We start from the raw sequence: 57142 nt of genomic DNA on the forward strand, positions 1-57142 counted from the left end.
AGGGAGAAAGATAATTAGCAATATTTGGATGTAACATGGGTGTCCAAATTCAGTCTTTTAGTATGATTTGTATCAACGAACTTAAGGACCAAACCCCATCGCAGAGTGTACCCCCGTATTCTTTATCACGTTTTGGCCATCGTGTGGCACAATCATAGGTAGAATTGGTTATCATTTAAAGTTCTAAATTGTTGATTTAGGCTCAAATTTGTGAGAATTAAAACCAACACTTGATTTATAGCGAAATGAACGTTATATTGGTCGACATGAATCTCCGTTGTCAAACTTGTTCAACTACATCTTAGACAAAATGATAAATTTTGACCATTACCATGCCCTGTTTGGACGAATCGATAAAAATGAACTAGGTGCTTTCGGGGGACAAGTGTTCACACTTTTCTCTGTTATAGTTTTAATAATGTCATGCACACTTCCTAAAAAAATATGCTAATAATTTTCTTTTTTTTTTTCTTTTTTTTTGGTGCAGCATGGCAAGGTTGTGATAGGTGACTTGCATTTAAATAGACCAACATTATTAGGGTTATAGTAGCTTGTGAAATATGAACATTATTGGCAAATTATCCTCATGTCTTTTCCAAAAGGAATCATTATATCATTTAAGATGACCCGACTACAAGTACCAATGAATATAATGAATAAGATGCCCATGTTCACATAACACAAAGAAACAAAAATTCATACATATATTGAAACGTATTTCTTACTCTTCTAATTTACAATTAAGTCTCACAGATTTGAATATACATGTGCAATAAAATAAAATATCTTGTTTTTCTCTCAATCGATTTATGAATTTCGACCAGCCGTATACTACTGTTGCCTTTATTTCAGACAAAGTTTTCCATATTCGACGTTTCAATTGATCCTCATAGTACTCATGCAAATGCTCTGTTTATACATGCATAACTGTTTTGTTGAAAATTTAGAGATCCATATGATAGAATATTTCTTTCATGTCGAAATTTATGAGCTCGAAATATGCTCAAGTATAGGCAGAAGAGATCCAGATTCACTAATGGTTATTTCAAATATTTTCAATGATAATAATGGATGCCTTCAAGAGAGAAAAAAAACTATGTTTGATATAGTACCTTCCTGTAGTGTAGAATAGAGGTACCTAAATTATAATTCTGGTACCTTTGATAACTATTTACACCACTGGGTCGATGTCACTGCTGGTGGACGTTTCGTCCCCGAGGGTATCACCAGCCCAGTAGTCAACATTTCGGTGTTGACATTAATATCAATAATGTGGTCATTTTTATAAATTTCCTTTTAACAAAACTTTGATTTTTTCGAAAAACTACGGATTTTCTTATCCCAGGCATGGATTACCTTAGCCGTATTTGGCACAACGTTTTGGAATTCCGGATCCTCAATGCTCTTCAACTTTGTAATTGTTTGGCTTTATAAATATTTTGATATGAGCGTCACTGATGAGTCTTATGAAGACGAAACGCGCGTCTGGCGTACTAAATTATAATCCTGGTACCGTTGATAACTACTTACTAACTTTTAAACAACAACCTTGATCACTTAATTTATCATTTTTTTCTGTAGTCCCTTTGCTAATATGGCGAAATAACAATGTATCTAGTACAAACATTGAATCGACTAGTCGGGTGTTTAAAAAGACTGAAAAGCGAAGAAATTTCGAGAAAATTAGGGAAGGTCTTTTCAATTTTTTTGTTTTATTAATACATTTAAACTCAGATTGTCTCCGTGTTATTGCAAACTGTTGACACAGAGTTATGTCTCGCCTGTTGATGATACTGTAAAAGTCTGGACCCTATACCAGTGTTAAATCATCAACATTGTTTAGAAAGTAGAATCAAGGATTCTCGTTTTATTCGGTAGTCCTAAATGAAATCTTCGGTAAGTAGGGAAGCCGTATGTTTTTTTATAACAGAGTACATGAAACAAAAACACAAATCCCATCAAAATACTAGCAATTATTTCTATAAACGGGTTCCTGATAAAAATGTTGAACATAGATGAAATTCGAAAATACAGTGCAGGTAACCGCCGTTCAGAGACGAATAACACTGCCTAACAACAACAGTTTACGGCGTATCAAAATCAAATAATTTCGGATAAAATGTCGCCCATGTAGTTTAGCGCAAATTATACCTTTCAAAATATTCCACTTTATATAAAATTTGGAGAAAATCTCGTAAATAAGACGTTTTATCAGTGGTATCCTCTAGTTTGAATTTAATGTTCAAGGTGTTAATAATCATCTGTCCGTTTAGTAAGATAGCCTCTGACATCTGAACAGTAAATATCGTAAAACAAAAGGGGATATTTGGAATATGAATCTGACCCTAAGTATATTAAAACATCTCCAAATTGTTTGATATTCTAACCTCTAAGAATTAGAAGAATTCAATTAAATATTTCCAAGTCATCCAATCGACTTTTTGTATCCGTTAAAAGTAGCTATTCTTTTAATAAATAATCTGAGATTTTTTCGCGATTGATATTTTTTTTTTCATTAATAAACTAATATTTCATCTTTTACTAGCTTTATGTCTGATAAATAAAAGTATAACGTCCAATGCTGAATAGTTTTATAAACTCATCATAGATGCCATTGCCAGTATTATCAGTTTGCATAATTCTTAGTTGTCCAAGAGGAAGGTTCATTTTTCCCTGTAGCAGTTTTATAATCCATAATGAATGTTTTTCAAATCTATAATGAAATCCGGCACTTCAAAATTCATCAAGAAAATTGTGTCAAGTCAGTGGAATCGGAAATAGGGCTACAGTACGTTTAAATTCTAGGAATTACGTTTTTAATGGATCTTAATGGAATAATCCTTTAAAAGTGAAAACCTTCTTTTAATTTTATAGTTAACACTTTATAAAGATAGCTAAAACAGTATCTCACCCCTTTTAGAAAATATAACATCCTAAAATAATTGACTTCATCCAATTTAAACCATTTATTTTGTCTTTTCCTTGTCCAGATTAGAATATGTTATGTAATTCAACAAATAACCTGTTTTCATTTATCTGGGAGGATGATAAATTATTTAAGGTTAAACAAGCTCTATTATCTATAGATTATTGTACATGATTGGATAAAAATGTATCTAAAACTAAAAATAAAATGGGTAAGAATGGAAAAACAAAGGATATGGGGGTATCCATCCACGAGACAAAATCGGCACAACAACAGATCAGATTGATTTCTATTTTTCCCTTAAAGGAAGAGAGAAAACATTAAAAATGGAGGGTTCAAGTATTTTTACATAAAAATGAGGTAACAATATGAATGGATAAGATACGATTTGGTTTCAATTTCGACCCTTTTTTTAACTGTCTCCGATTTTCAGAATTAAACGTTGATAATTAATTACATGTATGTAATTTGATAAAAAGTGATGCATCTTAGTAAAAAAAAGATTACGTTATACAGCCATCAAATGAATTAATTATAGTTTATTTCACTACCATTGAAAACTAATGTATTTTCATTTGGAATATCTGAATGCATCAACTAGAATTGTGTAAAAAATAAGATAATTTTGCTTAAAATACTATATTTATAGAACCAAGTTTATAGGAAAAGATAACCTTTAATAGCTGTTTTTGGCAACCCCTTCTTGGAATTTTGGTCCTTAATGCTCTTAAACTTGGCATTTTATTTGCTCATTTAAATTTTCGATTCAAGCTTCAATGGAGAGTAAACATACATCTGGCATACAAAATTTTAATCTAGGTATCTATGAAGAATTTCTTTGCCTGTGTACAGATTTTGGTACATTTACTAAATAATGGCGAGTTTGAATCTAGATAACACTTTATACTGGATGACTTATAGTTCACAAATTTCACACATTGGATTGAGAAAATAAAAATAAAATGTACTTATATATCTATAATACTAAAATTACGAGGTCCAATTTGTCAGCCGTCATCACGTAAAAACGACGAATCAAAGAATTCAACTTTATATATAACTAATATAGTACAAAGGTGTAGATTAAAAATTACACCACTCCAGGCCCTTTTGTTTTCCACGTAATTAATATTGCCAATAATTAAGAAGTTCCGGGTCTAGTCCGATACCAATACCAATAGTATATTCACCTGTTACCTATTACCTTATCTGCATGTACGTTCCACATCTGACAGGCGCACCAACAAACGGTGTATTCAGGATTAATATGCTATATACACGGGTCATAATCACAGGGTTGACACTACTAAATTGTCGAATTGTTAACTATTCTAGTATTTTAATCAGTAAGACTTTCTAAGATAACAATACTAAAAATCTGGACTAAAAATAAGGCGTATAGGTACAGTTTTCAATTTGTTAGCGGGCATGACGTAAAACAGCGAATCAAAGAATTCAACTTTATTTATAACTAACTTAGGACAATGCTGTTGATTAAAAAATACTCCATTCCAGGACATTTTGTTTTCCAAATAATTAATATTACCAATAATTGATAAGTTCCAGTTCGACGGGTTCAAACAGAAAGATTTGAAAGCAGAGAAAACTGTGTATCTTATAATCGGCATGACTATCAGATGACAATACTAATGCTAAAATAATGCTTGCGCATAGTTATATACTTTAATTCAGTCACGGACCCGCGATATCACGTGTGTTCTAGTTATGTCTATAGTTATTGGGCTTTATTTTGGTTCATTCGGTATAAAATAATGGTCTTCAGATTGAATCAATTGTTTTAATTCCAGAAAACCTACTTCCCATGGATGTAGTAATTTAGTATTCCATACATAACAGTCATTTTGCCGCCTGGACACATCTAGGATATATTTGTACAACACTTGAAAATATTGCCACATATATCGTTTATACAATACCAGTATTAAAACAATTGTGAAGACAGAACTGCATGCAAAGAAATTTGATATAAAATTGTGTAAAAAAAAAGAACAATGAACATGCAGAACATGATATCTTACCTTGTTTTTTTTCATCTGTATATTTCAATGTTTTCTGTAGTTAATCAACACATTTTAGATTCTTGGTTGTATTATTAAACTCCATTCAGGAATTGAAGCAGTTATCAATTTCTTTGATACTGTTTTTTCAAATATTCATGGAACAATTCTCTATTTTTGATTGACATTCAGAAGATATAACAAGACTACTCCAGCTTGGTAATTTTCATAATAATGGGAGGATTCACAGGCAAAAAAGATATTGCATTCATCCTTTGTAAAAGTATAGTGAAATGTAAATTCTCTCATTATAACAAGTGAAAATAATAATTTGGTCACATTTCTATTTTCATAAACAGAATGCATGATTTCCCCTTTTTTATTAGAACTTGAATATGCAGTTTTACTACAAAATGAGAGTGGTTACAAGAAAACCAAATGCAATCATGTAATTTGTTTCTTCAAAAAGCTTTCATTTCAATTTTAGAGTAAATTTGGACGGAGAACAAAATACAAATTTAAAAACATTGTTGACTGTTCAAGTGTTAATTTCTATTTGTCTAACTATAATAAAGAAAATTGTCAAGGTGTTTTGATTGTAGGATTCTTTTATGTGTGTTTGATGCAGACTGAAAGTATAGACACATATATAAGAACTCAATTGTGTCAAGAGTAATATATATTCATAGAAAGAATACACATTTAAGACACATCCATCTATTTAATATATTACATAAAATCCCACTCAGCCTAACTAGCTCTACAAGAAACACCAAAACACCAGAGATTAGTTTTAACTTCCTCTGCAATTTATTCACAATGAAACTAAATAAGGACAAATTCCCCATCATGAAAAAATGAAAAATCTCAGAAGCAACTTTATACTTACAATATTCATAAAGAACCATAAAATGACTGTTAGTATTAGTTCTAATCGAAATAAACTCATAATTGATACCAGGATTGAAATTTTATATTTACACCAGATGAGCTTTTCGTCTACAAAAGACTCGTCAGTGACGCTTGAATCAAACAATGTTAAAAAGGCTGAATGAAGTCAGAGTTTTAGAGAATTGAGGACCAAAAATTCCTAAAAGTTTTGCCAAATACAGGTACGGTAATCTATTCCTGAGGTAGAATAGTCTTAGTATCAAATAACACCACTTCACAAATGTTATCAAAGGGGAGTAACTCTAACATGATTTTCTGAAACTCCAAATTAAGCAGGTCAATAATGACAATATGCCACAGGTGGATTTATTGTAATACATAATACTCAACTATACTGTTTTCAAGTGTTAAAATCACATTTTTTAGATAGTGTCTCTTAACTGATTAGTGGCAAAAAAATTGGGAACAAAAAACTCACAACAGATGCTGAAAGGATGTTAAGGACCATAAGAATAAATTCAACCATAAACAAATATTTAACTTAGGCCAACATATTCATAAATATAGATGTGTTTTCATTAGTTTCATGACTGTTTAGTTTTTTCCAGTGAAGAACTCAAGACTATTAAATCCAATTAATTAATGAAATGAACAACTGAGCTACCTACTTTAATGGGTGCATGATATCCCCTAGTCATGATTTTTAAGCCTCCTTCATTTCAAAACTTCTTATGACAAACAAACTCCTACAGTACTTGGAAAGATAAGTTTTATGATACAATGTACAATTTGGTAGGATTTTTTTAATAAATAGCAAAGCAGACAGCAAAACACTTCAAGAAAAGTCATAGTAATACAGATTTATATGGATGCTAAACTGTATTCTGATAACAGTCTGCATTCCCAACATACAGGTAAGTATAGGCATATACAGTCGACAGAAAATATATAGACAAATCACACTTACATAACAAAATGATGACCAATATGTATTATGCAATAGTAGTATGATCAAATTGTAGTATAATCAACCCCTCCACATGAAATAAATGATGTAAATGATGTTTTATTTTTGAAAAGGTATTAAACAAGAATTACAAATTATCATTCCCTAGTCCTTCAACTGTCAAAATCTGTTATAAGCATTTTTTGTTCTTACAATAACAAACCATACAACTATTTGGCCCAGTTACATATCTACTGACTAATCAAACAGATGACTAGGTCATTGTACAATTTAAAAATTCATGGAAGATTTTGTATGTACACTTTGGACCAGAATACATTTCTGATCATAAAGTCTAGGACTTTACTTTTTCAATACTTTTCAACATAAACTATGAAAAATGGATGTTATATTTTTTATTTAGAAAAAACCTCTTCTGGTGACGACAATTGACACAGTTCTTGACCCTGCTTCAGATATGTCAAAATATATAAGATAACTGACATGTACTTGCCTTTCTATATTTCACATAAATATTCAGACATAAATATATTTTCACATTGAATTTGTTCATGAAAAAACGACAAATGCACATTACAAATATTATGTTCTGCACCAATTCTTTTGTTTTTATGATCCCATTCATATCTTTCATGCAACCTGACATTCACTTTGACCAGTTCTCAGTATATAACTAAAGCATATATTAACTTTTAAATTTACAAAAACTTAAAACAGAAAACAACTAAAAATATTGTGCATTCTTAGCAGGATAAATGTTTTATATGACATGTTTCTCCACAGAATCAATGATAAATGGTTTCTATTGTTTTATCACCAAAATATTAACAACTTTGAGAATAAATTATGTAACATGAAATGTCTAACAATGTTTATGATTTAACTGTATAGATCATCGTCACCATCGTCCTGGAAGTTACCTCCCCCTGATCCACCTTGGTTGGGCTGACTTGATCCTCCACTTCCAGGGAAGCTGTAAGATAAATTGTACTCTTTAATTATTCATTGACAATCTAAAACATCATCCATAAAGGCAGGTCCTGATAAGTCATTTAAAGAGACTTGTTGTAAGCTTCCTCCTTTTCTACACAAAAAGTTCTAACAGCAAAATATAATTTTGTTTTGTACACACAACTTTTTTCTATGGACAATTTTACAACAGTTTCTAACAAACACACATAAATCTGTGTATCTTAGACAAAATTGGTAATTTTTCATTGTAATTTTTCTCATTTTGAAATGTAAACCTATCTAACAATCAAAATACCTCTACAGCTCACTTTTAATCATACCTTCAACAATAAATAATAGCAATAATGCATTGTTCTTATGATTTATAGCTATCATTTATATAGCATATTCTGGTAAATGATACCTAAATAGGTCTTTCGAACCTTAATTAATCCTACCTGAAATTGCCACCAAAACCTCGACTCTGTTGAAGTGTCTGGGCAACTTTAATTAACCCTACCTGAAATTGCCACTGAATCCTCGACTCTGTTGAAGTGTCTAGGCAACAGGTCTTTCGAACCTTAATTAACCCTACCTGAAATTGCCACCGAATCCTCGACTCTGTTGAAGTGTCTGGGCAAACCTTAATTAATCCTACCGAATCCTCGACTCTGTTGAAGTGTCTGGGCAATAGGTCTTTCGAACCTTAATTAACCCTACCTGAAATTGCCACCGAATCCTCGACTCTGTTGAAGTGTCTGGGCAACCTTAATTAACCCTACCTAAAATTGCCACCAAATCCTCGACTCTGTTGAAGAGTCTGGGCAAACATCTCATATTTTCTGATATCATTATCACTAACAGATCTTCTGGCAAACTTCATGGCCTCTTCAAAATGAGCTCTTGTGATTTCTGGAACTGGATCATAATCTTCTGTTTCCTAGAAACGAAGATTTATTTAAAATAAATAAGTTTTATAATGTGCTCATTTAGTTTTAAGAAATAAGTTTGACAGAAAAAAAAATATTACACCAACTTACAGCTAGGCACACTATTCAATGAGATAACAAACAGTATAACTTGCTATGCAGTACGTGTTTGCTCAATCTTGAAAGCTGTAAAATGATGTTTAGTTTTTATCTTCTACATCATTTTGTCTCTGGTGGAGGGTTGTCTGATAAGCAATCATACCACATCTTATTTATATAATATTCAATTTTATTGGCTTCACTTCTTTTCACTTTCAGACTTTCAATTAATACTTATAATAATTCTTGTAAGACAGTAATTAAAATTGGATATTTCATTATTTACCACTTAAAATCAATTCCAACAACAGTTAAGCTGAAATGCTGCCCTTATCTATTATCACCAACTTACCATATCTGCATCAGGATTAGCTTGTCTCTCTCTCTCGTTTCTGATTTCAGCTTCAATAGCCTGTCTGATGGCTAATTTACATGCTCTCTGACAAATTTCTGTTAAATCAGCACCACTGAAACCTTCTGTTACCTTTGCTAAGTATTCTAAATCAATATCCTGAAAAAATCACCATATATAAGCAAAAGGATTTAAAGTCTCTTAATCTTATACAAATCAACAACCATCTAGGCTTATCGTACCAGTAAATAAAATCAAGGGATCACTAGGCTTATCGTACCAGTAAATAAAATCAAGGGATATCGTACCAGTAAATAAAATCAAGGGATCACTAGGCTTATCGTACCAGTAAATAAAATCAAGGGATCACTAGGCTTATCGTACCAGTGAATAAAATCAAGGGATCACTAGGCTTATCGTACCAGTGAATAAAATCAAGGGATCACTAGGCTTATCGTACCAGTGAATAAAATCAAGGGATCACTAGGCTTATCGTACCAGTAAATAAAATCAAGGGATCACTGATTTGCATACTTTTTACATTAAAATTTATTCAAGCTACATTTTTGATTGACAACTAATTTAGCTTTTCAATTATATAAATGTTATTGCTTGGAACATTAAACAACAATAAATAATCAAAGAAGAGTGATAGTATGAACTGTAAGTATTGTAACAGCACAACTACTGACTAAATAGCCTATGTATTAACTTTATGTCTTTACCCTAGAAATTGGTGACTTTCTCAAGTTTGCTTTAAGAATCTGTATTCTTGATTTAAGATCTGGTAAGGGAATATAGATCAGCTGATCAAGACGTCCGGGTCGGAGTATGGCAGGATCTATGATGTCTGGTCTGAAGAAAAAAAAAATCCATAAATGTGAGAATTTTTTTTTCAGGTAAATTATTTTTGAGGTATTTATCTATGATTTCATTTTTCTCATCTAACTTCATAAAACACGTCAGCTTTATATAATATCTATTTTTTCTATTGTTGTCATCAAATGAAATTGGATAATAAATGCCATTTTTCAATAATAGTGTATTAATGTACGTTTTTTGATTGAGTTAAGCCTGCTAATTGATATTTTATCATGTGTTTTTCTATGTTGTGATGTTATGCTATTGTTTCAGAAAAAGGGAGAAGGTTTGGATCCATTAAAACATTTAATCCCGCTACAAATGTTTGCACCTGTCCTAAGTCAGGAATTTGATGTACAGTAGTTGTTGTTTGTTTATGTAATTTATGCGTGTTTCTCGTTTCTCCTTTTTTTAAATTTTATATAGATTAGACCGTTGGTTTTCCCGTTTGAATGGTTTTACACGAGTCATTTTGGGGCCCTTTATAGCTTGTTGTTCGGTGTGAGCCAAGGCTCCGTGTTGAAGGCCGTACATTGACCTATAATGGTTTACTTTTTTTAAATTGTTATTTGGATGGAGAGTTGTCTCATTGGCACTCACACCACATCTTCCTATATCTATGTATCTTTATATTAGGTATTGGCATAATCAACTGCATGTTTAAAGGTTAAAAAGAGAGTGAAAAGAAGAGGTAAAACAAAACAAAATCCAATTAATAGTTCTAGTTTTTGAAACACTCCTTAAATATATGAGCTGTATTATAATACATATGATCTTTTCCAAAATGACAGACAGATGATGAACTAATTTAGACTTTTCTTTATCAGAGACCCATAAGCTAACAAAATGAGTCAAAAAGGAAGTGCCAAACCCAATAAAAGTCAGCTCCTTTTATGAATTAATCAAAACTAAGCCCAACTTAAAACAACATGTGATTTTTGTACATTAAGTCTATTTACCTGTTAGTTGCACCAATAATAAAGACATTTTTCTTTGCACTCATACCATCCATTTCTGTCAAAAGCTGATTGATAACTCTGTCTGCAGCTCCACCTATAATCAACAGGAAAAAATAAATCAACATTCTTCAAATCCATAATTCAGTTTTAGCACCTGATCAGTGTTAAAGATAATCTCATTTATATTTGGTTACTGTATTTTTCAGAAGCAGGCAAAATAGGCTTCATATTAATATGCAGTAACATGAATACTATGAATTTTCAGTAAACATGCTATGTATTAGTGTATATGAAAGTAAATATTTGTGGTTAAACATTTGATATATATGTTATGAAAAAGCAGTATCAAAGTCAGTAAATAATTTGTTTGAATGAATTATTCTTTTAAAGAAAACTAGTGAAGATGGTGTCAAGTCAAAACATACATAGGCACAAACTAGGACTGTTTTTATTTAAGTAAATGACCTATAAAAGGGTTAAATGCGAGGATTGATTTTTATTTGACAATTTTTTCTTTTAGAATTATAAACCGGAGTTTCCACTGAAATATAGGTTAAACATCCCTCTGTTCATTTTCAAGATTTTTTTTTGTTGAAGGATTCTACTTTACCTAGTTTTGGTGAATAGGACTATCACGTCAATTTATGTTATATCATGGAAAACCAACAGTCAGGGTTCTTGTTCTTATGAAAGGAGATGTTTAAGCTTGATAGTTTAATGGAAGTTGAACATATGATTCACAATAGGGCATACAAAAAAACAAAATAAAAATGTTTTGGTATGGCCTTATGTAAATAATGTCTGAAGTAATGAACATAACATTTGTAGTACAATAACATACACAAATAATATTTCTTGATCTAAAATTCCACTGATTATAACAGAGTAGGGGAGATAACTGCTGGTTCCAGGGGAGACAATTCAGTGCTGCTTTACAGGAACTTACCTCCATCACCACTGTTTCCACCTCGAGCCTTAGCTATGGAGTCTAATTCATCAAAGAACAAAACACAAGGAGCCGCTGATCTTGCCTGAATTCCAATCAAATTATAACATTATACCCTCTGTTAGTCAGTTTCAATCCAACATTAATATACAGTAAGAGGATAATGACTGTATCAGAACTGGTCTTTTGATTTTCTTAAAATTTGACAAAAACTGCAATACCTTTAGAGAATGAATAAATATGCAAATGGTAATTTTAAAACGGTCAAAGGGGTTAATTCCATGAGGAAACCCCATCCCCCCAAAAAAATTAGAAATATGTGGATAAAACCCAAACCTTTCTAAAGAATTGGTCTGAATTTGCATTCGCAGAACCTTTTAGATTGATTAAATCCTAAAAGATCGTCAACAACTGACAATGAAGTAACAGTCATCATCCTCTGGCAAGCAACTTTACATACAGGATGCATCGAAGCAAGGACATACAGCAGGGCTAATACAGCCAAGCTACATACCTCCATCTCCTGCATTGCCTCCTCGAGACTTAGCTATGGAGTCTAACTCATCAAAGAACAGGACACATGGTGCTGCCTGTCGAGCCTGACATGTGGTAATTAAACAAGGCATTTATTAAACACTCAATAATAAAATGTATCATTGTATGTTTTATAACTAGTTTATGCAAATACTCAGTGACATACTCTTACATATTGTTGCTGAAAGTGACACATATCTAAACAGCATGTGATAATATGTGTGTTGAGATTGACAACCTATTTATTGAAGCTTGTGTTATTTTTCTTTCTCATGAAATGTAATACATACAGTCCTGGTACAAATCATTTCTACTGTACACTTTTTTTGTAGTATGAGTAATCAAATTATATAGAAACATATTGTAAGCATCACAAGGTTTCACCAATCAGTAGCTGTATATCTGAGTGTATCCCAAATATTAATACTGCCCATTCAATAGTACTTCTAAGTGTGTTTATCCCTTTCCTCTATAGTGACGCCTTTTGACGCCACCCCCTTTACTCCATAATGACGCCTTTTGACGCCTGTGTAGTACCTCAGTTGAAATGCTTTGACTACAAAATGTCTGCATCAGACTTAAAAAAATTTGTATCCAATATGAAAAGGACATTCATAAGAATATCTGACTTGAATTTCATTGATGAAATATTCGTTTTCACAATACATTAATACTTGAAAGCATATTTTCAGAATTTTATTAAAAAATCCTATGTGAATTAAGTATGCAAAAAAAAAAAATCAATGGAGGAAAGGGTTAAAGTAAACAATGCAGACACATATTGAAGCATGAATGTTGTAATTGTCTGTAATAGTTTTATTGCAAGTTTAATTATTTCATGTCTTCTTACCTTATCAAATATTTCTCTGACATTAGCTTCAGATTCTCCAAACCACATGGTTAATAATTCTGGTCCTTTGATAGAGATGAAGTTAGCCTGACATTCATTAGCGATAGCTTTGGCTAGTAAAGTTTTACCACAACCTGGAGGTCCATAAAACAATACTCCTTTTGATGGGGTCATACCAAACTTCAAAAACTTTTCTGGATGTTCAACTGGATACTATAAATATAATTCAATTTATAAATGTTACAATGATATTAATTTAGGACATAGATTAATATCAAGGAACTTACTCTTTGTATTACAAACATGAAAATGAGAACATTTGCCAGATAAAAAAATCAGGGAATTAGATTAACAAAATATCCACTTCTTTTAAATAAGACTTGATCAGGTAGGATGATTGTCAAATTTATGAAATTTTACTGTATTTAAATTTCAATTTATATTTCTTTTTTAATTTTTGTTCACTGTACAAAGACAAATCACATCTTCCTTTCCATGAATTCGATGATCATATAATATTTTTAGCAAAAAGGTTCTAAGATTTAATTCATCATAAATCAAAGTTTTCATTGAAATCTAAAAACTATATTTCATACAAGAGGCTGTCACAACAACAGCTAACCGGATTTATTAACATTTATTTGTGTCCTGGCAATATCACAAGATCCATAACTGATAAACGGGGGAAGTGAAAATCGTCAATATCAACTTTGACCTCCATTTTGTCATCAGTATCAACATATTAAAATTTGAAAAGCTTAGGTTGAATGGTTCATGAGTAAATGCAACAACATGAATGGAAATGCCATTTTTCTATCTTTCAAGAACCATAACTCCTGAACAGTAAAAAGTCAAAATCGAAATTATTGAACTTGACCTCCATTTTGTCATTATTAATAACATATTAAAATCTGAAAAGCTTTGGTTGAATGGTTCATGAGTAAATGCACGGACACAACTGGAAACACCATTTTTCAATCTTTCAAGAACCATAACTCCCGATTGGTAAAAGTCAAAATCGTCATCATTGAACTTGACCTCAATTTTATCATCAGTAACAACATATTAAAATTTGAAAACCTTTTGTTGAATGGTTCATGAGTAAATGCACGGACATGACTGGAAACACCATTTTTCAATCTTTCAAGAACCATAACTCCTGAACGGTAAAAGTCAAAATCGTCATTATTGAACTTGACCTCCATTTTGTCATCAGTAACAACATATCAAAATTTGGGAAGCTTTGGTAGAACAGTTCATGCGTAAATGCACGGACATGACTGGAAACGACATTTTTCAATCTTTCAAGAACCATTACTCCTGAATGGTTAAGGTCAAAATCGTCATTATTTAACTTGACCATCATTTTGTTGTCAGTAACAACATATTAAAATTTTAAAAGCTTTGGTGGAACAGTTCATGAGTTGATGCACGGACAACATTTGGTTGCTGACCGCCCGCCGTACATCCCCAAATCAATAACCAGCATTTTTGTCACAAAAATTCGTAAGGGTTCCACGGAACCCAGTGTCTCGCCTACTTTTGCTGTTAATCGCAGACTCAACAAAAATGAAGAAAAACCAATAAATGTAATGTTAACTGGAAGAAAAACTAAGTCCATTTATAAGTAAAATATGGAAAAAGTGAATTATTTTTTTACAAAATTTACTTCTGAATAATATCTTATGATCAGAAACAAGCTTTTGTCTAAGTTTGGTAGAAATCCAGGATAGTTTAAGAACATTATAAAAATTTTAAAAACTTAAACCACAGAGTGAATGTTTTGTTTCTGGCAAAAAAACTAAGTCCATTTATAAGTAAAATACGGAAAAGTGGAAATTTATTTTTACAAAATTTTCTTCTTGATACTATCTTATGATCATAAACAAGCTTCTGTCCAAGTTTGGTACAAATCAAGGATAGTTTATGAAAGTTATTAAAATTTTAAAAACTTTAACCACAGAGTGAATGTAATGTTTCCTCGCAGAAAAACTAAGTCCATTTATAAGTAAAATACGGAAAAGTGGAAATTTATTTTTACAAAATTTTCTTCTTGATACTATCTTATGATCATAAACAAGCTTCTGTCCAAGTTTGGTACAAATCAAGGATAGTTTATGAAAGTTATTAAAATTTTAAAAACTTTAACCACAGAGTGAATGTAATGTTTCCTCGCAGAAAAACTAAGTCCATTTATAAGTAAAATACGGAAAAAATGGAATTTTATTTTTACAAAATTTACTTCTGGATACTTTCTTATGATCATAAACAAGCTTCTGTCCAAGTTTGGTAGAAATTCAGTATAGTTTTTCAGTATAGTTTAAGAAAGTTATTAAAATTTCAAAAACTTTAACCACAGAGGGAATATTTGTGGCCGCCGCCGCCGCCGACGACGACGGAATGTAGGATCGCTTAGTCTCGCTTTTTCGACTAAAGTCGAAGGCTCGACAAAAATCAGGTTAAAAAATCTGACATGGCTTGATTTTCTTGTTCTGTTAACAGAAATTTGCAATGTTTTCCATACAATATTTTTAAGCTGGAAGGCAAAAAATAGTGTTGGACAGGAGATTTACATTTATAACATACCTGTACAAGTTCCTGTAATTCTTTCTTGACGTTTTCTAGACCACCAACATCATCCCAGCTAACATTTGGTACTTCAACTGATGTTTCTCTTAGAGCACTTGGATTACTCTTGCTTAGAGCCCACTGAAGAAATAAATTTTTTTATATATGTTCAAGAACTGTATATAATCAACAACTTATTTTATTCATTAAAAATATTCTATAAAATGTCAACAATTGTAAGAAGCAGGAAACATACAGAATAGACAGATGAATTAGATATAAAATATTCCCTCATTTTCTAGTTTCAGGTTTTTTTTATATTTATTGTATTTTTTCCTATATAAATAGTACACAAGAGTGCACACGCTGAAATGTCTCGCCTTCTATACTAATCATTGATATTATGTTGATAGTCCTAAGTATAAAGCTAAGCTTTATTACAACTGTCACATAAACTTAACATTAACCAAGATAACTAAACAAAGACCAATGAACCTTGAAAAAGAGGTCCAGGTCAGATGAACCATGCCAGGCAGACAGGTACAGCTAACAATGCTTCTATACAACATATATAGTTGACACATTACTTATAGTTTAAGAAAAATAGACCAAAACACAAAAACTTAACACTGTGCAATGAACCGTGAAAATGAGGTCACGGTTAAATAAAACCTGCTCGACTGACATAAAGATCATAAAATATTTCCATACACCAAATATAGTTGACCTATGGCATATAGCATTAGATAAAAAGACCAAAACTCAAAAACTTAACTTTGACCACTGAACCATGAAAATGAGGTCAAGGTCACATGACATCTGCCCGCTAGACATGTACACTTAACAATCATTCCATACAACAAATATAGTAGACCTATTGCATATGGTATGAGAAAAACAGACCAAAACACAACCAGATGCTCCGCAGGGCGTAGCTTTATACGACCGCAGAGGTTGAACCCTGAACGGTTAGGGCAAGTATGGACACAACATTCAAGCTGGATTCAGCTCTAAATTTGGATTGTGATTAAATAGTTGACACAGCATAGGTTTCTGACACAGAATGAATGTGTTCTAATGAACTTAAAATTTTTGTTTCTCTTAGAGCAATTCACTATGCTGTTGAATATTAATCCTCTCAAAAAAATGTTTGAAGAAATTTTCTTTTTTATTTATGAAATTTCAAATGAGAAAAATTGAACCCAATTTTTTTAATCACATCCCCCTTTCCCTTATTCCAAAACTAATCTCAATTAAAATTTCTAATGGAGTTTGCAACAATAACTACTCATTTAAATACATCATAAAATATTAAGATGTAAAAAAACTGCTTGTTATCACTGAATGGTAAAGATTATTTTAATTTATCAGTTGGTAGTAAAAAGTGAATATACATTATATATTGTATATAACAAAGATTTAAGTTGATTCTGGACAAAGAAAGATAACTCCAATTAAAAAAAAATCTTGCTATTGCACAATATTTTGCAATTAGATATTTCTTGCTTACTATTCTGGACAAAGAAAGATAACTCTAATTAAATTTTTTTTTTATATTTCACAATATTGTGCAATTAGATATTTCTTGCCATTGCGCAATACTGTGCAATTGAAAAGACTTGCTATTACACAATACTTAATATAATAATTTTAGATCCTGATTTGGACCAACTTGAAAACTGGGCCCATAATAAAAAATCTAAGTACATTTTTGGATTCAGCATATCAAAGAACTTCAAGATTTCAATTTTTGTTAAAATCAGACTAAGTTTAATTTTGGACCCTTTGGACTTTAGTGTAGACCAATTTGAAAACAGGACCAAAAATGAAGAATCTACATACACAGTTAGATTTGGAATATCAAAGAACCCCATTTATTCAATTTTTGATGAAATCAAACAAAGTTTAATTTTGGACCCCGATTTGGACCAACTTGAAAACTGGGCCAATAATCAAGAATCTAAGTACATTTTTAGATTCAGCATATCAAAGAACCTAACTGATTCATTTTTTGTCAAAATCAAACTAAGTTTAATTTTGGACCCTTTGGACCTTAATGTAGACCAATTTGAAAACGGGACCAAAAGTTAAGAATCTACATACACAGTCATGACAGTTAGATTCAGCATATCAAAGAACCCCAATTATTCAATTTTGATGAAATCAAACAAAAGTTTAATTTTGGACCCTTTGGGCCCCTTATTATGTTGGGACCAAAACTCCCAAAATCAAACCCAACCTTTCTTTTATGGTCATAAACCTTGTGTTTAAATTTCATAGATTTCTATTTACTTATACTAACGTTATGGTGCGAAAACCAAGAAAAATGCTTATTTGGGTCCCTTTTTGGCCCCTTATTCCTAAACTGTTGGGACCTAAACTCCCAAAATCAATACCAACCTTCCTTTTGTAGTCATTAACATTGTGTTTAAATTTCATTGATTTCTATTTACTTAAACTAATGTTATTGTGCGAAAACCAAGAATAATGCTTATTTGGGCCCTTTTTTGGCCCCTAATTCCTAAACTGTTGAGACCAAAACTCCCAAAATCAATCCCAACCGTTCTTTTGTGGTCATAAACCTTGTGTCAAAATTTCATAGATTTCTATTAACTTAAACTAAAGTTATAGTGCGAAAACCAAGAAAATGCTTATTTGGGCCCTTTTTGGCCCCTAATTCCTAAAATGTTGGGACCAAAACTCCCAAAATCAATCCCAACCTTCCTTTTGTGGTCATAAACCTTGTGTTAAAATTTCATAGATTTCCATTCACTTTTACTAAAGTTAGAGTGCGAAAACTAAAAGTATTCGGACGCCGGACGACGACGACGACGACGACGACAACGTGATAGCAATATACGACGAAAATTTTTTCAAAATTTGCGGTCGTATAAAAATTTAACTATAACCACTGAACCATGAAAATGAGGTCAAGGTCAGATGACACCTGCCAGTTGGACATGTACACCTTACAGTCCTTCCATACACCGAATATACTAGCCCTATTGCTTATAGTATCTGAGATATGGACTTGACCACCAAAACTTAACCTTGTTCACTGATCCATGAAATGAGGTCGAGGTCAAGTGAAAACTGTCTGACAGACACGAGGACCTTGCAAGGTACGCACATATCAAATATAGTTATCCTATTACTTATAATAAGAGAGAATTCAACATTACAAAAAATTTGAACTTTTTTTTCAAGTGGTCACTGAACCATGAAAATGAGGTCAAGGATATTGGACATGTGACTGACGGAAACTTCGTAACATGAAGCATCTATATACAAAGTATGAAGCATCCAGGTCTTCCACCTTCTAAAATATAAAGCTTTTAAGAAGTGAGCTAACGCCGCCGCCGCCGTATCACTATCCCTATGTCGAGCTTTCTGCAACAAAAGTTGCAGGCTCGACAAAAATAAATTAATTGAACAGCAAAAGTTTACGAATAAAAATTAGACTTTAAAAGTATAGTTACCCTGAAATCATCCATCGTTACAGCCAATGCATCCAATACTTCAGCATCAATAGATTCATCCTCCAGATCAATAAGATCCATTTTCTCTCGGATTTGTTGTAGAGCAGCTTCTGAACACAAGGCAGCTAAATCAGCTCCTACATGTCCATGTGTTTCTGATGCTACCTGTTCTAAATCTACATCATCAGCTAATTTCATGTTCTTTGTATGAATTCTAAGAATTTCTAATCTTCCGGTGGCATCAGGTATTCCAATATCTACCTCTCTATCAAAACGACCTACAAGGAAATGGGTTTTTGGGATGAGATGAAATGGTTTCTGTTATGTCATTTAATATACATAGTGTCAATAAATCTGCAAAAACAAGTGAAACTGCGAGCTACTGCTCACTGATGATACCCCCGCCGCAAGTGGATAATATTAATAGTGTAAAAATATGGAAGTGTTCGGTAAACAGGAAGTTGTCGAGTGATGAATCTGAAAACGCATCACACGGTATAGCTGACTTATAAAAATCCTGAAACCAAATTTCAGAAATCCTTGTATTGTAGTTCCTGAGAAAAATGTGACGAAAATTTTTAACTTGGTTATCATGTGTAAAATCATACAAGTGTTCGGTAAACAGGAAGTTGTCGAGTGATGAATCTGAAAACGCATCACACGGTATACCTGACTTATATAAATCCTGAAACCAAATTTCAGAAATCCTTGTATTGTAGTTCCTGAGAAAAATGTGACGAAAATTTTCAACTTGGCTATCATGTGTAAAATCATACAAGTGTTCGGTAAACAGGAAGTTGTCGAGTGATGAATCTGAAAACGCATCACACGGTATAGCTGACTTATATAAATCCTGAAACCAAATTTCAGAAATCCTTGTATTGTAGTTCCTGAGAAAAATGTGACGAAAATTTTCAACTTGGCTATCATGTGTAAAATCAGACAAGTGTTCGGTAAACAGGAAGTTGTCAAGTGATGAATCTGAAAACGCATCACACGGTATGGCTGACATATATAAATGTTGATACCAAATTACAGAAAGGGTGGATGTGTAGTTCCTGAGAAAAATGTGACGAAAGTTTCATGGGACGGACTGACTGACGGACGGACGGACTGACAAACAGAGGTATAACAGTATACCCCCCCTTTTTTAAAGCGGGGGTATAATAATTAACAGTTTTTTTTTGTCTGTAAATGTTTAATTCAATGAAAGTCAATATTTCATTCCCTTTTTAACACTAAATCCTTCTCCTTTACAAATTTAAAATTACTAGTCTAGTTAGTGTTCGAAGATATGTATCGTCTTACCAAATCTTCTAAGTGCACCATCAATACTGTTGGGTCTGTTGGTTGCTGCCATTACGATCACATGGGCTCTTTGTTTCAAACCGTCCATAAGGGTCAACAACTGGGACACTATTCTTCTCTCAACTTCACCATGTGTCTAACAATGAAATAAATGATAGTCATGTTAATATACTATGATTTAATTGATTGATTGATGACAGCTAAATGTTCAAAAGGCAAAATATGATGCAAACTTGAGAAAGGAGTACTGTAGATTCATTTATTTTCCTCTGTATCATTTTTTGTGGATTAAGGAAAACTTGCATTTTTGTGGATATTTAATTTCTATGATTTTCTAATCTCTGCTTACAAAGCGTATAGAAAATTTGTTAATCGTTGAACATTCACCAGTACCCAGTTAACCACCAAACATTGGGATCCAATGAATAATAATTAAATCACAGTATATCCTGCATTGTACTTGAAGACAAACCCACTTGAGTCAATATTAAGCATAATAAGAAACAGTTCATAAGAAAACATGTCATCCTGCTATTCTGAACCAGTATAATAAGAAATGGTTCCCAAGAAAACATGTCATCCTGCTATTCTGAACCACAACAGGAATTTACTAGGCAGCAAAACCCAAGTGTTTGGTTATACTCGGGTGGGGATCAAACCCAACTAGTGTGTGCACACTACTGTTAAACACCTGTCAAAGTTTAATTCCTAGTGGTTTCTGATTACAGAAGACTAATAAAATAGATAAAGAATGATTTTCCTTGCAAAGCAGATGCCTAAATGTATCAAAAGCTAGATTGAATTAACCCAACAAAAATTAATACAAACCAACCTTTTCTCTTTTTGGTGCAATAGCATCTAATTCATCAATAAAGATAATAGCTGGAGAATTCTTCTCAGCTTCTTCAAAGGCTTTCCTCAAGTTACTCTCAGATTCACCAGCCAATTTACTCATGATTTCAGGACCTTAAAAGTATTTTATATTCAAACATATAATTATCCATATACTATTTACATCTCTGCTTTCAAGAGACAGGGGTAAAAGCCTGTTTTTACATTGTTACCTTGTTATGCAAATATTTCGTATTTAAATTTCATTTTTTTTTATATCTGATATCTTTATTTAATGTTTTCTTTCAATACGTAATGTATATCTACAAAAAAACATTTTTTGTATCTCATTTTGTTAGTAGGAACTGTATACATGTGTATAGTTTTTTCTTTATACATCACAGACTAGATTCATAGCTCTTGACTTCAATACTTGAAACAATAAATGAAAAATCAATAGTCTTGTCAAGATAAAAGTAAGATGTGAGACAACTATCCAACAGAGACCAACTGAAGTCGAGGTTAGCAACTTAACATTGTATCTAATACCTACCATTGATAAGGAAAAAGAAAGCTCCAGTCTCATTAGCAACAGCTCTGGCTATCAAAGTTTTACCAGTTCCAGGAGGGCCATACAACAAAATTCCACGTGGTGGCTAAAATACAAAAATATAGTCTTATAAACATAATAACAAGAGTGCACACGCTGAAATGTCTCGCCTTCTTTACTAATCATTGATATTATGTTGATACTCCTAAATATAAAGCTTTATTACAACTGTCACATAAACTTAACATGAACCATGAAAATGAGGTCAAGGTCAGTTGAACCATATGCCAGGCAGACATGTACAGCTAACAATGCTTCCATACACCAAATATAGTTGACCTATTGCTTACAGTTTAAGAAAATAGACCAAAAAAAACCAAAAACTTAACACTGAGCAATGAACCGTGAAAACTAGGTCAAGGTCAAATAAAACCTGCACGAATGACATATAGATCATAAAATATTTCCATACACCAAATATAGTTGACCCAAAAACTTAACTTTGACCACTGAACCATGAAAATGAGGTCAAGGTCAGATGACATCTGCCCACTAGACATGTACATCTTACAAACATTCCATACAACAAATATAGTAAACCTATTGCATAAAGTATGAGAAAAACAGACCAAAACACAAAAACTTAACTATAACCACTGAACCATGAAAATGAGGTCAAGGTCAGATGACATCTGCCCGCTAGACATGTACACCTTACAATCATTCCATACAACAAATATAGTAAACCTATTGCATAAAGTATGAGAAAAACAGACCAAAACACAAAAACTTAACTATAACCACTGAACCATGAAAATGAGGTCAAGGTCAGATGACATCTGCCCGCTAGACATGTACACCTTACAATCATTCTATACAACAAATATAGTAAACCTATTGCATAAAGTATGAGAAAAACAGACCAAAACACAAAAACTTAACTATTACCACTGAACCATGAAAATGAGGTCAAGGTCAAATGACACCTGCCAGTTGGACATGTACACCTTATAGTCCTTCCATACACCGAATATACTAGACCTATTGCTTATAGTACCTGAGATATGGACTTGACCACCAAAACTTAACCTTGTTCACTGATCCATGAAATGAGGTCGAGGTCAAGTGAAAACTGTCTGATGGGCATGAGGACCTTGCAAGGTACGCACATACTAAATAAAATTCTATTACTTACAGTAAGAGAGAATTTAACATTACAAACTAGAGGCTCTAAAGAGCCTGTGTCGCTCACCTTGGTCTATGTGACTATTAAACAAAGGAAGCAGATGGATTCATGACAAAATTGTATTTTGGTGATGGTGATGTGTTTGTACATCTTACTTTACTGAACATCCTTGCAGCTTACAATTATCTCTATCTATAATGAACTTGGCCCAGTAGTTTCAGTGGAAAATTTTAGTAAAAATTTACAATTTTATAAAAATTGTTGAAAATTGACTATAAAGGACAATAACTCCTTAGGGGGTCAATTGACCATTTCGGTCATGTTGACTTATTTGTAAATCTTACTTTGCTGAACATTATTGCTGTTTACAGTTTATCTCTATCTATAATAATATTCAAGACAATAACCAAAAACAGCAAAATTTCCTTAAAATTACCAATTCAGGGGCAGCAACCCAACAACGGATTGTCCGATTCATTTGAAAATTTCGGGGCAGATAGATCTTGACCTGATAAACAATTTACCCCCTGTCAGATTTGCTCTAAACGCTTTGGTTTTTGAGTTATAAGCCAAAAACTGCATTTTACCCCTATGTTCTATTTTTAGCCATGGCGGCCATCTTGGTTGGATGGCCAGGTCATCGGACACATTTTTTAAACTAGATACCCCAAAGATGATTGTGGATAAGTTTGGATTAATTTGGCCCATCAGTTTCAGAGGAGAAGATTTTTGTAAAAGATTACTAAGATTTACGAAAAATGGTTAAAAATTGACTATAAAGGGCAATAACTCCTATATGGGTCAACTGACCATTTCGGTCATGTTGACTTATTTGTAAATCTTACTTTGCTGAACATTATTGCTGTTTACAGTTTATTTCTATCTATAATAATTTTCAAGATAATAACCAAAAACAGTAAAATTTCCTTAAAATTACCAATTCAGGGGCAGCAACCCAACAACAGGTTGTCCGATTTATCTGAAAATTTCAGGGCAGATAGATCTTGACCTGATAAACAATTTGACCCCCGTGTCAGATTTGCTCTAAAGGCTTTGGTTTTTGAGTTATAAGCCAAAAACTGCATTTTTCCCCTATGTTCTATTTTTAGCCATGGCGGCCATCTTGGTTGGATGGCCGGGTCATCAGACACATTTTTTAAACTAGATAACCAAAAGATGATTGTGGATAAGTTTGGATTAATTTGGCCAAGTAGTTTCAGAGGAGAAGATTTTTGTAAAAGATTACTAAGATTTACGAAAAATGGTTAAAAATTGACTATAAAGGGCAATAACTCCTATATTGGTCAACTGACCATTTCGGTCATGTTGACTTATTTGTAAATCTTACTTTGCTGAACATTATTGCTGTTTACAGTTTATTTCTATCTATAATAATTTTCAAGATAATAACCAAAAACAGTAAAATTTCCTTAAAATTACCAATTCAGGGGCAGCAACCCAACAACAGGTTGTCAGATTCATCTGAAAATTTCAGGGTAAATAGATCTTGACCTGATAAACAATTTTACCAATTGTCAGATTTGCTCTAAATGCTTTGGTTTTTAAGTTATAAGCCAAAAACTGCATTTTACCCCTATGTTCTATTTTTAGCCGTGGCGGCCATCTTGGTTGGTTGGCCGGGTCACCGGACACATTTTTTAAACTAGATACCCCAAAGATAATTGTGGCCAAGTTTGGATAAATTTTGCCTAGTAGTTTCAGAGGAGAAGATTTTTGTAAAAGATTACTAAGATTTACGAAAAATGGTTAAAAATTGACTATAAAGGGCAATAACTCCTATATGGGTCAACTGACCATTTCGGTCATGTTGACTTATTTGTAGATTTTACTTTGCTGAACATTATTGCTGTTTACAGTTTATCTCTATCTATAATAATATTCAAGATAATAACCATATAACGGCAAAATTTCCTTAAAATTGCCAATCAGGGGCAGCAACCCAACAACCGGTTGTCCGATTCGTCTGAAAATTTCAGGGCAGATAGATCTTGACTTAATAAACAATTTAACCCCATGTCAGATTTGCTCTAAATGGTTCGGTTTCAGAGTTATAAGCCAAAAACTGCATTTTACCCCTATGTTCTATTTTTAGCCATGGCGGCCATCTTGGTTGGTTGGCCGGGTAACCGAACACATTTTTTAAACTAGATACCCCAATGATGATTGTGGCCAAGTTTGGTTAAATTTGGCCCAGTAGTTTCAGAGGAGAAGATTTTTGTAAAAGTTAACGACGCCAGACGACGACGGACGACGGACGACAGACGACGGACGACAGACGACGGAAGCCGGACGCCGGACGCCAAGTGATGAGAAAAGCTCACTTGGCCCTTCGGGCCAGGTGAGCTAAAAATCTGAACTTTTTTTTCAAGTGGTCACTGAACCATGAAAATGAGGTCAAGGACAATGGACATGTGACTGACGGAAACTTCGTAACATGAGGCATCTATATACAAAATATGAAGCATCCAGGTCTTCCACCTTCTAAAATATATAGCATTTAAGAAGTGAGCTAACACCGCCGCCGCCGCCGCCGGATCACTATCCCTATGTCGAGCTTTCTGCAACAAAAGTTGCAGGCTCAACAACAAGAGTGCACACACTAAAATGTCTCGCCTTCTTTACTAATCATTGATATTATGTTGATACTCCTAAATATAAAGCTTTATTACAACTGTCACATAAACTTAACATGAACCATGAAAATGAGGTCAAGGTCAGTTGAACCATATGCCAGGCAGACATGTACAGCTAACAATGCTTCCATACAACAAATATAGTTGACCTATTGTTTATAGTTTAAGAAAATAGACCAAAACACAAAAACTTAACACTGAGCAATGAACCTTTAAAACCAAGTCAAATAAAACCTGCACGACTGACATATAGATCATAAAATATTTCCATACACCAAATATAGTTGACCTATGACATATAGTATTAGATAAAAAGACCAAACTCAAAAACTTAACTTTGACCACTTAACCATGAAAATGAGGTCAAGGTCAGATGACACCTGCCAGTTCGACATGTACACCTTACAGTCCTTCCATACACTGAATATACTAGACCTTTTGCTTATAGTATCTGAGATATAAACTTGACCACCAAAACTTAACCTTGTTCACTGATCCATGAAATGAGGTCGAGGTCAAGTGAAAACTGTCTGACGGGCATGAGGACCTTGCAAGGTACGCACATACTAAATATAGTTATCCTATTACTTACAGTAAGAGAGAATTTAACATTACAAAAAATCTGAACTTTTTTTTCAAGTGGTTACTGAACCATGAAAATGAGGTCAAGGACAATGGACATGTGACTGACGGAAACTTCGTAACATGAGGCATCTATATACAAAATTTGAATCTTTTTATCTTTTTAATCCTTACAACTAGGTTGATATGTTGATTTTCTGTCTCCTTCAACAACAATCTTGCTTAAAATGGTGATCTTTGCGATTTTGCTTAGTTTCTTCTAAACCTATTCTTGCATCATATTCAGATTTTATTTAAAATTAAGTTTTACTGAACGTTTTGCTGTGTTTGTTTATTCCACATTGGCTAGAGTCAATAGGGGAGGGTCGAGATGTTTAACCCCTATTTTTTTGCACATGTCCTAGTCAGGCAACTCTAGCCGTTGTTAGTCTTGTGTTGTGTTGTTTTTAATTTAAGTTCATTTGTATGTATTGGAGTTTCAAATGGAGTCCTCTTGCTGAACTAGTATACATTATTGTTTGGAGATAGCTGAATCCATATGTATTTGGATATATTAGACTAAAGAATTAAATGTGAACCAACCTTAACACCAATAGCTTTAAACAGTTGTGGATGTCTTAGAGGTAGTTCTACCATTTCTTTAATCTGTGCCAACTGTTTTCTAACTCCACCAATGTCATCATAGCCAACCTCATTCAGGGCCTCCTCTTCTTCCTATACAAATATTTCATCTATTTTACATGTTCTTTTGTTTTTAAGAAACATTTTTTAACATAAATAAAAAACTTGGTATAAAAAGTAACAGTATCCATACTGATTTTTAAAACATTCTCACCCCCCTTGTCAAACATTGTCAAATATGTTTCTTGATTTATTTCAATCATATCTATCTTCTTAAATCAAAGCATTTAGTAGCTCTAAGAGAACTGATAGCTTGTTTTTCCTTGTCATCACTTTTTCTTTTCCATATAAATATCCTGATGAAAAAAAGGCTAAAATGTAATGCATGTCCAACTTCCCCTTTCCCCCACCAATAACTGAATACACAGTTGATATTAACAAACTAACCTCTCTTTTAACTGGATCTCCTTCACAGTGTATAACAGTATCTGGTGCTACAATACAGTATGGACTTGGATCTGTTTCTATCACTTTGAACTCTACAGCACGCATACCACCTCGTACTATGAAAATATCTCCTTTCTTAATGGGTCTGTAGGCTTCCAAAAAATATGGCTTAAGAAATACTTCAAAGATGTTTCTGAAATAAAAGAATATCACAATGAACTACAGTTTTATAACAGAGATTGTAGATACACTTGAATCAAAATATGACAACCCAATATTATCATTCTGATTTTTAACATTAAAGGTTTGATACCTGCACAAGTTAAGATAACCCTTTCCCCCATAATGACGCCTTTTGACACCACCCCCTTTACTCCATAATGACGTCTTTTGACGCCTGTGTAGTACCTCAGTTGAAACGCTTTGTCTCCAAAATGTCTGCATCAGACTTAAAAAAAATTGTATCCAATATGAAAAGGAGATTCATGAGAATATCTGACTTGAATTTCATTGATGAAATATTAGTTTTCACAATGCATTAACACTTTAAACCTGTTGATTTTTTTACGGAAAAAAATCCTATGCGAATCAAGTATTTAAAAAAAAAATATCCATGGAGTAAAGGGATAAAAAAAAAAACTTTTAATTCAACTTCTGATGAGCTAACCAGTTAAATTAAGACTCATGAATGTTGTAGCCAGACTGAATATAAACCATGCCATCATTTTCTAACTGTATGGATTGATTTTATGACAGGAAACAAACTGAACTCTGTATCTATTGTTAGTTGATATACAGTACTCCATGCAGTATGTGTAAACATCACCCAGTAAATATCAATCCACATCAACACAGATACAAAGCATGCTTAAGTTGTTTGATTAAAATAAGCATGTATTGCTTGTTTCTGAATCCTAATATTGTATATGTTTATAAAATATACTTGTATTATTCATAATAAAAATATTGTTTACACCAAATTGTTTGGTCATAACTGTTTTTTAAGGTTTGAATGATGAATGTTACTGAACACTATAATCGTAACCTTGACACTTATATAATTATAACCTTGACACACTTATAATTGAAGTCAGTGATGACATTATCATACATTTCTTAAGTGTAGTGGACTTATAGTAAGTAGCTTCAAAGTACTATTCTTTCATGGGGAATCATTTTTATAGAGATTATGCAATACTTAATGAATGTCAGAAATATGTGCAAACTCAAAATCTGCAAGGCTGTTTCTCTCTGTTACATCTTATCTTGGAGCCTTCATGTTTAATCAAAGAGCTGAAAGCTCTGAAGAAAAATGACGCCACTGTCTCAAATATTGGGATAGTTTTTATGCAAGTCTTGATTTTCACATACCGTAATTAGTTTAACAATGCAACATGTCTCGTAAGCATATAATTGATATTCGTATATATGTGTGTGTGTGAAGTGAAGGTGACAACTGGCTGTTTTTTTAAGACAAATGAATAGGTCAAGACTACCTGAATTGTACAAATAAATACCGTAGAAAGGCTTGTATATTTCTCACTGGTACATAGTCTGAATCCGGGTCCGTTCGCGCCCACTCATGTTCGCCCCCTTTCACTTTCACACCCTAAATGTTCGCACCCAATCTTAATTGGTTTTGTGTTTAATAACTCTGTAAGCAAGTGTTTTCTTATAAGTATAATTGTTGTCATTGTCTCAAAATAAAGTGAGACAGCATTTTTATTTGTGTTGAATAAATCTTAATCATGTTTTGGTTAGTGTATTGCTATAACTTTGTTTCATTGACTTCTTTCAAAATGAAGTGAGATTCTGACTATGTTTTTTTCTGTGTGTTGAATAGATTTTATCATGTTTTGGTTATAATAGTGGATTGCTATATTTTGGTTCCTATATTTTATTGTTTTGTTGTTTCAGATCAAAGGGACCAAGCTGTTAAAAACAATTATCTTTTGTGTTTTTCCTTTAAAATCTTCAATGTTTTACTTATACCAAGCTATAAATACTTTCAGTATTTACACCAAAGCAATTTAAAACAACAATCATGATTTTCCAATTATTCAACTTGAATTTGAATTAAAATTGAGCGCGAATGAGTAGAGTGCGAACAGACCTTGGGTGCGAACGTGCGAGGTGCGAACCTGCAAGGTGCGAAAGTGTATTGGGCGCGAACAGACCTGATACCACAAAATATAAAGTAAATAATCTTTTTGTTACTGTTATCAAAGGTCTAATAAAACTCAGGTAATTTCAAACATTTGTCAAAGAATTCTAGTCAAACCGGCACCTGGTTAAATTGGCACCTGGACAAATCAGCACCTGGTTAAATCGACACCTGATATAGTCAATTCGTCACCCATGTTAAATATATATTTTAACAGTATTTTAAGCAAAAAGAGTAAAAATAAGTAAGGGGTTGCCAGAATTTTTTTCAGTATTTAAGCAAAAAGAGTTAAATACTAACTTTCACATTTTTGGGTGTTCATTGTACATTTTGTATATATTTATTTTTCTCAACTAAATGACATTTTTGGTGTATTTTTAATGATATATATATGAGTAGTCAAAATAATTATTACCTCTGGCAAGGCTTTTTTAATTTTATTCTGGGACACCTTTCTATGACCGCAAGGCTATGTTAATTTTTTTCTGGGACGCCTTCCTACGAACTTCGTAGGAAGACGTCACATAAAAAAAATAAAATAGCCTTGCCAGACGTCATAATTATTTGGACTAATACATGAGATATTGGATATTTCTATGCATTATTTAAACCAGTTGAGCATTTTACAGGATTGTTTGTTTAATGCTATTTAAACTTTACTGAAAAAAAACACCTTAAATTTGCTTATTATTTGGCATGAAAGTTTGATTTATTGAAAGGGACTCATAGTTTTCCATTTTTTTTTAATAATTGTCTAATTGTTAAAACAACAGCTTGGGTAAGGGCTTCGTTGTTTACCTTTATACACAACAACATAATTTCACTTTGGTTTCGTTGTTTACCTAAATACACAACAACATATTCACTATGTACTTGGTAACAGTTATTAATTAATTGAATAGAAAATATTATAACAAATATTATTGGATGCCGAATTGACGTCAAATAGGTGCCGATTTGACTAGATGCCAATTTAACCAGGTGCCGACTTGACTTGTACGTTTCAATTCCTCTGCGATCGTTTGCGGTATTTTCTTGAGAAAAACCTATTTTCCATCATCAAAGAGAAGAAGAAACTGCTTGAAAATGATTCTGGAACGCTTCATGATTGTTAAAATAAGTTAAATTCACTCAAAAAACAATTTTAAAACTTGCGATGTTTAAACAGGAAGTTTCAAAAGCACGTGTAAAAAAAGAAATTAACCGGTGAGAGTGGAAATCCGTACATAACAGATATCACTATAGTACGACTTTGAAAGCAAAACAGTTCCATCCTTTTGTAAAACAGTCTTTAATATACCTATCACATTAATGTTTGAAGGATCTTAAGCTTATTCAAACCATAAAAGTCGGTATGAAACACCAAAACGGAATGAACAATAACCGATTACGTTGTGTAGTTTACAAATTCTAAACTGGTTCCTGTCAAACTACAACACTTTGTCCGAGTGTAGAGGAATACAAGCAGAAACCAGTTAGTTTGTAAACTGGTTCCTGGCTGATTACTACACAATGACCTCTCATGCATAATTAATGATAACACAAGCAGATTCCAGTTTGTATAGAAAATAGTAAATACGAAACCAAGCGCGGTAGGCAGAGAAATGTAATGAAGTTCAGGTCGCCAGTTATGGAACAATGACTGCGTCATTTTCCAAAAATCATTGATAAAAGATATTTACATAGCCTGCTTTGCAAAATCTTGCATAAAGAAAACTTAAGATGAACCTTTAATAGTTTCTTTATATACATGTACCTTTTATCTAAAATAAATAAACCTTTTCTATACACTGTACCTACTTGTCATTATTGTCAGTTTGCTGCATCCACAACCTTTTGATATCGTCTTTTTGTATTTTTTAATGAAAGTGAAAGGATCATTCAAGCTAATAACATATACCAATGGCGTAGCTTGCACGTATGCTCAGATGCTCAAGCATCCACATCATTTTGACAAAAAAAAATAATTTAAAAATAAAAATATATATATATAATTGCATATGTTGTGTCTGAATGTAAGGGTGAGGATATGTGAACATCGTCCAATCATTTCCAAAGCAGTATACGTGGTCTTTCCTTTAAGATCATTTATAGTTTATGTAAACAAGATGGATAAATTGCAGAAAAGTGCTGTCAACTTTTTCGTAAAAAGTCTACGTCTTAGCGCGTCGTCGGCAACGGCAAGCGCAGAGGATGATAATATTTAGACCTGTAGACATGTTTGGTCTGGGATTGAACCAAGCGGAGAGATGACAAAGCAACGTTACTATTTAACAACGAACACATCGTTTCCTGTGATATTAAATACGACTAGTATTTATTATGGAGTGTGATCATTTCTGGGCTAATAAATACCCGTTTCAAACTTGGTACAATATTAATTTTATTTTGAAAAAAAGAGTTCAAAAGTCCCCGTAGTGCACATATTTATCTATTCTAATATACAAGGGCAGTTACTTAAAAAAAGCGTTTTTTTTTTATTATTATTTAATATCTAAAGAGATATAAAAGCTTCAGGCCAAATGCAATGGTATATCAATTATGATTTATATTTCAAACTGAAAGGGGACATAGTTGGTTAAATTATTTGATCAGGACTTATTTTCGCGAGGTTCAAAGACATTGCTGATGATATAAATTTCACAAAAATCTGGCAACACCTCACGGACGACCAGCATTTATAAAATGTAATAAAAAAATCCCATGTGGAGGCTCAAATTCCGGCGAAGGGGGGTATCACTTCAGAGCCTATATTTCGAAATTCCATATACAAAAAGGCCTTTTTTATGGGTCCATTTTGAGATTTCGTATTTCAATTGGATGTGAAACTTTAACATCACATATTACATGTGTATTACTGTATCTAATGATGGTAGTTACGAGAAAACAACAAAATTCTGTAAGAAACTTATATATTGATGGGTATTTTGAAATTAAACAAAAATCTAGCCATTGTCGGATTGTAGGGGGAGTACACATGTATACAGGAAAAACGTCTGAAAAAAAAGTACATAAAAGGTCCTAAAAATACTTTCGCCTTGCTCCGCTCGGCGAACAGTTTCGCATCCACAACATTTTAACCCTGGCTACGCCACTGTATACACATGAAAAATTTGTTCAAGTGTAGTATAGATTTGTTTTTAATATACATTTGTAACATCAATCAGTTTTCTTCAAGTAAAATATATTTCAAATGGATTTCCAAAGAACTATTTTCAGCAGCATGTGAGCAGAAATAAGTATACCAGATGCTCCGCAGGGCACAGCTATATACGACCGCAGAGGTTGAACCCTGAACAGTTGGGGCAAGTATGGACACAACATTTAAGCTGGATTCAGCTCTAAATTTGGATTGTGATTAAATAGTTGACACAGCATAGGTTTCTAACACAGAATGAATGTGGTCTAACGAACTTAAAATATTTTTTTTGCCTTTGAGCAATTCACTATGCTGTTGAATATTAATCCTCTCAAAAAAATGTTTGAAGAAATTTTCTTTTTATTTATGAAATCTGAAATGAGAAAAATTTAACCCCCCCCCCATTTTTTTTCACATCCCCCTTCCCCTTTTTCAAAACTGATCTCAATTCAAATTCCTAATGGAGTTTCAACAATAACTACTCATTTAAATACATCATAAAATATTAAAATGTAAAATAAAGTGCTTGTTATCACTGAATGGTAAAGATTGTTTTAATTTATCAGTTGGTAGTAAAAGTGAATATACATTGTATATTGTATAAAACAATGATTTAAGTTGATTCAACTACTATTCTGGACAAAGAAAGATAACTCCAATCAATTGAAAATTTCTTGCTATTGCACAATATTGTGCAATTAGATATTTCTTGCTATTGCACAATACTGTGCAATTGAAAATATTTGCTATTGCACAATACTGTGCAATTGAAGATTTCTTGCTATTGCGCAATACTGTGCAATTGAAAATTGCTTGCTATTGCACAATACTGTGCAATTGAAGATTTCTTGCTATTGCTGAATACTGTGCAATTGTATAAGTATATGTTTAGATTCAGCATATCAAAAAAGCCCAAAAATTCAATTTTTGTTAAAATCAAACTTAGTTTAATTTTGGACCCTTTGGACTTTAATGTAGACCAATTTGAAAACGGGACCAAGAATTAAGAATCTACATACACAGTTAGATTTGGCATATCAAAGAACCCCAATTATTCAATTTTTGATGAAATCAAACAAAGTTTAATTTTGGACCCTTTGGACCCCTTATTCCTAAACTGTTGGGACCAAAACTCCCAAAATCAATCCCAACCTTCATTTTGTGGTCATAAAACTTGTGTTTAAATTTCATTGATTTCTATTTACTTATACTAAAGTTATTGTACGAAAACCAAGAATAATGCTTATTTGGGCCCTTTTTTTGGCCCCTAATTCCTAAACTGTTGGAACCAAAACTCCCAAAATCAATCCCAACCTTCATTTTGTGGTCATAAACCTTGTGTCAAAATTTCATAGATTTCAATTTACTTAAACTAAAGTTAAAGTGCGAAAACCAAGAAAATGCTTATTTGGGCCCTTTTTGGCCCCTAATTCCTAAAATGTTGGGACCAAAACTCCCAAAATCAATCCCAACCTTCCTTTTGTGGTAATAAACCTTGTGTTAAAATTTCATAGATTTCTATTCACTTTTACAAAAGTTAGAGTGTGAAAACTAAAAGTATTCGGATGACGACGACGACGCCAACGTGATAGCAATATACGACGAAAAATTTAAATTTTTGCGGTCGTATAAAAATACATGTGTATTATGATTTTTGAATGAAATGACACTACTAAGAAAATTTTTAATAACCATTCTTTTGAAGGATCAGTAGCAATGATTGTATACATGGATAACATATTGAAGGACTCTGGGTTAAAACAGCTGATACAATGCATGTTTCTTACTCTACTGAGCCGGTGTTAGTCCTGTTTTGAATAATTAACAATAATAATTATAAACATTGGACACGTCTAACACAAGACAATATTTAAATGCTCATTAAATGAAATTATATGTTGCAATATTAAGTCATTATTGTTAAAACTGAAATGATAAATGATCAAAGATTTACTGAAAAAATGCATGGTATTTAACCCAGTGATCATACCATGGTTTAAATGACTGAAGTGACAAGAATGTTCATGTTAAGGTAACTAAACTCAGTTTTTAAACATAAATGACACTTTAACATGTTTAAATAAAACTTTTTTCTAATATCCTACATATAATATGTTTTATGAATGCATCAGATTTACAATCTGTTTTATAACCATAAAAAGGAATAAAACTATGATTTCAAATTGTGAAACATGTGCATATACAGCACTTGTTAATTCCACAAACCGATTGAAACTCTGAAGATTAAGTGGTTCAGAATTTTCAGTTTGTCAGAAATATGACTGAATACAAACAATTGGATTTTTTTAAAGCCTCCCTATTATTGGAGACAAATATGTTCAACACTACTTACCCTGCTAAACCTTCAATTGTGTCATCAATTGGTAAAACATGAATCCTCTTTCCATACTTCACATCTGGACAAGCTTGTATACTGAAAATATAACATAAACATTTCAAATTGAAAAACATATACATAACACATAGATCAAATAAATTTCAAATCAAATGACGGTCTTATAATGTGACATTGCAGTGAACATGTATATATATCAAATACATTATACATAAAACAAACAAACTAATATCAAATATAGTGTGACATTTACTTGTCATCCAGGACATACAAAGACGAAGGAAAATGTCTTTCAGTAAAATTCCCTTGCTTATTCATGGGCACGTTTTCAGAAAAACTCCCACCAAAATGGTCTAAAACATAATCATATTACTATATTTTTGTATAACTGTTTCTAAAATTCTGTAACCTTTATATCTAAATACAATGAAATACAAATGGCAGTCTCTATCCTTAGTGATAGACCAATATTCATATCAACTAACCTGACTATGTCTCCTATCCTCACTCGTAGATTGTTCCTTACACATCTGTTTATTCTGATTTTATCATCTGAACATGTGTCATCAGACAAGACAATGCACACAGTTTCTCTTCGTCTTTTTCCTTTAAGGAGTACTGTGTCACCACGGAATAACTGTAACTCATCCATTTTTCCCTGTAATTTAAATACAAGTTAATTTTCAAATCAAATAATTAGGAAACCAATATTGGGATGCATGTACAGACAAGGACGACATTTAATATAGTCTTCACGATTTACCACAGCCCCAGCAGACTAGACTTGTAAAATTGCTTTCAGGTCTTTAAAAATGATCTCTACATGCCAACATAATCTACATGTAATTAAAGTTTCCAAAAGCTTTAGCTCGTTTATCGTGAGGTCTGGTAATGACAACTTTGTTGCTGACAGGGAATAATAAAGGGGAAGATCCATACGCCATAAATATGAGGAACGTCTTAAAAACATTTACAAAGCTCTATCCCCTTCTCAAATATCTGTTTTTAGACTGCAATATGAACATAAATCGAACTTTACAAAATGATATATTTTTTATTCTCACTCGCCCAATTTCAATTCAAATATTAGTGGCAACACAATGCCTAATCCAATTTTTGTTCAAGAACTCCAAAATGTATGACTTTACTGGACCTGAAGGATAAGGCACATATGCATGATGAACCTTCAAAATTTCAAATCACAAACTTTCACTCAAATTTGAGGTTTTAATTTATTGATAATGTAATAAAGTAAAAGATACTGTACCTGTGAAAGGGAGACAACTGAATTGTCTTCATTGATAGCTTCTTCAACAAGGAGCCTGTTAGGTCTGTCTTTACGTTTAAGGATGGCAGTTTGCAAGTCTTCACTACAAATCAAAAATTATCTACATGTACACATTGTAGTTCATTTGAATTAAAAAAATCTTTTTGGTACATATACATTTGTGTAAGATCTCACACTTTGTTTTTTAAAGGATTAAAACTGACAACATTGAAAACATGTGACATGTACATTTTTATTTCAACATGTTTTTATCTAAATTTTGATGGGTTGCTGTCTGGCTGAAATTTAAACAATTGAACATCACCATTCATTTCATAGTTCAAAATTAAAACTTTTTATAATTGACCTTAGAGTTATCTGAATGTAAATTGTAATTATAAACTTTTGACATGTACAGCTTTACCTGTCCATTTTAGTGTTTCAGGTTCTGCTTAATTGTTTGAAATGTCAAAATTTAGCTTTGGTTATTTTTTATATAATACATAGTGATATTGCAGTTTTGAACCTGATATCATGAATGTAAATAATGAAATGAACTCAACCAATGACACGTTACGCTTAGAGAATGGATAAACAGAATGACTTAATTTCTATTAATAGAACTTATTTTCGGTTTATTTATTTCAAGGAAATTAAAAAAATAATGTAAATGATAAAAATAATTTTGAATATCAATTTCAAATATATATGTTCTGACAAGACTTTACACTGTACATTTTCCAAATATAAATTTCCGGGGTAAAAAAATTATGATGATCAAATATTTTCGTCAAAAAATTATATAACAGTTACTTTAGGCTTAAAAAGCATAAACAATTTCTTAGTTAATTACTTTTTTTCCATTAGATACAGATATCAATAAATATTTCACAAGTTTTAGGATTTTTCGTTTGAACAAAGACAATGACAAAGTGAATTTGAGCATCGAAGAAAAAAACTTCGAAAATCAAATCAGTTTTTGGAGTTTGACATAGCTCCTAGCCCTCTAATTTACAACCAACCCATAAGAAAATCACTAATTAAACTTACTTTGCTCCGTCAGCCATTATTTGTTTCTTTTCAATTCAAATTCTACCAAATTCTACAAGTGCGTGCGTGCCGGTTTCTTTTGCGTTAAAATGGCGACGTATTGGAAAAAGTGTATAATATCCGGTTTAACACGGATCGATAATATTCCGTGTACTTTCAAAGATTATCTCAATATCTGTGAACATTGACTTTAGCGTGTCGAAATTTTCTATTATTACGTAAGTCGTTTACAAAAAAAGATCACAAAGTTAATTAAATGCTTCGCCGAGCACAGTGTGATACGACCGGGACACAATATTCAAGCTTTGCTGTTTGAATTTGGATCATATAGATTTCTATAACACAAAATCAGGGGCGGATCCAGCAATTTTTAAAAGGGGAGTTCCCAACCCTGGTCCCAGGACAAAAAGGGGGGAGTGGTCCAACTATATGTCCCCATTCAAATGCATTGATCGTCTGGCGTACTGAATTATAATTCTGGTACTTTTGATAACTATTCTTGTACGGTATCATTATTTTACGTTTACCTGTAAATTTGTGTCCTGTATAAGTATGGTTTTTTTTTGCCGCTAGACGTTAATAAATAGCACCAGCTGACATATCAATAAGCCAAAACAGACTAAACCATACTTACTTTTGATAGTTACGAGGGTATGTGCATCAAGTTAGTGTTATTGTCTGGAAACTAGAAAATGCTTGTTTTTGGTCCCTTTTGGCCCTTTTTCCTGCATGTTCTGGGCAATTAATTTACACCAAAACTCAATATCAGCCTCCCTATGGGATATGGAACCTTGTTGTACTATTTAAGAGAGATCCATACACTTAAAAACAAGTTATTGTCCGGAAACTACACAAATCACCGCCGCTTGTTTTTGGCCCCTTATTCCTTAATTAACTGTTAGTAACATATAGAAATCGTGTTTTCATGATCCTAACTAAAAATGTTATTATAAGTTTTGAATACTTCTTTTTGTAACTTCATAGAGTCGTAAAAGCGTTGACCATGCGCACATTTTTAGAATTCAGCGCTTCCGCGCTTCATACAAAATGTACTTCGGTCAACGCTTTACACCCAAATAAAGTAACAAAAAGAAACATTCAATACTTAAAATAGAAGAAGACAAGCCTAACGATATCTCTAATGAAAACACAAATCCACAGATGACGGTACCATCATACTAAAGACAGGGTAAGACCATAACAAACTGAGGATATCGAGGTATTAAAGATTGGAAACAACGAAATACATTGTTCTGACAGTACATCTCATATAAGACTTACATGATCGACAGTAGATGAAACCAGAATAAATGACTGCATCAGTTTAGCCAGGAGAACGCTATATTCTCTCTAATAAAGACAGAGGTGCATGACTCAAATGGTCTTGCATACGGCCTACAAAGACTGCTAGAAAGGCTTGACACACTACATGTAAACTCGAAGTTAAATATGGTCACTTCTTAAAAGGACATCATGCGAAGCGTTTTATCTACCTCTGTGAGCTCTTCTGCTAAATGCAGAAATTCACAAAAGACAACTTGTTTATATGATCTCAACAGTACGCCCTGTACGGTACCAAGGAAACTATTAGAGCACTAGCTATGCGTCAATATATAATATATCATTTGTATGACAAACAAACAAACTTTTTATTTTATCATCATAAATTCTAGAGATGTACCAGACCTACCTTTCTTTAATGGAATATTCAAAACTATGTATCACAAAAATTCTGTCTCGGACGTCCGAAAAGAAATTACAAACAGCCAAATTTTGACCGGAACCGATATTTACAAGCGCATAGGCATATATTTAACAGTATTTAAAATAGTCCCCCCCCCCCAAAAAAAAAAATAAATAAATAAATAAATCAATATATGGATACTTTTTTTAACAAACGTCATTTTAATTTTAAAGTTGGTGTAAAACTGTTTGCATAAAATTGAGAATGGAAATGGGGAATGTGTCAAAGAGACAACAACCCAACCATAGAGCAGACAACAGCCGAAGGCCAGTGACGGGTCTGCAATGCAGCGAGAAACTCCCGCACCCGTGGGGAGTCCTTCATCTGGTCCCTTATCAAATATGTTACTAGTTCAGTGAAAATGGACGTCATACTAAACTCCGAATTAAACACAAGAAACTTAAATTAAGAATCATACAAGACCAACAAAGGCCAGAGGCTCCTGACTTGGGACAGGCGTAAAATGCATGTTTAGATCAATTAATGATATATGTTTTTGGTTTCTGTGTATGTTTTTCTTCCTTGACGCAAAAAGTATAAAAAATGAAAAATAAACAGACATGATTTTAGTCATTTAACATAGGTACTTGGTACTTCCCCAAAATCCGTTATTTTTTTGTTTTCCGTTAATTTCAATTATTTTCACCGTTAACTGTATAATACTGATATAAATATACTCAAAATAACTTGTACTTGCAATTTAATATCAATTCCATGTTTACTGTCTGTGTGTTTGTTTTTTTCAACATTTCTTATGAAGGTATAGGGGAGGGTTGAGATTTCAAAAACATGTTTAACCCGTATTTTTATGCCTGTCCCAAAATCAGCGGTCTTTGACCTTTGGTAGTCTTGTGTGATTTTTAATTTTAGATAATTTTTATGTTTTTTTTTTATTTAGGGGCCAGCGGAAGCGGGCTATCGGGTGCGGAATTTTCTCACAGCATTAAATACCTATTGGTTCCCTTCTATTCGTCTGTTGTCTGCTGTTTGGTCGGATTGTTGTCTTTTTGATACATTCTCCATTAAGATCTATTCTAAATTTTATCCACAGAGGTCATGGATTTTTTTTTTATCCCTCCTCATTCTATTTATATAAATGTGCCTGTCTTCAGTCAGAAGCCTGCAGTTCAGTGGTTGTTGTTGGTTCACATCTGTCTATTGTTTTCAATAAATTGTTTTGTTATGAGTTAGGCCGTTAGTTTTCTCAATCGAGCTGTTTCATATTTTTCATGTCATGGCTCTATATAGCCAACTGTTCGGCGTGGGGTTTTCTCATTAATGAAGGCCGTAGAGTTGTCTATTATTGCTTACATCCACTTAAATTTGATTGTTATTTCCTTATTTTATAGGATACCATCTTTCAGGGATTTCTATATAACTTTGACAAGGAGCACCCCGAACTCCACACGGGTCTCGGGGGTCCCCATGGGATTTACAGGGGCTATAATATGACGGATAATCATGTGAAACTCCGGTATTCTCAAGTTATTTGGGCTAGTTTAAAGTGTTTACTATTATTGTATACGCTACTGACGTTATGGTATTGATTGCAGACTAAGTAGACCACTCATCTTTGGAGTCCTTCTCATTTGTCTTTAAAAGTCTGCCGTCAGCAGAATGAGATGCCGAACTCTGCATGAACAATCCAGTTTGGTAAGATATCCCTGACTATCTGTGTTCTGGTTAGATGTGATTATATAAATATCTTTGTATTTAGTAAATGGCTTATTGATTTGATGCCATTAGCTATAGCTGTATGTTTTTAGGCACTGGCCATTGTTGTGACAGGTGTTTTTTATCCAAAAGTAATTGTTTGAATAAGATTTTCATGAAAACATTGTTTCAGAAGGAAAGACATAACTTAATTAGTTTCCGTTTGAAATAAGGAAAACATTAATACATCATAGATTTCAAATTTTGTTTCTGTTTCCTGTATTTAATTACTGAAAGTTTCTGTGTCTTTGCCTGGAAAGTTGATTTTAGGTGACTGTCGCTTAAGGGAGATCACTAAGTATTCAATTAACCTACTCAAGGCCACTTTTTGTGGATAGATGCAACTTGGGCAATCTATATTTTCATTCTGAGCGAATAATCGTTAAACTACTTAATAAGTTCAATCATTTAAGGTTGGCAAAAGGACGAAATACTGTTTACATTATAGTCGCCCTTTTCACATTTATTCTTTGCATACGTTCATAGAAACAAATGCTTCTGTGTGATCGACATTTACATTTAGCACATATCAATCTGTGTATAAAAGCACGATAAAAATGGTGCTAGTTGTTCTTAGCCTAAAACACAGACGTCATAATTATTTGGACGAGTCAAAAATCATAAATCATTTATGTATTTCTCAGTTATAATAATCATGTGACAATCGTTTACATCTGTAATTAGATTAAAAAGGATTATCTAACTTGTGTTAATAAATATTTCAGCAAATAAAGATGGAAACATTCGTGCACATTACTTACAGACACCAGTGACCTCACTAATATAAAGGAAGATGGAAATTTAAGACCCATTGGTGAAATTGCAACCCATTACATATATAAAAAAAAAATCGATCCTTTCCAGCGGCTAGTCTGTGTAGTCCTTTCTATATATAAAAATAGACCCCCATATGTAAATGAATAATTGTCTCATAGTCAATCATACAACATCTCCCAATTTTTATATCAACAGTGAATTTTAAATTTCTCCATTGAAAGACATAATTTCATTCCTCTAAGGCATATACTACACAAAACACAAAAATGTCGGAATTCGCCTCAAAAGCTAACCAAATTACCTTTAGAATTATTCAGACGGAATATATTAGTTAAGTATGATATTGTTGTCAAGTCATTAAAGATTGCATATTTTGGTATTAATATTGATTCACTCATATGGTCTTTGTATTGGAAATAGATACATTTATTCAAAAATAAGTTGATGCCATGGCTTGTACGACTAGTTATGTTCTTCTCGTATATTTTATGATGATATGATACTAAACCACTAACAAGAGGTATCGGGCGTGATATTCATATGCATGACGAAGACATGATATTTAGATCAGTTTAATTGATATCTGGAGCTGGCATGTCAGTAACTGCTAGTATTCCTTTGCTACTGTATGTATCATTTTCAATTTGCTTAGTTTCTTATAATGATCGGACTCGGACATTGGCAAGAGGTATAAAGGGAGGTTTGAGATTTCACTAAACATGTTTAAGCCACCACATTTTTGTGCCTATCCAAACGGCCAGGAGCCTCTGGCCTTTGTAAGTCTTGAAGGTTTTTATTTGAATTTTAGTTCATTTAAATATTTTTTTAGAGTTAAGTGTAACGTACGTCCGTTGTTTTAGGGGTCAACCGAAGCACGCCTCTGGGTGGGGGATTTTCTGGCTCTGACACATTACCCAATTCCATTTTCAATTTTATTGATCTCCTAAAAAGATTTGCGAAATATTTGTTCAAAGACACGTGTGGGATAGTCCGTCAATCAATCAAATATTGATTTACTGTATTAATCAATATGCAAATCAGTGGAATACTAATATTTAGTTGAGTTTTTAATTCATCAATGATTAAACTAAAACTTTGGTCCAATCGTTTACACGGATCGTATCTAATCTGACATGATTTATAAACAACTCCTACGAAAAAATAGGTGTGATGTCCGGGCTCCCACTCGCTAAAAGTTTTCAGTCAAAATTCCAAAACCAAATTATTGTTCATTTACTGAGTTTGGCCATAAACTGTGCCGGATTTATAACAATACTGAAACAAATAAACTATTAAAGGAGAGCAATTTTCCCAACATGAATGCCTATGTATAACTCTCGATAAACTTGAATTATTGCCTAAACGCGTATAGATATAATCTAGGAGAAATGTACAGTTTTAATTATATAATCATAAAGTTAGTATATCTAAGCAGAGACAAATAAAATATTTATATTCTTCATTCAATGTGACAGATGCATCACATAAATTTGCACTCAGATTGTTCAAATAACCGTAGGATTAAATAGGAAATCATATGTTTGATAAGACTGTGTGATAGTGCAGTGTGCAGAGTCGAAAAGTTAAACTGACTGAGACCCGAATTTAATGATATCAAAAGCATTTTCCTTTTTCTGAAACTGCATCCAAAACCGGAATGTCTACACTCCAAATATAAATGATTCATTTATTAAAAGTATAGTCGACCTATCTAAAATATTATACCTGAATTTCAAATCAATTCATCATAAAATGAATAATCAATGGTATCAGATTTATATCGGGCAAAATATGTCTCGCGTGAATGCCTTAAAGGGGCACTAGCTACGAGATATATAAAAAATCTAAAGTATGATTTTTTTTGTTCAATCATTAATGAAAGTGATAAAGTGAAATTATTATTTGCTTTTATCAGCTAAAATGGTTCAAGTTTGTCAAATAAAGCTAATAAACATCGATAATGAATTATTTACTTGCAAGTGAAAAATTCGACCTCATTAAATCCGAATTCATGAGAACTCCAAATCCCCGTAGAAAGAGGATAGAAAACGAATGCATATAATTGCCTGAGTATGGTTATTTAAAGAAAAAGAACGGTCAACATTGAAAGTGAAACAAAGGTAAATAATTTGATTGACTAATTCAATCCACAAAAAATCTTTCTTATAAAGGTGAAAATGACGATAAACTTATAATTTATATAAAACAACATTTAACAGACTAATAAAAATCTAATTGCACGAGCTACTTAATCTATTTATATCTATGTTTATGTTTACATTGCTTATATGGTCATAGGAGGTCAACTCGATAGTTAATTAGATGGTGTTTTGGCTAAAATACTTACGAAACGAAGCTACATCTTAATATTGAGACCATGTCCTGTAAATTGTTTATTTTATACTTTTGATAGTTTGGGAAAATGTTTCACATTGTTATAAACAATATATTAGAGTTTGACTCAAATCAGTGAACATGAATTTGGCAGCTAGTGCCCCTTTAATACTGTGCCTTTCATATGGAGAACACACAGGCACTTCGTAAGAAAATTTTGATTTTATTTTTTTTTAATATGGGGCCTCACATTTTTTTAACATCCGGATTATTCATTGCCTGTCCGGGATTTAGCCTAAGCCGTTCGGAATAATTTTCGGAACTCCTTCATATTCATCGTATTACCTGGAAGAAAAATGGCAGGAATAAGAGGTTCGAAACAAAATCCCTTTGCGTCTCTTAAATAATACTTCCCAGTAAAAACAATGACATATTTAAAAGACGAATGTAATGACATTCAAGTTTACATAGTTTTATTTTACTATCTTAAGTACCAGCGGGTCAGGGTGCTATGACAATGAGTCATTTTCTATAGCACAGCCACAGGATAAATGAATAATAATATAATAAATACACTTTATAACAGACATGGTATTATTTGTTAAAGATTATATTTTAAGTTATAATTGTTTGAAACAAAACTACCCAACATTAACTTTACCATAAATTGTGTCAAAATAAATACTCGTGTATTAATACCCTACTGTCAATGGTAAAAACTCGTCAATTATAGGTGCGTCGTTAAAAACATCATTTGCCAGATAGAGGGGATCGCCTGTATCCCTGCACTATTAATATCCATCAAGCGTCTAAGTGGTTGTCATTGTGCAGGATAAAATAGCAATTATGTTTATTCTATAGGTACTTAATCACAATTTCCTAATGATGCAAGTGCTGATTGTCAATTATAAGAATTCAATTTGCCGAATAATTTGTGCAATATAGCATCATAGTTTTCCAATCAATGGCTCAACATGGGAAAGGTAGTGACAAGGCCCCTTAAAGCATGACGGAAATGCATCAAACTCAAAAAAGTTGTCTATTGTAAAGTACATGTATACATACAAGAAAGATGATGTTGTTGTTCAACTAACTTGAAGGTTATTTGAAACAGGTAATATAAGGGACAACCAAATCTAGTTATATTTGCTCACACACCTGTTAAAGCTGGGGCCCCGGTTATAAAAGTTTACAAAAAAGATTTGTACTCAAAACCCCAAATCCAGTATTTTGAATGGTTGATTCGTTGAGTCTGAGTTCCAAAATCTCGCTCAAAAGTTTTATGACCGCAAGGCATTAGGTTCAATATATGATTTTCATGTTTGTCTGAGTCAGTTTGCCCTTATTGTTTAGTATGTTGTGTTGTATAGCCCTGACATTATGAAATGAATGTCATATATGCATTGTAATTACAAACGTTTAAAAGTATTATGGCAAGATTTATAATAATACACAAAAAATTATGTTAATCTACATTAAAAAGAATGAAATCATGCTTGACAGGGTCATAACAAACTGTCTTTTGATATTTGGTAAATACAAAATCAACAGCTATACTTGAGTCAAAATCAAATAAGGCCAAATAAAAATATATGTGGTTCCAGTTACATCCTTTTTAATAAAAGGGTCGGTAGGTCGGCAATTTTTTTTTTTTTTTTTATCTTGGATTGTCAAAATCCAGAAAAAAATTGTGTGTTAACAAAAATTGATTCCTGAAATTGAATTATATACGCCTTAACCGGAAGTTCGCCATTTTACATGAGTTTGGTTGTTAAACAGTCATGTTCCTTTTTGTAGTCAATTTTGTTTCATTCTGTTATGAATGTGTTGCATTTACACATAACAGATACTTCTGATGGAAATTCAGATGACAGCAATCTTGGAATTTAATTATTTAAATTTACAATCCTCAAAATTTGATCGTTTGAAAATTTATTTTTCAGAAATGAAACAAAAAGTTCTAGGGTCAGGGGGTTTCAACTAGGGACGGTCGGATAACTGGAACCGCACATATATTTTTATTTGGCCAAATAGAAAAATAAGGAAATGTAGAAAGATTGCCAATGTGACAACAACCCACCAAAGTTCTAATAAACAAATGCAATGATAAAATGGATGTAAGCATTTAAAGGCAACTGTACAGCCTTCAATAATGAGAAAAACTGAAATGATGACCTGAGAAAACTAAGGCTTACTTTTTACAACAACAATTTTCAAAATTCAAATATAACAGGCATGAACCAACTATAACCACTAAACTACAGGCTCTTGACCTTGTGACAGAAACACAAAAAATGCACAGCTCTCCTCTAACCATTTATAGTGGTGCTACAGTACAACATAACAATAATTTTTGTCATTTTAGGACAAAAATCATTATATAGCAAAAAAGTAATTTCTTACTAAGTCATGGAGTATACAAAATATAGAAAGTTTATTGATGATATAAATCCAACATATTGATATTTTCTTTTTCATGTTCTTTCCTTTCTTTTGTTGTTGATGGAACCAATTGTAGCGTAAGTATTTATAACATACATAAAACTTATTGCTCTATTTAATATAAGCATTATCAGTATTATTTAATTTTTTAAGTTTTTATATTAAATTTTACTACAGCTTTGTTGAGTTAATGGTGAATTCTGATTATGCTCATGAACAATGTCATTGTTGACAGTACAATGTATATGTTAGTTACCAAAATATATAAATGTACTTAATTATTTGTACATCTACAAGATAACTTGAGTTAATTTTTGTATGCTTTGAAAGTAAAATTAAATTAGATTGAGTGTTGAGATTTATAGTTTTTCACAAAAATCAACAGTCTATATTTGTAGACTTAAAAATATCAAAATTAAATTTAGATTATTTATACATTCTACATATACATATATGTTTATTTACAGATTGATTGCTATGGCTTTTGCTGCAGCAGTTGGTGTAACATTCTTAGTACTGGGATGTGCTTTATACGAGTAAGTAGATGTGCTTTATATGAATAATTGGATGTGCTTTATACAAGTAAGTAGATGTGCTTTATAGAAGTAAGTAGATGTGCTTTATAGAAGTAAGTAGATGTGCTTTATAGAAGTAAGTAGATGTGCTTTATACAAGTAAGTAGATGTGCTTTATAGAAGTAAGTAGATGTGCTTTATATGAGTAAGTAGATGTGCTCTATATGAGTAAGTAGATCTGATATGCTTTATACGATTAAGTAGAGATGTGCATTATACAAGTAAGTAGAGATGTGCTTTATACGAGTAAGTAGGTGTGCTTAATACAAGTAAGTAGATGTGCTCTATACAAGTAAGTAGATGTGCTTTATACAAGTAAGTAGATGTGCTTTATATGAATAATTGGATGTGCTTTATACAAGTAAGTAGATGTGCTTTATAAGAGTAAGTAGATGTGCTCTATATGAGTAAGTAGATCTGATGTGCTTTATAGGAGTAAGTAGAGATGTGCATTATACAAGTAAGTAGAGATGTGCTTTATACGAGTAAGTAGATGTGCTTGATATGAGCAAGTAGGTGTGCTTTATACTAGTAAGTAGATGTGCTCTATACGAGTAAGTAGATATGATATGCTTTATACGAGTAAGTAGAGATGTGCTTTATACGAGTAAGTAGATGTGCTTAATACAAGTAAGTAGATGTGCTCTATACAAGTAAGTAGATGTGCTTTATATGAGTAAGTAGATGTGCTTTATACAAGTAAGTAGATGTGCTTTATACGAGTAAGTAGATGTGCTTAATACAAGTAAGTAGATGTGCTCTATACAAGTAAGTAGATGTGCTTTATATGAGTAAGTAGATGTGCTTTATACAAGTAAGTAGATGTGCTTTATACGAGTAAGTAGATGTGCTTAATACAAGTAAGTAGATGTGCTTTATATGAGTAAGTAGATGTGCTTTATACAAGTAAGTAGATGTGCTTTATATGAGTAAGTAGATGTGCTCTATACAAGTAGGTAGATGTGCTTTATATGAGTAAGTAGATGTGCTTAATACAAGTAAGTAGATGTGCTTTATATGAGTAAGTAGATGTGCTTTATATGAGTAAGTAGATGTGCTCTATACAAGTAAGTAGATGTGCTTTATATGAGTAAGTAGATGTGCTCTATACAAGTAAGTAGATGTGCTTTATATGAGTAAGTAGATGTGCTTTATACTAGTAAGTAGAAGTTCAAAAACATCCATACATCACTTTCACACGAAGAAGGTGAAATGCCCTACTCGCGATTGGGTTGGTTATTTCATCATGGCACAGCCTAAAAAGCAGTCCAAGTTAGATTCTATCTTAATGAAGATAGAAATACTGGTTCAAACGAAAGGTTACTTTATTAATTTGTATCAATTTGTATCAATTTATGTTTCTCACATGCAACCTGTTACTGTATAGTTTACCGAAGCATGCATAAACAGTCAAGGCTTCAGCCCATACTTCTGTATTACATAGGATTCCATGAAAATAAACATATCTTCGTAAGGATTTCATTCTGATTTTAGTGGTTTGGGATAAAATAATGTATATAAAAAGTTTGACACGACCTCCGAAAACAATAAATAATAATAATATTTTTTTGTTTTGTGAAAAGACAATTAAAGATCGCTGGCAAAAGTAGATTTTTTTGTTTTTAACAACTAAAATTGGTCAGGTGAGCTATAATTGAGTCAAAGAATAGAAGCTCACAGATTTCTTGTTAATTATGGTGATTGTAGATTGACAGGGATAAATATTTATGTGGTTTTAGCTTGAAACTTTAATTTCTCGCCAATTTTACCACAAAATATTTCTCGCCATGTTTTGGTTGGCAAGATATCTACGTTGCACCATCTTTAGAAGAATATTTCAATAACTTCGATAATTATACCTCAAAAATTTTTTTGCATCGCTCCGCTTGCCGAAAATTTAACTTTGCGCCCCCTAATCTAAATTCCTGGATCTGCCCCTGAGACTCATAAAATCTGAATACTGCTGTGAACATTACATTGAACTTAATAAAAAGTCCATAATAGCGCAACTCAGGTGTGGCATTCTTCCAGTCAGGTTAGAAACTGGTCGTTTTGTAGATGAAGACGAATGTGACCGTTTGTGTTAAATGTGTAGTGATAACTGTGTGGAAAACAAATTTCATTTCCTTATAAACTGTTAATTTTATTAATTTTCTATATATTTCAGTAACTGGTGGCCAATGTTTGTATTAATTTCCTATATATTTCAGTAACTGGTGGCCAATGTTTGTATTAATTTTTTACTTCCTGTCACCACTACCTACAGTTATATCTAGGCGTATGTCTGACAGTTTAGACACAGCAAGTAGTGCCTGCGTAGAACTTGCAATATTCTTAACTTCAGGCATTGTAATATCAGCTATTGGACTCCCTCTTGTCTTGGCACATGTAAATACAGTGAGTAACTTAATAAACTAAATATTATTACATTATTAAGTTAAATAATGAATTTTCTGAATTGTGTGTTTATTATAAACTGTCAGCTGAAAAAACATTATCTAATTTATTAATTGTTGCATTTTAACAAGAGAGAAATATAAAAAATTACACAATACACTGAGAGCAGAAAATAAAAAAAAACAGACATACATTATAAAATAACTTATTGCAAAGCTTATGCTAAAGGCTTATGAACCAGTGGAATAAAATGTAGACAATGTTTCAAATTGCAGTTTGAATAGAGTATTTCCCACTGAATTATGGTACAAATCTGATAGTTGACCTCTATTTCATTTAAATTTGAAGAACCCACTGATCTTCATGCGCACAAGTATTTAAGTTTGATATAAAAAATTCTATTATAATGATATTTTAATTTAAATTTGTTTTAAACCTTATTGCTTATCCTTGATCATATATATTGTTGTGTGAAAAAAAGAATGATTTTAATAAAAGAGATGGAAATATACTTCAATGAGACAGAAACACAAGTCTGAAGCTATCAAAGATCTTCATGGAATGTAAAAGTTTTCTTTAAGGGGTATGGGAGTCTAAAATAAAAATGATAGAATTTGTTTATACTTTGCCAAAGTGTAGTATCTATTGATAAATGGTCAAAAATAGAATAAAAATGATAGGTCACCGCACATTTTCTCAAGCTACAGGTTGTGACAAAATGACACATTTTGTAAGGATTATACAGGGAAAAACATCATTTTGTGATTAGAACCTAAACAAAATATTAGAATTGTAAAATAAATTAGGAAAAGATAGCTTTCAGACAATGCTTTGAGAATATCAAAAGAAAAGATAGGGATCGTCGTGGAGTAGTGGTTAGTGCATCGGACTACTAACACAAAGGTTCCTGGTTCGATTCCCGGGATGAAAATTTTTTGGGACTGAATTTTGGGCGCTCCCTTGACACCATTTGCGAGTATGGTCTTGAGGAAACGATGATAGTCCTTCGGAAGGGGACGATAAATGGCTGACCTGTGTTAAGAGAGAGCCAATATCTCTGCTCGTTAAAGACACCCTTGTAGATTTCGCAAAAAGAGCAGGCTAATGCCGCTACAAGGCAGCTCTCGCACCCGCAAAGTGGAAAGGGATTAATATAAGTTGCAAAACTTGTTTCCCAATCCACTATAATTAAATATGTTTAAACTAAAAGATAGGGTCAACTTACGTTTTTTTCCGGCTAAAATACAAAATAGGAAAATTCTGTGTAGATTCCTTCAGGAAATGCAGTTTTAGGGTTAACTCCCCTTAAAATGCCAATTTAAAAACATTTAAAAACATCCAAAAATAATCTACACTTGTATGAATATTAATATTTATAAGGTATATTGTTATAAATTGTTTCTTTTAAATGAAAATTCACATTAGATATCTGCATTCCTGCATTAAATTTTGCTAACTTGATAAAAAATCTGGTTCTCTGTTTTTTTACAATCCAAGATGGCAAAAGACACCCAATACCACCTAATATGAAAATGCCAGATTACCCCTTTACTTCATATTGTTTTATCAGGTTTGCAATATTTTGTGTTTACTTCAATATTTGAACCTCATTTAGGGCCAAAAAAGACCCTTTATATAGAAATAAGAGGATGTGGTATGATTGACAATTAGACAACTTTCCATCAAATACTAAATGACTAATAACTCAACAACTATAGGTCAACACATGGGCAAAAACCAACACCTCTCAGTAAACTATAAAAGACCCTGAAATGACAAATGTAAAAGAAGCTGACAGTGCGAGGGCTGTATATCCAGTCAAGGTTGTTAATAACTTCCATTTGTTTGTAAAATAATTGTTTTTGTTTTTCAGATTGACTGGGGAGCCTGTGCTTTGGTGTTAGCTGGTGACCTTGTGGTATTCCTTACTATACTGGGATACTTCTTTGTATTTGGGAATGAAGATATGGACTATTCATCCTGGTGATAACACAAGCCAGAAAGTGGCATTTTATTTTTAATGCAAACAATATTTATATTTTGAATTATTGTTCTTGAAAGATTTTTCAAGAAACTAGATGGTATAGAAATAAGATTTCTTGGAAAATACTATATGTTTACCTTGTATTTATTAAGTTGGATGGTTCAGTGTTTCCTGTAACTTTGAATAGGATATTGTTGAAACAAATCAAAGCTCTCTTTGTATCTGTGTTCCTAGGATTTATTTAACACATACTTAATCAACTACAGCAAGACTTAAACTTTCTTTTACGTGATTGCTCTTTCTAAATATCAAAATAAGGTGTTCTTTTTGAATCTTCCAAAAGACGGTATGAATTACTTTTCATAATACTGTTAAATTTTATTGTTGTATCAGGGATAAACAATGCAACCCTTCAGGAGTAACTTACAATCACATGACAGGCAAATCAAATGCACCTAGACATTATGTTCATATAATTAAATCTGTATGTATAGGCTAGGCAAAGGAAGAAAATTATTTGTTCTTTGTGAGAAGTTTATACAGAGCTTTGTTTAAGAATATTTTCACATTATATTGTAACTAATCATGTTTGACTGTTTTTTAAGTTACTCCTATCCTTTATACAGGTGACCAGTGTAACTATTTAATCATGTTTGACTGCTCTTTAAGTTACTCCTATCCTCTATACATGTGACCAGTGTAACTAATCATGTTTGACTGCTCTTTAAGTTACTCCTATCCTTTATACAGGTGACCAGTGTAACTAATCACGTTTAACTGCTCTTTAAGTTACTCCTATCCTTTATACAGGTGCAAACAACAGTAGGTTTTACTGTATTTCTAGGAACAGAGTATGTTGTTTGTGTATTGTTATATTTTAAATAATGCTTTGACCCATTACTTCTTAAAAAAGTTAATAAAGAATTGTGTTAAATTTTTACACCTATGTTATATAATCATGAACCATATTCTCTTGTCAAACTACAATATTATAATAAACCAAGAACTATCACAGAGGAAACAAAAGGAAACCTTATAACATTTATTATTCTAAACTATGATATAATGTCTACCTGTTTCTTATTTCTTGATATTAAATGTTCAGCTTTGTGTATAGCTAGAGCCATTATCAACAATAACGCATATTTGTTTTGATGCATACATGTAGGTTTAGTATATTTTTTCTCATTTCATGTTTTGTTTTTATTGAATATTTATTGAACTCTTGTTTTGATTATTGCTTGTTACTTTAAACCCTTTACAACCTATTTCACAGAGATTTAATTTTTGTGATTGTAAAATTAACTGGATGAAGTAAGAAAAGGAAAAATTTAAGTTTAACATATTTGCAAGCACTTATATTCATGGAAAATAAATCTCTCACCAAAAATTAGTGGTTTACAGTCCAAGGAATACTTATCACATGACTGTACATAAACTGATATGATACAAGATGTATTTGTATCCTACATCATCTATCAAAAAGAGAGCTAGCTTTTTGTTTGATAAACTTGTGTTGTTGGATATTATTTACATTCACTCATTTATAGAAATTCATTTTTATCAAAAGTTCTTAAATTTGCACCATGTTAGAATTTGTTTTAGATTCGAATTGCAAAGTTTGTAAAATTATTGAGGATTTTATTTATTGATTTGCACAAAATTGCTTAATTACAGATTTTTAGATGTATCCAATATAATAAAATAAGAAATTGTAGAAAGAATTATGAAATAAGTAAATAATTAATTCCTTGTATAGTGTATTGGTGCAATCATTGTATATATATGTATTCTTCATGACTTATGTAATTTATTGTGTATATATGTCATTCTTTCTCATTCCTTGTCATTCAGTCACAGATTTTATATTTCAATTATCTACAGTAGAAAAAAAAAGACAAAAACTATGAAAAATGAGTCTTACAAGCAAACATGTAAAATAAATTGGTTTACATGGAAACCACCATTAAAATAGAATATCCTGAAAAGCAATTTAAAGAAATAAATTGAAAATTTTGTGTACCACATACACAACCATAGTTGCTGACTCAAATTGCCTTCAATGTATGTCTTAATGAAACCTTATTTTCTCCACAATTCATACATATTGAAAGCATTTGTCTATATTTTATAGCAGTGTTCAAGGAATATAGCATTTTTTATTAACTATAATTCTGACCTTTTCACTTCTAACTTAAACTTAATATTTGCCTATAATGGGTGAAACCACCGATTGTAATGTTTTGATGTTGTATAATATTCATGATTGTTATTTGTTTAATATTTATAGTAATGTGTCAATCATTTATAGAGGAGAAATTAAATTTTATGCAATTTACTTTGTTTTTTCTTTGGTAACCATATTATATGTTGTACATCAAAACCTGTTGAAATTGGCAGTCATTGAATAGGCATGAAAGTAAAATATATGACTGATTGGCACTGCAAAGGGCTATACATGAAGGAGCAACCCACAAGATTTAAAATGAACACATATGAAAATGGACAAGTTACAATCAAAATAGTTTAAATAAGGTTATCAAAAAAAACAAAAACAAGACTGCACATGCTGAAATGTCTCGCCTTCTTTACTAACCATTGATATTATATTGATAGTTCTAAATATAAAGCTGTAATTCAGTGGTTGTCATTTGTTTATGTGTTACATATTTGTTTTTCGTTCATTTTTTTATATAAATAAGGCCATTAGTTTTCTTGTTTGAATTGTTTTACATTGTCATATCAGGGCCTTTTATAGCTGACTATGCGGTATGGGCTTTGCTCATTGTTGAAGGCGGTATGGTGACCTATAGTTGTTAATGTCTGTGTCATTTTGGTCTCTTGTGGACAGTTGTCTTATTGGCAATCATACCACATCTCCTTTATAGCTCACCTGGCCCAAAGATGGCCGCCATCAGGGGACTTAGTTTAACATAGGACCCTATGGGAAATGCATACAAAATGACTTCTTTTTGAAAACCACTGAATGGAATGAAACCAAACATGGTATGAATGTTCCTTATGAGGTGTTGACCAAGTGTTGTTACTATGTTGCCAATCCATCATCCAAGATGGCCGCCAGCGGGGGACTTAGTTTAACATAGGACCCTATGGGAAATGCATACAAATGACTTCTTTTAGAGAACCACTGAATGGAATGAAACCAAACATAGCATGAATGTTCCTTATGAGATGCTGACCAAGTGTTGTTACTTTGTAGTCTATCCAACTTCCAAGATGGCAGCCAGTGGGGTGACTTGGTTTAACACAGGACCTTATGGAACATGCATACAAATGACTTCTTTTAGAGAACCACGGAATGGAATTAAACCAAACATAGCATGAATGCTTTTTATGAGGTGTGGCCCAAGTGTTGTTACTTTGTAGCAGATCCATCATCCAAGATGGCCGCCAGCAGGGGACTTGGTTTGACATAAGACCCTATGGGAAATGCATACAAAAGTCTTCTTCTAGAGAACCACTGAATTGAATGAAACCAAACATAGCATGAAAGCTCCTTTCCTAATCAGGTGCTGGCCAAGTGTTGTTAATTTGTAGCCAAATTTTTTTTTTTATAATTTCCAAAACCCAAGTAGAGTCAGGTGAGTGATACAGCCTCTTGAGAGCCTCTAGTTTATATTTACTACAAAAATCAAATTAACTTAATCCAAGAAAATGAGGTCAAAGGTTGGATAAACTAAACTGGAAATACATGTACAACTTACAATCATTCCATACACCTAATACATGTAGTTGACCTTTTGCATATCTTAGACTTAACATTGTTCAATGAACTATGAAATGAGGTCAAGGTCAGACGAACCCTGCCAGACAGACATGTTTACCCTACAATCATTACCTGGTATAAATATAAAAAAAATGACCTTTTGGTTATATTATCTAAAAAAATAATTAACCATGAAAATGTGGTCCTGGTCAGCTAATAATTGACAGACCTATACAACTAGCAATCATTCCATAATCCAAATATAGTTGTCCTATTTATAAAAGTATTAGAAATATAGATTATAGATAAAATAAAAAAACCAAGAACTTAACATTGAGCAATAAACCTTAGAAATGAGGTCAGTCAAATAAAACATGTCAGACAGATGTCACATGTACATCTTAAAATATTTTCATTCACCAAATATAGTTGATCAATTTCTTAGAACATACCCCTTCTCGTCCAATGAAAAGTCAGTTTTTTGCCTTCTAATTTTCATAGTACATGGTTTTCCATGCACTATGAAATGCTATACATGAATGACTTTTCATTGTCAGTTAATTATGAAAGTGAACTCTTAAAAGCTGCACTAACGAAGTGTACAATCCCCTAAGGCATTTTCCTTGGGAAAATAGCCTACTGATTAAAGATGAAAGAGCAAGATTAAAATAAAAACATTTTGAATTTTGCAAAATTTCATGCATTTTCTCATGGTACACATAATACAATACATAAAAAAAAATGGTAAGGATAAATAAAATGATATTTATTTAATTTATATACCTTACATTTGAGGGCATTATTTTTCTTTCTTTCAAAAACAAAAACACAATGCCAGACTGCTGATATATAAAGCAAAGGGTTGTTTTAGGAGAAACGCAATACATTTAAATTTAGAAGTAAGCATTTAATGTTGAATGGTCTGAATTGAAATATTCATACAGAGAGTTTAATATCTATAAAAAAATCAAATTCCAAAAAGAGGATTTATATAATATTGTGTTGCTTTTAAAAATAAAAAAAATGTAAAGATATATGAGTATTAAAATTTACCTGAAACAGAAATAAAACAATTTATCCTTCACAAACTATGTCCGTGCTATTTCATTTCATTCATTGAAATTATCATTAATTACCTATGTTTTATATTTAGTTCATTATAAAAAGTGAACTCTTATTTAGGTTTGAATATTACAATGGGAAAGGATAGTTTTGTAAGGTCACTCGAAAGTGTAAATATGTTCTAAATTGGTCAGACAATACTTGGTCATGTTTTATGAAGATTTAAGCCCTCGGCTTCGCCTTGGGCTTAAATCTTCAGAAAACATGACCAAGTATTGTCTAACCTATAAATATAGTACAAGATAAACAGACCAAAACACAAAAACATAACTTTACTACTGAACCATGAAAATTATGTCAAGGTCAGATGAAACCAGCCAGTTGAACATCTACACCTCACAATCATTCCATACACCAAACATAGTGGACCTATTGCATAGAGTATCAGAAAAATAAACCAAAGCACACAAACTAAACTATTATAACTGAAACATGAAAATGAGGCCATAGTCAGATGACACTTGTCAGTTGAACATGTACACCTTATAATCGTTCCATAAGCCAAATATAGAAGACCTATTGCTTACAGTATCCAAGACATTGAAATGACCACCAAAACTTGACCTTGTTCACTGATCCATGAAATGAGGTCGAGGTTAAGTGAAAACTGTCTGACGGGCATGAGGACCTTGCAAAGTATGTACATACCACATAAAGTTACTCATAATGAGAGAGAAATTAAGAATACCAAAAATCTAAACTCTTTTTTTGAAGTAGTCAATGAACCATGAAAATGAGATCAAGGACGATAGACTTCATAACATAAGGCATCTATATACAAAGTATAAAGGATCCAGGTATTATACCTTCTGAAATATTTAGCTTTTATGAAGTGAGCTTAC

General features: G+C 32.3%; 2 protein-coding genes across 3 annotated transcripts; one reads left to right on the plus strand and one right to left on the minus strand.

The window, feature by feature from the left end:
- Positions 1 to 7181: 7181 nt before the first annotated feature.
- Positions 7182 to 37638, minus strand: LOC143058484 (transitional endoplasmic reticulum ATPase). 2 transcript variants are annotated; one of them, XM_076231986.1, is made up of 18 exons: positions 37486 to 37638; positions 36436 to 36538; positions 35654 to 35826; positions 35166 to 35246; positions 27510 to 27702; positions 27024 to 27155; positions 22023 to 22125; positions 21471 to 21604; positions 20639 to 20774; positions 19331 to 19608; positions 15870 to 15992; positions 13284 to 13496; positions 11900 to 11984; positions 10954 to 11047; positions 9859 to 9988; positions 9134 to 9292; positions 8536 to 8693; positions 7182 to 7775 (listed from the first exon to the last, which is right to left on the minus strand). In XM_076231986.1, the coding sequence occupies exons 1-18, from the start codon at positions 37500 to 37502 to the stop codon at positions 7682 to 7684; spliced, it is 2406 nt and encodes an 801-aa protein (XP_076088101.1). In that variant the 5' UTR covers positions 37503 to 37638; the 3' UTR covers positions 7182 to 7681. The 2 variants fall into 2 exon arrangements, with proteins under 2 accessions (XP_076088101.1, XP_076088111.1); XM_076231996.1 differs by lacking the exon at positions 11900 to 11984 and adding an exon at positions 12414 to 12498.
- Positions 37639 to 44450: 6812 nt separating this feature from the next.
- Positions 44451 to 53789, plus strand: LOC143058502 (leptin receptor gene-related protein-like). The gene is made up of 4 exons (XM_076232014.1): positions 44451 to 46572; positions 46963 to 47031; positions 49281 to 49467; positions 51341 to 53789. The coding sequence occupies exons 1-4, from the start codon at positions 46556 to 46558 to the stop codon at positions 51452 to 51454; spliced, it is 387 nt and encodes a 128-aa protein (XP_076088129.1). The 5' UTR covers positions 44451 to 46555; the 3' UTR covers positions 51455 to 53789.
- The last annotated feature ends 3353 nt before the right edge of the window (positions 53790 to 57142 follow it).

This window comes from Mytilus galloprovincialis, chromosome 1, assembly GCF_965363235.1.
Source record: "Mytilus galloprovincialis chromosome 1, xbMytGall1.hap1.1, whole genome shotgun sequence".
Lineage (NCBI taxonomy): Eukaryota > Metazoa > Mollusca > Bivalvia > Mytilida > Mytilidae > Mytilus > Mytilus galloprovincialis.

What these genes read in the sequence shown, in the direction of transcription:
- LOC143058502 (XM_076232014.1), top strand. An exon ending in CTGGGATGTGCTTTATACGA is followed by an intron (nt 47,032 to 49,280) that starts GTAAGTAGATGT and finishes TATATATTTCAG; the next exon opens with TAACTGGTGGCCAATGTTTG. An exon ending in TCTTGGCACATGTAAATACA is followed by an intron (nt 49,468 to 51,340) that starts GTGAGTAACTTA and finishes TTTGTTTTTCAG; the next exon opens with ATTGACTGGGGAGCCTGTGC.
- LOC143058484 (XM_076231986.1), bottom strand. An exon ending in AATTACAGGAACTTGTACAG is followed by an intron (nt 13,497 to 15,869) that starts GTATGTTATAAA and finishes TTATATTTATAG; the next exon opens with TATCCAGTTGAACATCCAGA. An exon ending in GGATTTGGTGGCAATTTTAG is followed by an intron (nt 7,776 to 8,535) that starts GTAGGGTTAATT and finishes TTTATCTTACAG; the next exon opens with CTTCCCTGGAAGTGGAGGAT.